At 40.2% G+C, this 72,089-nt stretch overlaps 1 protein-coding gene across 2 annotated transcripts; it reads right to left on the bottom strand.

The window, feature by feature from the left end:
• Positions 1-23,928: 23,928 nt before the first annotated feature.
• LOC136884409 (L-lactate dehydrogenase) lies at positions 23,929-65,282 on the bottom strand. 2 transcript variants are annotated; one of them, XM_067156546.2, is made up of 9 exons: positions 65,209-65,282; positions 64,793-64,922; positions 64,378-64,509; positions 55,769-55,886; positions 48,964-49,137; positions 48,513-48,686; positions 43,991-44,108; positions 33,035-33,158; positions 23,929-30,183 (listed from the first exon to the last, which is right to left on the bottom strand). In XM_067156546.2, exons 3-9 carry the CDS (start codon positions 64,501-64,503, stop codon positions 30,019-30,021), a joined length of 999 nt encoding a protein of 332 aa, XP_067012647.1. In that variant the 5' UTR covers positions 64,504-64,509; positions 64,793-64,922; positions 65,209-65,282; the 3' UTR covers positions 23,929-30,018. The 2 variants fall into 2 exon arrangements, with proteins under 2 accessions (XP_067012647.1, XP_067012646.1); XM_067156545.2 differs by having other exon boundaries at positions 65,097-65,211.
• Between the last annotated feature and the right edge of the window lie 6,807 nt (positions 65,283-72,089).

The raw sequence follows: 72,089 nt of genomic DNA, 5'->3' as shown, positions 1-72,089 counted from the left end.
TAACCACACATCTTGCAGTGCAAAAATATTCGTCTTGAATGATTCCTGAATACAAAACACACGCGCACACATTTCTGAAGAGCCAGCATGCAGGAAAAAGTAAAGTGAAACCTTAAGAGTTCTTCTGAGAAGAGTTCATCATTTTTTCTATGTTCCGACTAACTAATGAAGTCTCCCTTGAGTTCCTGATAAACATACACAACAGGAAATTCTCCTTCACTCTCAACAATAGCTATAAAGACCAACGGTAAATTTCATTTTAAATATTGTGCAGAGACGTGAAAGCATGATCTTGAAACATGATATAACTTCTTCATTTAACCCAAATTTTTACACAAGGTGTTACATTAAACAATACACATCTTACGAGGAGATAAAAACAGGGACGAATGTAGAAACAAATGCATCGTTGAGAAAGCAAAGTTATACATATTAAAAATAAGCTTAACCACACATCTTGCAGTGCGAAAATATTTGCCTTGAATGATTCCTGAATACAAAACGCACGCGCACACACTTCTGAAGAGCCAGCAGGCAGGAAAAAGTAAGGTGAAACCTTAAGAGTTCTTCTGAGAAGAGTTCATAATTTTTTCTATGTTCCGACTAACTAATGAAGTCTCCCTTGAGTTCCTGATAAACATACACAACAGGAAATTCTCCTTCACTCTCAACAATAGCTATAAAAGACCAACGGTAAATTGTATTTTAAATACTGTGCAGAGATGTGAAAGCATGATCTTGAACATGATATAACTTCTTCATTTAACCACCTTTGAAAGTCTCTCTCTATATTACATAGCTTCATTAACACCACCATTCTGTAGATGCACAAAATAATCTTGTAATCTTCACAGGTCCGGTATTCAGCTTGACAAGAATATAAAATTGGTATTAAGGAATACGTTTTCTGAGAGTTTGGAGGTTGACTGTGCCAGTATTTGTGGTGTATTGTTGCAGCATTACGTGTAGGGTGGGGGCAGGTTTCTATGATGTTTATTGCGGGACATGAGGCGGTAAAGCTATGGCGTGAGATGAAGAGGAACAGAGCGTGTTGGATAGTTTAGGTCTGGGGAGTGGCCATTGTTGGATTAGGAGGGGAGAGGGAAGGAGCGGTAGGGGAGGAGGAGTGGAAGGAGGGGAAGTATGGAGGGTGATGTGGTGAAAGTGTGTGGCGTGAATATCCCGAAAAACAGATCTGTCTTTCAGATTATGCGTAATACTTTGTCACGCCACACACTTTCACCACATCACCCTCCATACTTCCCCTCCTTCCACTCCTCCTCCCCTACCGCTCCTTCCCTCTCCCCTCCTAATCCAACAATGGCCGCTCCCCAGACCTAAACTATCCAACACGCTCTGTTCCTCTTCATCTCGCGCCATAGCTTTACCGCCTCATGTCCCGCAATAAACATCATAGAAACCTGCCCCCACCCTACACGTAATGCTGCAACAATACACCACAAATACTGGCACAGTCAACCTCCAAACTCTCAGAAAACGTATTCCTTAATACCAATTTTATATTCTTGTCAAGCTGAATACCGGACCTGTGAAGATTACAAGATTATTTTGTGCATCTACAGAATGGTGGTGTTAATGAAGCTATGTAATATAGAGAGAGACTTTCAAAGGTGGTTAAATGAAGAAGTTATATCATGTTCAAGATCATGCTTTCACATCTCTGCACAGTATTTAAAATACAATTTACCGTTGGTCTTTTATAGCTATTGTTGAGAGTGAAGGAGAATTTCCTGTTGTGTATGTTTATCAGGAACTCAAGGGAGACTTCATTAGTTAGTCGGAACATAGAAAAAATTATGAACTCTTCTCAGAAGAACTCTTAAGGTTTCACCTTACTTTTTCCTGCCTGCTGGCTCTTCAGAAGTGTGTGCGCGTGCGTTTTGTATTCAGGAATCATTCAAGGCAAATATTTTCGCACTGCAAGATGTGTGGTTAAGCTTATTTTTAATATGTATAACTTTGCTTTCTCAACGATGCATTTGTTTCTACATTCGTCCCTGTTTTTATCTCCTCGTAAGATGTGTATTGTTTAATGTAACACCTTGTGTAAAAAATTGGGTTAAATGAAGAAGTTATATCATGTTTCAAGATCATGCTTTCACGTCTCTGCACAATATTTAAAATGAAATTTACCGTTGGTCTTTATAGCTATTGTTGAGAGTGAAGGAGAATTTCCTGTTGTGTATGTTTATCAGGAACTCAAGGGAGACTTCATTAGTTAGTCGGAACATAGAAAAAATGATGAACTCTTCTCAGAAGAACTCTTAAGGTTTCACTTTACTTTTTCCTGCATGCTGGCTCTTCAGAAATGTGTGCGCGTGTGTTTTGTATTCAGGAATCATTCAAGACGAATATTTTTGCACTGCAAGATGTGTGGTTAAGGTTATTTCTAATATGTATAACTTTTGCTTTCTCAACGATTCATTTGTTTCTATATTCGTCCCTGTTTTTATCTCCTTGTAAGATGTGTATTGTTTAATGTAACGCCTTGTGTAATATAAATGCCTACATGCTAGCCTATTTCCCACATTTTGGCTGATGATGACGCCAAACAGCGTCGAAACTAGTTCCAAGTGCAAATATATGTTATAAATAAACTATAACATTTTTGTATTGAAAAGGTGGACCCTCTTAAGTTTTCCTATCTTCCAAATGATTCCACTATTATATGCTTTTTCAACTAGAATATCTACAAACTCACAATTTACAACATTTGAGCATTACTTCAAATTTTGAGATGGTCCATAGAGATCCTATTTGAAACTGTTCTTCATCTTCTATTCTACAACTCCATATCCTCAACGTGTTCTACAACTTCACCATATGCCTCTGACTTTTGTCTTTTATCTTCAAGATCATGATTAACTTCGGATCTCTCAACTAACTTTGACTTTTATTCTCTCTTCTTTACTTTGATTATATACAATTTTTCACCATCGTCTAATTATAACCGCCAGACTATCAACTTTATTTTTATGCAATCTTACTACTTGTTGTATAACAATCTGTTGTTTTATCCATTGCACTTATTTTAGCAGCCTTCTAATGTTAATTTTGTTAATACTTCCACTATTATATCTAATCACATTGTATTTTTTAAACCATCATTGTTATTTTTAATGTTATTTTACTTCAAATCTCTTCAAGATTTTAAAATTCATTTCATTATTACATGTTATTTAGACGCTTATTTTTAATTTAAGGTTAAGCTATGGCTGATGATGCCTTCAGGGAAGGTGAAACATGTACCACTATTAGTTAACAAATTTATGTAAATCATCCAAGACGATTTTGTATTGATTAGGTGGTATAATAAATAACTTAATGTTATTATTTTAATCAAATATCATCAATACGGACCAAAAATTATATTTATTACATGTAACATACCACTTGGTCGAGCAGCTCGTCTTCTTTCTCCCAGTTCTTCCCAGCCCAAACTTTGCAACATTTTTGTAACGCTACTCTTTTGTCGGAAATCACCCCGAATAAATCAAACTGCTTTTCTTTCGAATTTTTCCAGTTCTTGAATCAAGTAATCCTGGTGAGGGTCTCATACACTGGAACCATACTCTTGTTGGGGTCTTACCAGAGACTTATATGCCCTCTTCTTTACATCTTTACTACAACCCCTAAACACCCTCATAACCCTGTGCAGAGATCTGTACCCTTTATTTACAATCCCATTTATGTAATTACCCCAATGAAGATCTTTCCTTACAAGTTGCTGTACGTCGCACCGACATAGATAGGTCTTATGGCGACGATGGGATAGGAAAGGGCTAGGACTGGGAAGGAAGCGGCCATGGCCTTAATTGAGGTACAGCTCCATCATTTGCCTGGTGTGAAAACAGGAAACCACGGAAAACCATCTTCAGGGCTGCCGACAGTGGGGTTCGAACCCACTATCTCCTGGATGCAAGCTCACAGCTGCGCGCTCCTAACCGCATTGCCAACTCACCCGGTCTGGATACTCCTACCCACCCCTCAGGACGTGGGTCGGGTCCTTGCTAATGGAGTATCCATATTTAGGCACCACCATAGGGTGGAACCCTCCTGCGCACCAGCATACCAACCCATTAGATGTGAGTGGTGCCTAACCTATAATCAACACGACACAGCACACTGCACCGCTGTTCATCCATTGTGCAGCCACTGTTCCCAATCCACCCTCACCTCCCCATGCCCTAACGCCCAACTCCCACTAAAATGTAATACCTGCGGAGAACCCCATCCACCTACTCCCTCAAATGCAAAGTCCGCCCCCAACCACCCGAAAACCGCCCAGAACTAGTCGCCCCAATCCGAACCATTGACTCCCCCACCTAAGCTACTCAATCCATTTTCCCTCCCCCATCCCTCGAAGACATAATCCAATTTGTTACAATCTCCCTCCTGAACATCCACCCATTCCACCGACCACTCGTCCTAATCCTACTCCAGGCAGCAGCCAACCATACCCTTAACGCCCACTTCCAAACCACCCACTCTGGCCTAAACACCCACTTTCATTTCACCCGCCTAGAAACCTTAGTGTAACCATGGACCACAACCCAACACAACGCACCCGGCCTCCTGATCCCATCTTCATCCTCTTCCTCAACATCCAGTCCTTTCAATCCAAAAGACTACACCTCAAAGCTCTCACACCACAACACTCCATCCACACCATTCTCCTTAACGAAACAATGCTCCGTCCCCATCAGTCCGCACACCTCCCTGGCTTCACCATCCACTGAGCCGATCACCCCGACAATACAGGCCACGGGGGCTCAGCCATAGCCATCCGTTCAACTCTCCCCACCCGCCCTCACACCCCCTCAACTTCTCAGAAGCCGTAATCACCACAGTATACTTCCGTTCCCAGATCCTCCATCTAGCAACCATATACCACCGGTCTAACGTCCCTCTCCCCCTGGACTTCATAACCTACCTCAGTGACACCTTCCCCCACTTCATACTCGTAGCCGACCTCAACCTCACCCACAGAACCCGCCGAGCAATGAACGAACTCCAAAACCATCTGAGCGATCGAAACTGCTCCCTGATACCTTTTCCCGGCCACACTCACCCCACCTCCAACACCACTCCTGATGCCCTAATACCGCACAACTCCCTAACCCACATCATCAGGATACAACTACTCCCCAGCATTGGAAATGACCACCTCCCAGTCCTTCTCCAAATCCCATCCACCAACCCACGCCCCCCCCCCCCCCCACCTCCTCCACCGCCTATGTGAATCCTTAACTTTTCCAAAGCCGACTGGCCCACCTACCAAACCGCTCTTAATCAAGCCCTCGAGAACCCCCTTCCCCACCCTCAGACCAAGCATCCGTAGACAGCCTAAAGACATTCTTACTCTCTGCCATATCCTCAGCCTCAGAATCCAGTATCCCCACCACGCTCCACTCCTCGTTCCAAATCCGCCAACCCCCACACTTTGTCCACCTCCATAAACTATCCCATTCCTACCACCGCGAATTCATGTGCTTCCGAGATCCCTACTTCCTACACCTGCACCGCCAAATCCTCCGTAGCATCTGAAACTACCTCGCAGCCCACTCCTGTCGCTTATGGTCCCAAACCTGCTCCAAACTCAATGCCCTACAAACGCATCCCTCCAAATTCTGGGCCGAACTCAACAACCTCCTCGGCACCAAATCCACCCCCCCCCCCCCCCCCCGCTACCCCATCATCCACAGAGGCATAGCTCCAGCAAACACCAAGGAAAAGCTGGAAGCCTTCGCCCACTACTTCCGTCACAATTTTAACACCCACAGAGAGCCCCACTTTGACAAATCTGACACCCAACTCTACCTAAACCATGCCTCATCCCTTCCTCTCACCCACTCCAACACCTATACCCTCTCGAACCATCCCCTTGACGTGCCCATCATCCCAACCAAAATCCAATCAGTACTCTCCAAATCCCGCAACACAGCCCCTGGCCCAGACAAGACTCGCTACCTCCATATCTGCCATGCCCCTCCTATCCTATTATCCCTACTGACAGATCTCTACACCTTTATCCTCCGCCCAGGATTCTATCCTTCCTCCTGTTCCCCAAACCAGACAAACACCCATCTGACCTAAGCTCCTACCGCACCATAATCCTGATAGCAGGCCTGGCAAAAATCCTAGATAAAATCCTAGTCCGCCACCTTTACCCCCACCTACAATCTCATCATATGCTTCCTCCATTCCAGTTCGGCTTCCGCCCAAAACATTCCACTGAAGACCAACTACTCCGACTCATTCAAACCACCTCCAATAATTTCAACTGCGCCCGCCCTACCCTCCTGATCACCTTCGACTTCCATCTTGCTTTTGACTCCATCTGGCACCCCGCCCTACTATTCAAACTCAGGTTCTTCGCCCTCCCCATATCCTATGTCCGCTTCATCTCCTCCTATCTCTAGAACCGCTCAACCCAGATTTCCATCAACAACCAACTCTCCCCCTCCTTCCCTCTCACACTTGGCATCCCACAAGGATCACCTCTATCCCCATTACTATTCATCCTCTTCATCACCGATATCCCCCAACCACCACCCCCTGTCCAACTCCTTCAGTTCGTCGACAACACCGCCATCCTCACCCCAATACTTTCAGCCCAAGCCATCAACCGCTCCATCCAGCCCTACCTCAACACCTTCCTCTTCTGGTGCGACCGGTGGCACCTAAAACTGAGCCCCGACAAGACCTAGGCCATCCTCTTCCGGTGCAGACGTGGAAAAACCAGCATATCCCACAATCCAGACCACCTCCAACTCCATATCCGCAACTCCCCTATCCGAACATAACCCATCCTGAAATACCTAGGTATCATATTTGACCAACACCTAACCATCACCCCCCACTTCCAGCACCTTAAAACCAAAACCCGCCACCCGAGCTCAACTAGTGCGCCGCCTGGCCGGGACCCGGTGGGGTCTTAAACCCAATCTCCTCCTCCACACCTACAAAACATTCGTCCGATCCCCCATAACCTATGCCCTCACCACCTGGGCAGCCGCCGCCAACTCCAACCCCAACCTATACCGCCCCCTACTTTCCATCGAACGCCGCATAGTCCGCCACGCCCTTCGACTCCCATTCCGCTATCCCACGGCCAACCTACCGGAAATCTTTCCCTTCCCACCATCACACCACTCGACTCATACATCCTCACCCAATTCCAACGAGCCTTTCGCCGAGCCCTAGACCGCGACAACCCTTCCCTCATCCAACTCCTCCATGGACCCATTCCCCCCAAGCCTCACTTCACCCAAACACCATATCACCTTTTCTGAGCTCTCCCCCCAACCGAAGGTGATGCCACCTAGCAAATATGGAAGCTGTAACACCAAACCCATCACCCCATCTCCCATAATTCCTTGAATATCCAGAACCCCCACCCCACACACACCCAAGAACAGCAAATCATAAAATAAGTGAACCATCGTCGACCTCCTCCTCCCCCCCACCTCAATACAACCAATAACCACACTAAAAGCAATGTACTAATATAATCTAATCTGTGGCAGAAGCAGGTACTCTACAGCCCAAGATGCCCAACAGCTTAACAGCTACATACTGTAAATATTGTAAATATCCTTTGGCAACACAATCAATATTGTAAATCCACATAATGGTAAAAGTCATTATCAATTGTAAAAACCCCATTACTGCTCGAAAATCAGGGTAAAATTATAACATATAGAGTGAAACCTCGGAATGAAAGTAACTTGGTCTACGAGTGTTTTGCAAGACGAGCAAACATTTAAAATAAATTGTAACTTGATAAGCGAGTGAGGTTCCACAATACGAGCATCACGTGTGCCTACGCTTTCCCCTCCCCTGTTTGTTTGTTGAATCGATGAACGAGGTCTTTGGTCCTGTAGTGAAGAAATACCTTTCAGAACATATCTGCCGCTCAAAGTCTTGCTGGTTATGGACAATGCTCCTGCTCATCCTCCAGGCCTTGAGGATGACTTACTGGAGGAATTAAAGTTCGTTAAGGTTAAGTTCCTTCCTCCCAACACTACTCCACTACTCCAGCCTATGGATTAGCAAGTCATTTCGAACTTCAAGAAGCTATACACCAAAGCACTATTTCAGCAATACTCCCCATCGTAAACTGTCTGAAGATCATCGATAAAGCCTGGGATGGAGTCACCAAGAGAACTCTCTCTTCCGCCTGGGGAAAGCTGTGGCCTGACTGTGTTCTTGGACGTGACTGTGAGGGGATTGTTGGTGACAATGAGCCGCCAATTGTCGATGAAATTGGAGGTGAATGACGTGGACATTCAAGAGCTGGTGGAAGAACAAAGCCACTAACTGACCACCAAAGAACTGATGACCTGCATCGCGAACAAGATGAGGAAGTTATGGAGATCTCGTCCGGGGAAGAGGAGGAGGAAAAGTCAAAGGAATCTCTCACTTCAACTGAGATTCGGGAGAAGTGCAAAATGTGGGAAACGGTGCAAAATTTTGTAGAAAAACACCACCCAAATAAGGCTTAGCAGTGTGAGTGATGAAACAGTTCAATGACAATGCAATGTCACATTTTCTTGAAATCCTCAAAAAGAGGCAAAAGCAACAGTCATTGGACAGGTTCCTTGTTAAAGTTGCACGAAAAGAAAATAATTCCAGTGAGCCAACAGATGGCAGTGATTTCGTTAGTGAAATTCGTGTTATACAGTAACTCTTCTGATGTTATCTCTCGTCTCCCCTCACACCAACAACGATTCTATTGTAAGGAAAAGTGCACTTTAATTTATATTTCGTTATATTTTGTTTTAGAAGTGGTATGCGAATAAATATTTGGTAATAATCCAGCCCGGGGGCCACTATATTTGTAATGTTATAAGTAAGTGGAAATTAATGCAATCTTACTTGGAGAGCACCTGAGAGGAGAGATGTGTTCATTGCGATGTTCAGGAACCCACCAACCCACCCCAACTACTACTACTACTACTACTACTACTACTACTACTAAACGTTTTCATTCCTCCCCCCCGAAGGAGAAGGCAGGCCTCTTAGACGATTACGCCGTCTCTCAGGCCGGGACATTTGTTACGGTGAAGGAGATGTGCGGAGAAGGTGAGGGGGTGGGCGACCGTGCCCTACACTACGAACTGTCCCAACATTCGCCTTAGTGCAGGAGAATGGAAAATCTTTCTCAGGACAGCCGACGGGTGGGGCCAGGCGTGAAGTCCAGCCCTGTGCCCCTGTCTCGTCTCCCGAATGCAGAGGCGTAGAGCCACGGTAGAGCGGTGGCCACCTTTCCTCTGCTCGGTTGGCCGGTCAGAGTACAGAGCTGTTGGACCACGGCCTCTTAAGGGACGAAACCCACTCTGCATCTACCAACCACCCGCCCCAAGTTCCCATTCAGCACTATGGAGCTCAGGGCTCAAGAAAAGGTTCGCATACTATACATTTACTTTTATAACCTAATTAAGATTAATACACACCATATTAATTTCTCAAGTGGCTTGTTGTATTCCTATTGGCCAATGTACGTGATCTCCTTCCCATTATGAAACTACATCAAATACAGTAGAGACAATATGCGACACTCAGCGAGATATCGAGGGACAGCTATTAGAGCTCTCTCTAGCGGGTAGACCTGAGAACTACTGATTCTGTCATAAGAGCACGTGTATTTGTATGTGAAGTTTTTGGTGTTATTTATGCGTTTTTAGTGAGATGACATAATTAAATAGTAGCGTGTGTCATTCCTTGATATCTCCTCTCAACATGAGGGGAAAGGTATGTGCTGTGTTTGGCTGCAGTAACTATGAAGTAGAGAAGAATGCGCGGTCTTTCGTTCGCTACCCTCGTGAGAAGGAAACGTAAGTAATATTGTGTTTGCATATATATTCTTCCAGTGACAAAGATATTTTTATAGTACTTCATAATCTTCTGACCTGCTCGACCCATATTTTAACTGGCTTAAAATATAATACACATATTTTCTTGTATAGTGCATCAGTTAACCTTCAATACCGATATCTTGTTCTAGGGGTGATCTGTGGATTTTGAAATGTCACAGAAGTGATTTGGATAAGGTGTACAAGAAAGAAGGGACGTTACGCTTATATAAGGATTATAAGATCTGTTCAGATCATTTCCAGGCCAGCGACTTTAAAAATCCTCGACTATACAGCCAAGGGTATGTTACATTTTTACTCTAATTGTACGTAAATATTCCACAAAGCATCATTATCGTCAACATTTTCATACTTTTCTTTCTTTTATCCCTCTTCTCAGATTAAAACCGGGATTTTATAGATTTTCTTTCTGTTACTAGGCTTCATGTTAAGAGGAAAATTGTCCAGCTTTTAAATGTTAATTCATTGCATCATGTGTGTAAGGAATGTGCCGATATTTTTATTGACAAGTGTCTTAATGTGATGATACAATGTTTATTAAATGAGAAAAAAGACAAATCTAACCGTAAAAGTTCAGTCAGGAATGCTAAAGCAAAAAAAGTAATGCATAAATGAAAGATCAACCCATTTCACATCTTGTTTATATGTCTAATTTCAGTCTTTAAATAATAACATTTTAAATATTTCTTCATTCGTTTATCCAGAATTGCTTTAGCAACTTCGGAGTTAATATCTCAACAATACTTTCTTTCTAGACGTAATTTATTTATCCATTTTCGTATATGCATTTCCATTGATATTTGAATTTAGCGCGACTTTTCAGGTTAAGTCACTAGGAGCGCCACCGTCGAATTGTCTCCCATTTTAACAAGGCTAAATCCGTAAGGGCCCCATACACGCGCAGACTTCTGGAATACTTACCTGCACAGACTTGCCTCTGGGAAGTAAGTCGGAAGTATGCAGTTACCCACACACGCTCAGACTAAATGATTATTTACCGAGGAGGTTGAATACGACGCGTTCAGCTGTTTTCTGTTTAAAGATTATGCACTTTGGATGGTTGAAAAATATATACGGATTGAAATTAATTAGATAGTCGGTATAGAAGATGAGTTGTTATTAGCGCTCTGCACGAAGAAGACGCGCAAAACATGATTTCAGTTTTCATATTTGTACGTTACCACGTTTACATGTATTGCCGCAACTCTGAGATAGCGCTTTCGTCGCAAAGTCTCCAGCTGAAATCAAGCAGCGCCAGAATGTCAGAGACTTGCCTGCAGAGTGCAGACTTTTTTTCGGCGGACTTATCGGCCATACACACAGAGACATGTCTGAAGACACTGGTTTGCGCAGACTTACCTCCGACTAAGTCTGCGCGTCTATGGGACCCTTAAGTGTCGCGTATTGTCTCTACTGTATTAGACTCCATCACAATGCGTCACCAACCGCAGCACAATAAAAGCGCAAGGCCAAGCGTTTCCTCACGAAACTAGGGGCCCATGGCCGCTTCGCTGCTTCTTACCGTCCAGACCAATGATCTTGTCCACGGCAAGAATCCTAACCGTCCACACCAATGGTCTTATCCACGGCAAGAATCCTAACCGTCCAGACCAATAATGTTTCTTCACGAAACTAGGGCCCTAAGGCTGCTTCGCGGCTTCTAACCGTCCAAACCAATGGTCTTGTCCACGGCAAGAATCCTAACCGTCTAGACCAATCGTGTTTCCTTACGAAACTAGGGGCCTAGGTCCGCTTCGCGGCTTCTACCAACACCTCCTACATAATATCTAGGAGGTTAGGAGCTGTTGCTTCTACCCGTCCAGACCAATGGTCTTGTCCACGGCAAGAATCGAAGCTAAGTACAGATATTGGCAGCACTGAGCAGGCCGCGAGCAAATAAACAAACGACAGTCGTTACGCGTGTGTACTGTGTGGCCCCCGGGCTGGACTAATGATGTATCTGAAAATGTTTACATATAAGAATTGTAAACCTTATCTGTATCCACACAGTATTAAAAGTCCCCTATTTACATTGATGAGTACAGCGGAATGAGCTTTTTGCCAAATAGCTGCGATTTCAACATGCTCCCCTCGCTACAGTGATTTTCTCGTAGACGGTGGCGCCAATGCTACCTCTAGTGTATTATTTACTAACTCTACGGGGAGGATGGTCTGATTTGCAGCGTAGTGTCAGTGCCGTGTTAACTCGATTATAGAAAAAATGCGATTCTATATGATGTTGGTTGAGTAAACTGACTATATATAATGGTGAATAAAATATTATTATATATAGAAAAAGGAAGTATGAGGTTGAGTTGATGAAAAAAGTTGTACATATTTCCAATCCTGACAGTACTACTCTTAACATTGTAGCAAACATCTTAGCATAAATTATCACGTTTTCATTTTCAAACCATCAGTTGGTACAACGATTTTAATTAATCGTTGAATTTTTGGAAGTTCCTCTATTGGGCTCATCTAGAGGAACTCAAACTATAATTTTAACAAAACTATTGTGTAGTAGTAGTAAGAGGATAGTGTTCAGTGAAATCATTTGTCCTTGCTTGTGGACGGAGCGCTGGTTTGTCATCCTTTGAATGGGAGTCTGCGATTTACGGGGCGGTAATTATGTAATTATGCAGAGTGGGTTTCGTTCCTTGAGAGGTCACGGCTTGTCCGTGGTCCAACAGCCGACCGATAGTGATGGGCTAGCGACGGAGTCGAGTAATGTGCTCTTAGGATCGGTATACTTCGTACTGGATTGCACGGCATTCAGGGTCACCCACAGAATGTTTTTGTGCTGTGGATTGCAATATGTTTGCTGCTGATGATTGGTTTTATTGAGTCATCGGTCGTCAATAATTTGATTGTTACTATAATTATTATCATCATATGCAAAATATTTATGACTTACTAACAAACCGTCAACTTGAAAGATAGACACGTAGGATGATCGTGAGATGGGGACAATTTCCACACTTTGGCGGGGACCTTTTCTAATGTCGATAACGGCAGCGTTTTATTATTATTATTATTATTATTATTATTATTATTATTATTATTATTATTATTATTATTATTACTGTGCAGCCTGGAATTAGCCACCAGGGATTTGTTGATAGCTATGAAATATTATTCCCCCGACGTCCTTGTAGGAAAACGTGTAATAATATTGTGCGAAATAATGACAATATTACTGCCAGAGAATTTATTGCAAAGATACATGTGTAGGGCGTTCGGAAACATACATATGCTGTAGTATCACTTATTGTTATTGTCCAACTCGATGGCTAAATGGTCAGAGTACTGGCTTTCGGATCAGAGGGTTCCGGGTTCGTTTCCCGGCCGGTTCGGGGATTTTAATCGCTTCTGAATAGTTCTCCTGGCTCTGGGACTGGGTGTTTGTGTCCGTCCCAACACTCTCCTCTTTATATTCACATAACACACTACACTACAAATCACCACAGAAACACGCAGTTCGGTTAGGTGCGCGGCTGTGAGCTTGCATCCGGGAGATAGTGGATTCGAATCCCACTGTCAGCAGCCCTGAAGATGGCTTTCCGTGAGTTCCCATTTTCACACCAGCCAAATGCCGGGGCTGTACCTTAATTAAGGCCACAGCCGCTTCCTTCCACTTCCTAGGCCTTTCCCATCCCATCGTCGCCGTAAGACCTATCTGTGTCGGTGCGACGTAAAGCAAATAATAATAATAATAATAATGATAATAATAATAATAATAATACTGCTTACATCCCGCCGCTATTCTTCGACCTTCGCTCAACTTCTAGAGACTACATTCGGTTTTGTTCCTTTGCACAGTCATGTGTAGCAATGATAAAAGTCAAAACGGAGGGTGTATTTTCTCTAGTTCTACAGTAACAATTACCCATTTGATCCATTAAATGAGAAAAATAACAATGTCCAGCCTAAGCCAAAATTCACTCTTTCAAACTCCACATACTGTACAGAAAAAGAAAAGAAAAATAATACACACAATAGACAGAAATGAGCAAACAAGATAATAATCATACTAATAATAATAATAATATGAAGAAGAATAATATTAATCAAATGTACTCGTTGGACATGCCATGAAATTCCTTGGATACTCCGGAAACATAACCCCCAAAGTGAGGGTTACCACGGCAGTCGTCCTTGGCCCTTTCATGCCACATCCAACGTCTCCCCTGAATATTTCTATTGTCTTTCCAGAATGTGCAGTTAAAATGAAATATAATTGAAAGACATAATAAAGTTGAAATAAAAAATGCAGTATTAAAAATGTTAAAGACCTTCATGCCCCTCTTGATTAGAGATGCAAACCCTTGCACATTCCATTCCTCTTACCTTTTTTAGTTGACCCACTCGGGGTTGCTGAGTCCAGACTTACGTTACATCACCAGCCGGGTATGTGTACCTCATCATAATTTCCTCGCTACACTTACATTCTGCCATTATGTATTCTGCTCATGTTGCAACTTTATCCTTGTACTACTTATCTGTTCCTGCACATCATATTCAACCATACTTAATCAATTTAAATACCAAGCCATATTCCACATTAAATTTGACATCACGTCCACCAAACCAAAATTTACGAACGAACACCACTTCTCAATTCTCATCCCTCTCAACACATACATTCTGCTATTACATATACCACCACTTCTTCATCTCCACATTTCAGCAATAAATAAACACACTTCATTATCTACCGAAAACTCCATCAAACTCCACAATAATTCACTTACACTTAACTACCCCAATCAACTCTAATTATTTTACTATATACACCATCATCACCATCAAATTCACTATACAGACACCTACCTCCAACTCCATATACTCCAAACACATTTAATCATTTGCCATCATATCCATTGTACTCACTCCTCTGCAACATATTAACTACAACTACTTACTAACATCAATAACCATGCCCATAATAACTTACTTACTATCTTTATTATAGATTTTGCTTCTTGTTACAATACTCATCACTTTTTTTAACTCCCTACAGGTCCCTAAAGTTTCTGCTCCTCCCTCTGCTCCTACTCAGATCGAGTCTCTCCCAGGTTGCCTCTGATCTTACCTTTTTACCCCGCGCTTCCCTTACTTCACTGCTTTCACTTCCCTGCCTTTCCTCTTCACTGTTTATGGTCACATTTTCACTTGGCACCTCTCCCTGACGCTCTTCACACAGTATACTATTACTTTTGGTATTAACATTACTGCCTTCCCCCTCTTCTCCCATATCACTATCTTTCACTATCTTTCCCACTGATTGCTACACTTCTCTCTGTTTCTTCGTCTTATTTTATCTTCATTTCTAGGTCCATCAGTCTATTCACAGACCAGATTCTACTCCAGCTGTTGCTTGACACCACTAGTTCCTGTCCTCTGATGAATGCTCTTAGCCCATGATGTCTAGCTCGTATCATATGTTTTCTAAGAATATTTTGGTTCCTAACCGCTTCAGTTCCCATGTCCCTCTTGATCCATATTTTTTCACTCTGTATGTTACCCACATTGCTGACCACAATATCAGCCATCAACGTAGAAAATAGTTGTAATTTGATAGGCCTGTTGCCTCTAATTCTTCCCACTCTCTGCACATCATCTATGTCCACATCACTAAAATTGCTTTTCATTTCCCCCTGAATTAGATCCACTACTTTATAAATTGTAAGCAGTTTATCCTCCCTCTTCTCCTCAGGCACGCCATATATAAATAGGCATTTCTTTCTACCATTTAGAGTGTTGGCTTCCACTTCTGCTTTCAGTTTCAGCATCTCCTCTTCTAATCATCCTATTTTATCTCTTAATGCTGCAACTTCTTCGGCATTTTTCCTTATTTGCGATGCTGTGTCTTTTGTCCTTTCTCGGAACCATCTCTTCATTTTTTCAAACTCCCTCGTTTGCTCTTGAATCATATATTTGAGTTGCACAAAGGGGCAGACTTCTACAACAACCTCTTTTACAACTTTTCTGATTGCTTCCATGTCTTCCCAGCTCATATTCCCATTGGAAGTCGGACCTGGGTTCAGTTCTACCCCTCCAATCCATAACATTATCATAATCACCACCGCTGATAGCATTAATTCACCTTTCGTTTCCATTTCTATTTTGCACCCTTTTGTCTTCACTTCTTCTTTCTTCCCTGCCATCCTCCTATGATTGCCCTGTATTGCTCCACACCAATCATTGTTCGTCAGCTCCTCACTACCTTCTTGCACTCCTCTGTAAGTAATACATGCTAACATTTTACAGGCATGAGATTCTAAACTAATGGTGCAGTGGTTTCCACACTTGTTGCCAGTAGCTGCTTTCTAGGGGAATAGGTGTAACAACATTCTGTCTAAAATTGGATGACACTTCTCCTGTATTGTGCAGTTTACACACTAAATGGAATGACCTTACCATGCTGGTTTCTTCTACGGCAATCAGTAATTCTGAGGGTACGGTATGTCATCAGTTCCAGGTGCCTTGTTCCTATTTAAGTCTCTCAGTGCTCTGTCAAATTTTGACCTCACAATTGTGTCTCCCCTATCATCGCCATAAGACCTATCTGTGTCGGTGCGACGTAAAGCCCCTAGCAAAAAAAAAAAAAATTGTGTCTCCGAGTTCATCGGCAACAACAGTATCTTCTCGTTCCAGAACCAACTCATCTACCTTTTTTTACCTTGATACAACTTTTGGATATGTTCCTGCCACATATCTTCTTTCCCTAGAAATAGTTTTCCATTTGATTTCTTAATATTCATGTACCTAGTTTTTCTTTCATCAAATGTTTCATTGATTTTCCTGTTTCCAGTATCTACCTTTCCTATGGTCAAAAAACCTTCAACATCTTTACACTTTTCTTTCACCCATTCTTCCTCAACTGTCCTGCACTTATCCACTTCATTCTTTAATCAGCTGTATTCTTTTCTGCTCTCTGGTGGCACCACCATTCCTATCTTTTTCATTCCTGTACATTTGTCGATCCATCTTTTTCATTCCTGTACATTTATCATTTGTTGATCAGGTTTGGTATCTCATGAGTTATCCATTTATTCTTAGTTGATCTTTCCTTTCTTCCGAACTTTTCTTCAGTAGCACGACTGACCTCATTCTTCACAATTGTCCATTTCTCCTCTTTTCATGCAGTCCTTGTGCAACATATTCCTTGAAACATTCCCTCACGCTCTTATTCTTCAACTTGTCGACTTCCCATTTCCTCGCATTCCTTCCGTTTTTGAATTTCTTCAACTTCAGATGGCAATTTATGACCAACAACTTGTGATCGGAGTCCACGTCTGCTCCTGGGAAATTCTTGCAATCCAAACCAATCCAATCCAATCCAACATCTGGTTTTCGAATCTCTGCCTAATCATAATATAGTCTATTTTACCTTCCAGTGTCTCCAGGTCTTATCCATGTATACAACCATCATTCGTGGGGCTTGAAACTAGTATTAGCGATTACTAAATTGTGATTGGTGCAGAATTCAACCATCCAACATTCTCTTTCATTCCTTTGTCCCAATCCAAATTCTCCTACTGTATTATCTTACCTTCCTTGGCCTACCACTGCATTCCCGCCAATCATCACAGTAAGATTCTTGTCACTTTTTACATATTGTATTATATCTTCTATCTCTTCATATATTCTTTTGACTTCTTCATCATTCAGTGAACTAGTAGGCATATAGACCTGTACTATTGTTGTGGGCATTGGCTTGGTGTCTGTCTTGACAACAATAATTCTTTCACTATGTTGGTGTTAGTAGCTTACCCACTGCCTTATTTTCTTATTCATTTTAAACCAATTCCTGCATTTACCCTGTATGATTTTGTGTTCATAATTCTGTAGTCACCTGACCAAAAATCTTCCTCTTTAGACAAAAATGTAACTTTTTTTTTTTTAGCAGATATTAATATTAACACATATAATGTAGCTAATTCCTATAATTTTAATACCTGTTTCTGAAATCCAGGGCACGCAGATCCCCTTTCCATTTTCACACCCGCCCTCTTTCTAAATTCACCCCCAGTGCCCTCACTGTATCACCTTCTCTCTCCAACCTCCCTATCGATTCTGACAATACCCCCGGCCCCTCCTTAGTATGCCTAATTCTCTTACACATCCCAGACTCCCAAACCAAGACCCCCACCAACATGATAATTCTCCTAGACTAACTGAACAACTATCACAGACCTCCTTTGTGACTCTCCTCCCCGTACTTCCCTACCAAACCTCACTTCCCTCATATCTCTAGGAGAGCATCTCTTACCACCCTGCCTTTCCTCTCATCCCTCCAAGCCACCCACCCCAACTAATGCCGTATCACTTCTTAATGTTGCCCATGATTACTATAATTCCTATATAAGATATATGATTCTACAACTTTATGTGATCGTCGATGACTACTAACAACATGCTAGGTCATACATTAAAGCCATGAAGAAAAGACAACGGGTGACAGCCTCTTCTGAACTAAAAGATACATGAACCACGGAAATGCTGGACAACAACAAGGGCTCACTAAAACTAGAAAATCTCTACCCACCTATCCTATTCAGACTGGACCCACCCCTCCTACTACGGACCAAGAAAACTCAGACACTTTCGCTAAATCCTACTCCAACCTAATTTCTCCTTCCTCATTATCACATTACTCACATTACAATGAACCCCTTTATTAGAAAACAGTAATCCTAATCAACCACATTTTCAATCCTCCTTTCTCAACTTCTGTGGCATAAATATCTTCCATCCTGTCAACACCTCCATTACTCCCAGAGATACTTACCTTTATTCAACATAAACGAAATATTGCTCCTGGATACAATCGTATCACTTACCGCCCCATTCGAGAAGCCCCCTTTATTCTAATCCACATCATCTGTTCTATTTCTAACACCATGCTGTACACGGGTATGAAACCCGAACATTGGCGTCATGCCATTATTCTTCTGTTCCGTAAATCAAATAAGCTCCCATCTGATATCAAATCCTATAAGCCCATTTCAGTTATACCGGTTTCTTCCAAGTTTTCGAAGGAATTCTGTGCTAAGAGATTTTCCCACTATTTACAATCCCATCGTCTCTAGCTGGCTTTCACGCCTACTACTCCACCCAAGACCAACTCTTCCACAGCACCGCCTCTCTGGCCACCTACCTAAAAGCATTTGATTCAGTATGGCACCCCGGACTCCTTTAAAACTGAAGTCATTCCCTCTCCTTACCACAGTTCTCCGACAAATATTCAACTATCCCAAATCTAGCAAAGCAACAGCACCCGTTCATACACATTTCTCATAACCTATTGACTTGACCAAGGTTCCCTCCTCTCCCCGCTCCTCCACATCCTATTCATTCTTGGTATTCTTCATCCAGAACATGCAGATGATCTTGCCATCTTGCCCTCGGCTGTACCTATACAAATTAAAAAATAACCTAAAATGAATCCATCACTTAACAGACATACATACCAAAGCCCTAATTGTTTCTACGTCCACCGATCCCTAACCATTTCCGTGTGGGGATTATCGCCTCCCCTAAACCTAAATATATACAAATGGTTTACTAGACCTGTACAGTCACCTACGTGTCCTTGGTGTGGATTGATGCCTACCTTACAGAACATGCTTGTCTCACAAGACTTGACCATCATGCTATACGATTTGCCTGTCATCCTTATGACACTCCTTCAGCTAAATTTCCAGCCATACTATACCTTTCCCAGTATACTAACATACATCCACTCCCCGTGTTTTAAATATCTCACCCAGGCCACGTCTTATCACACCCAAGATCTACTGCAGCGCTCATCTTATCACCTTTAGCTACTTCATCCTTAATAATTCTCCTAATCCTCAACATTCTTATCTCTTCCCTCCCGCAATCACTTCGCTTCCATCCACTTTCCAAATCTTACTGTACCATTTCAATAATAATACTAATAAAAAGACTGTGATGTTCCTGGCAGCGGTACTGCTCTCCCTACCCACTCACCGGCAAAGGTGCCAGAATCACCATCCGTGTTATCCTTAGCAAAGTGCAGTGTTAATTACAAATTTCCTTTATGTTCAATTAAACCTTTCTTTTTACATATGAAACACACAGACTCATTCCTGAGAATTTTTATGTTTGTTTTCAGGTACCATTGTAATAATACAATTTTCAAGTATCACGATCAAGTATCAAGAACACGATTCAAACGGGAGAACTTCATCTATTTCTTTTAAATCATAATTGTATAGTTTTATTACTCGTAGAACTTATTTTCCTTCAATATAATATTGTTTTACTACCAAACAATGTTACTATCCAAATGTTATCATTTCTTATTACTAACATTATTATTATTATTGATATATTCGCTAATAGTGGTACTATTTCTCAAAACAGTTGTCCCTTGGCCATGTTTAACATAATTCTTAGTGTAATTATAAGTAATCAGTCTCTGGTAAGGCCCCAACTAAAGTATGGTTCCAGTGTATGAGACCCTCACCAGTATTACTTGATTCAAGAACTGGAAAAATTCCAAAGAAAAGCAGGTCGATTTGTTTTGGGTAATATCCGACAGAAGGGTAGCATTACGAAAATGTTGATGTTTTGGCTGAGAAGATGGGAGAAAGGAGACGAGCTGTTCAACTAAATGGTATTTTTGGAGCTGCCAGTGAAATGTGGTGTGGAATGACATTTGTACATGAAGAAGTTTGAGTGGTGTTTTTAAAATTAGGGATCACAATATGAAGGTGTCAATGGTGTCGTCACACAAAATTCTGTCGTACCCATTTGAATATCCCCGGTGTTGTTTGAACAGCATCGTAGGCAGTGAGAATTCTTGCCAAGAGATCCTCTTCAGTCTCGACAGGTTTCTCATACACAGCCCCCACAAGAAGGAATTAAGTGGGGTGAGATCAGGTGAACAAGCGGGCCAGTGAACAGGACCTCTTCCTATCCACTTTGCAGGGAATGCCTAACCCAGGTGTTTACGAACCCTCAGTCCAAGGTGAGAAGGGGCTCCATCATGTTGGACGAATGGCAAGTAGGGTGTGTTCCAGAAACATGGGTATTACATCCCTTAAAACCACTACGTACACAGCTGCATTTAGGACGGACGTTAAACAACTTGGATTATTAATAACTTTTGACTTCATCGTTTCTGGACTATGGTACCTTACCTCAAATAAATTAATGAGTGCCGGTGGGGGAGGAGTGGGGGGGGGGGGGCGCATCCTATGTATATTTTGTATCGTTTGAGAAGATTGTATACATCATTTACAAGAGCATGTTAAAACACACGCATACTCGTGAGCCATCTTAATCCTTGCTCATAAATTCGTACAAAGAATCGGTACTTTAGGTAATTGTAAATAAAATTGTTATATCATCATGGATACAGCCTGTATTTTACAATTTCAAACTAGTGGGGCATTTTACAGACGTAGGTCCCAAAATTTGGACAAGTTTTGCCCTACATTAGCTACATCTTTCTAACTCAATAAGAGGCTTTCTTGTGCTTTTGGCTGTGATTGCCTGCAATAATGAATAGACTACCCTATTCGCGCATTAGTCATTGTTTGTTTGTTAACAGGCCGGCTGAAGAATGAGATTGCTGTTCTATGGAAAGCGTTTTGATTCTACCTAATCTTGCCATAAATACTGTTACAAATTTTTGACTCGCACTGTGCAAGCGGATTGACGGATAAAGAACCGCTAGTGTGCTCACAATAACCTTGAATCTTTGGGAGCTTGTCTATGACAGAGAAAGGATTTAGCCGCAGGTTTAAACATGGAATGGGGTGACTGCAAAAAGTGTTGCTGTGATAGCGTTACATAAAGTTGGAAAATCTGTAGGTGACACTTTCACGACGCTATAAAAGCTCAAAATCAGTTGTATGTTTGTGTACCAGACCTTTGAGGGATTACCTGAAACTGGGGCTGTGAAGGATCACCCGAGAGTGGGGCTCCCACGCAGTGTTACGACACTAGCAGCATAAAAAGCAGTGGCAGCTCCTGTTCGGAGAAATGCGGTACGGAAGCAGGCTATCATGGCCCGTGAAATGAACATTCCGAGAAGTTCAATGTCCAGACTTCTGTCAGAGGACCTGCAGCATTATGCCCATAATGGTCATCAAAAAATCCTCTTCACCAATGAGAAAATATTCACCATTGAATAGTCTTTAAATTGTCAAAATGATAGGGTTTATGCAACAATCTCTCAGAAAGCCAGTAAAAAAGTTCCAAAAGCTCAGAGGGCCCATCATCCCTCCTCAGTTATGGTTTGATTGGGGGCGAGTTATTCTGACGCCACCCAGCTGCATTTTTGCAGAAAGAGAGTTAAAGCAGTTGCCACAGTGTAAGAAAGCACCATTTTGGAGCCTATTGTGAAGAACTTAAGGGGCACATTGTTTAAAAATCATCCCTAACTTTTCAGCAGGATTCTGCTCCAGCCCACAAAGCAAGGGCCACTCAAGGGTGGCTTCAGCATCATGTCCCTAACTTAATTTCGCCTGAAGATTGGCCCACTAGCAGTCCGGACTTGAACCCTTTGGACTGCCAACTGTGGTCTGTGCTTGAAGGCATTGTCTGCAAGAGGAGACATCCCACCATTGAAAGTTTAAAGTGTTCCTTGTTGGCAGCAGTGGCGGATTTTCCTCTGGATGTCATGCGATCCATCATAGACGAGTGGCCATAAAGATTCAGAGCCTGTGTCAGTGCAAAATAAGGTGACCATTTCGAACAGTGATTGGTGCTGTGTGTAGTGAATGCATGTAAGAACATACTGAAAACAAATTAAAATATCTCTCATAATAGTTGCGTTTTTCAGTTTTTACGTCGGAACAGTTGTAAATAAAACTGAACTGACTAGGTACCAGCATCTGATGTCTTTTATTTCAGAACTGCATGAGGCTATGTTGTCACGAAAACCCAGTGAATCAGTCTCTCCCCTAGTACTACTGATGTGGTATGGCAGGCCTCCTAGAGGGTGACACCCTCTGTAAGGCCTGGAGATGTGTTGCGGTGATTTGAGGTGCAGAGAAGTTGAGAGGGGGAACAGCTGTGGGTTATAGAAGGAACTGTCCTAGCATTCGCCTCAGTGAAAACGGAAAAACAAGGAAAAGCTATCTCAGGACAGTCAACGCAGGAGACTGCCCCCCCCCCCCCGCCTCCTGATGGGAGAGCTGTAAAGCCATAGCCGTTGTCAGCCGAAGCAACTCTGCTCGTTGTTTCCTAGCTGTGGATGTTTTGTGCGTGACAATGTCTGCCTGCAATGAAAGAAATGAAACTCTATTTACATCTTTCTTGAATGTCAGATACTGTCATCGTGCCCCACTGGCGTCGTGGGATTAGGATGGATTTACCTGGTCTGCCAATAACTTCATCATCTTGTAACTTTGATCAGATGGAATTGTCTTCGCAGGTGTTTTTTTAACAGTAGTAGAAACCCTGAAAACCTGTCTGAAACCTCAAAAATATGAACTTCTCATAACTGGTCACTAGGCTAACAGTTCTGGGATTTACAAGCTTGGGGTCTTTCAAATGATCCAGGTAGCTGTATAATTACCAGCCTTTAGCCATGCAGAGATTTTGGATGTGTAAGGTTGTATGAGCTGAAAGGATGTTGTGGAAATGACTAGAATGCGGTAGATGTTCTGGAAGAATGGATGTGATTTTTTTTTTTTTACAAGTTGCTGTATGTCACACCAACACAGATAGGTCTTATGATGATGATGGGTCAGGAAAGGGCTAGGAGTGGGAAGGAAGCAGCCGTGGCCTTAAAGTACAGCCCCAGCATTTGCCTCATGTGAGAATGGGAAACCACGGATAACCATCTTCAGGGCCTCCGACAGTGGGGTTCAAACCTACTAACTCCTAAATACTGAATACTGGCAACTGCAGATATTGAGCTCGGTAAGTGTGGATGTTGTTTAAACGTCAATCAGTGAGTAGAATTAAAATAACTATATAAAATAGCAGCTGAGCTGGATTTGTTAATATGGAACAGTTGATTTAAAGTGAAACATGAAAAGAATATAGTACTAACAAACTTTTATTTTTATAAAATAAATTGCAATCACTTAATAACATAACTACAAAACGGTATTAATAAACTCATATATCTAAGTATAATTTTCCTTATAAGAATTTTGTTTAATTAAGACAATGATAATGACTTCTGTCAGGCTGTGTAAGAAAAGAATAGGCCTATAAACATTTTCCTTTGCAGAGCAACAAACATATGCACAGTAGATAAGAATGACAAAAAATGAAATATTTTGAAGGAGATACAAAGAGGAATGGGAAATAAAATGTTGAGGTAGTTACACATACACCTACCGAGAGTGAAGGTATTGCTATTCTAGGCTAAGTAGGAGTCTTAAAACGAGGTACTAAAGTTGTTTTTTAAAAAATTTAGCAAAAGGTACACGGTATATTCTCTTCATACAGAGCAAATTAATTATGAACTACAGTTAGGACTTTACTTTAATTGCTTAGAATCAACCTGTAATAACAAGCGAGGTATGAGTACCTTTTAAATGCTGGGTAACATCACTTATTTGAGAATAGTACACACAGAGATGGAGGGTTATTTTAACCACTTAAGATACAAACTCCAAATTAATAGGTCCTGCACATCCTGCTGTAGTGGTACTAAATAAATGACACTGTGGAGCAAGGTACAAAATATAAAATGTTTTTTAATACTCGACAACATTAGCTTATGTAATACAATTCAATCATCTGAATATTCCCAATTGAGTACCTTTAGTTCTTACAATAGACAAGTGCAGCACATCAAACATCATATACATTGTAAATATAGGCATAGACACAGTGGAGACTGGCACACAGAATACAAAATTAAATAAATAAGTAAATAAATAAATACATAAATAAATAAATAAATCAATAAATAGAGTGTACAAAAACATTGAGAGCACAAATGAAGTTCCAAACCAAACCCCGTGGCACAACAGCCCCGAAGGCCTGCAGATTGCGAGGTGTTGTGTGATCAGCACGATGGATCCTCTCGGCACAAATGAAGTTTTTTTATAAATATCTGAAGCCATTTCTTTTTGGTTTATTTATAACTGTTAGGTTCTTCAGTCTTTTGAAACTAATTTACGAATAAATACACTTCTAAACTACCTAAAATGATAACAGAACACCCAGACCTGTTTACTATCGAAAGCAAAAATTGATCTGAGAGCAAGTTTTCTTTTACCACCCACTATGCTTCAATTACTCCCCGGAACCAACAATGTCCTTAAAGGCATACGACGCTGTTGATGGTGATGCATCCGTCGAATGGGGATGTTAAGCTTTGAGCAGACCCTTTGGTGCTATTCGACAGGAGTATGCTACGTGCTGGCACCGGGTTTCACCCTCTCCCTTCCTAGTGTCATATATCACGTCATTCATTTCATCTCAAACTCCTCTGATGAGGTTGACGTCAGGAAGTGCATCCGGTCATAAAAACCCGCCACGACAGATTCATTTCACGTCCCCTCATACCTGACTCCATACAGAAATGGGACAAGGTTTGGACAAACAAACAAACACCAACAATGTCCTTAAAACAATTATAACACCCATGGCTCGAATCCTAGCATGATGATGATGATGATGATGATGATGATGATCAGTCAAAGGCAAAATAGCACCCACGTCTTGTAGAACCTGTGCATGCCTATGACTACAAACTAATATTCTATTCTTAAAATTAAAATAAGTCTTGCTTCTTAAATCTAATACAAAATTAACATCAGAATATTATTTTAATATGTAATTTTAAATCATCCTTTACATATAAAACGATACAACATCAAAATACTGCTCAATATCACCATCAAATAAAGTTGGAAGGAAGATATTAAGTATCAAAACAAAACAAGACACCCCTTTAATGGCTTAAATTGTGGCACAAATGACATTCTAATGAATACATAATATTTAGAAAATCCTGAACACATAAGTAGCAGAGGATATCTTCCTTAAGCTTTACATCTCATGCCATCTTTAAGTAAATCCTAATACTGAACCTCAAAAAAGTAAAAAACATCAAGTCAAACTGAAATTTCTTTTAGAAAAAATAATGACTAGGATATGTGAAGCATATGAAACACCATAAACTGTTAAGATCTGCAGTGAGGTACACTCTAGGATCAAGGATGGACAATTCACTTACCAAATAGTCATTCAACCAAGAAGCTGTCCTGAAGGAGACTGCATTCCATATGAGCTTCCAGATTGTTGTTCAGAAACAAAATAAAAAAGGTTGCCATTGCATTAAGGGATGAATGATTATGATAAGATATTCCGGAATATATTCTCATACTCTACACAAACATTCCATATTCATATTTATTTTATATCTCATCCTTGACCCATCCTAAAAGTCATTCAACTTGATCTCCTCAGAGCCAGTTCCTCATGCCCGACATTCTGTTACAGCAAAAAAAGAACTGTATGTTACCAGCTTTAAGGACAGTTTGATAATTAGTCATGATGATTTACTGTTGTTTTCTAGACATAGGGTAACATCAGTGCTCCAAGTAACCCTGATTAGAATGCCTACATCTAAATCCAGTTCACTCTGGATTTTATCTTTCTTTGTAAAGGCTAAAAAATAGTTCCAAATTGTCTTGACCTCTCAGTCTACCTATATTTCCATAGCAAAACCTTTTACTGTAACTAGAGCATAATTAATCTAGCCTAAATTTGAAGGCAGATCATCAGATGCCCTAGTAAAATGATTGTGAGATACTTCTGCAAGAGAATGCTCACTGTGGAAAGTTTCTGGAAAAAAATGAAATTCTCCACTCCCAGCAAGCTGGATGTAGGTGTTTACAAACCTCTTCCAGTTCCTCCTGTTCATCCACAGCTGATATTCTAAGTTTTGCTGCCAATTTATATCATGTTTTGCAAGGCTTTGAAAATTTGCTTTTCCCAACAATCACGAGGTCTTCCTCTGGGCCTCTTACCAAGAACATTCCTTTCATAGTAATTATAAAGTTTCTAACAGACTCTTGTCCAGTTGTTGCCAGGTATTTTCATTTCTTATTTTGTCCTTCCTTGTCTTTTGAAGAGGAAATGAAGAACTTTGTTTCAGTGGCTGATAGGCAACTTATTGCAGGTCTAATCAACATTGCTACTTCTAGTTCATTATGTCAGAATTGGCAAAGATATGCAGTACATATTGATTCTGTAAATTAGCATTATAATTTAATAGGGTCAACCAAAACAATTATTTCAATGTTAAGTACAGTAAGAGTCATTTTCTATCTTCTGATTCAAAAAATCTGCATTTACTTACTATCCCTAATTTTGGTTACCGTATTTACTTCCACATTTTTGGTCAGGAAAAAGAAAAATAAGTTTTGCCTCACATTTTAGACCCAAAATACAGATAACTAACAATGTGTGTTTACTACAGAGTTTCTTTTACTAGGCATTGTATAATGGGAAATGATCCGATACGGTATTGCACGTACATTCTTGCATTAAATATCGGGTGTGTACAGTATGAATTGCTGTTACTGTAGGTTACTGTAGGGGACAGAACAAGGAACTGCAATCTTTCATAACCAGTAGAAAGGTTGTGGCTAGCTGTTGTTACAAAAATAACTCAAACTCCTGTCCCAAGGCCACTTTCCAAGCTAGCCAATCATCTTGAGCCATCCCTCTGAATCTTGTCTTTGTCAATACTGTTTATCAGGCGTTCGGTCAAATTACAGTCTGCTGGTAGTCAGGGAAAGTTACGATACCACTGGAATTAGTTGTGTAGTACTACGAGTGATAACATTAATACCAGTAAGCATAAACTAAATGTTATGTTTGCCGATAAAAATGGTGTGCGAGATGCCGCCCGTCAATTTGCTGTTCAACCAAACACGAACAGATATTCACGACGGTGATGAATGAAATGTAATCCAGGTAAATGAAATTTATTTTTGTTTTTAAACTTTTTCTCCCCTAATAATAATGCATCAACTTTTAATTTTAAAAGAAGAATATCCCTAAAGGTATTTTCCATTTATTTCAGACGCCATGAATGTGAAATTGTGCCTACCCTACCATGCACGATACTTGCCTTAATTACGGTAGATTTTAATCAGGCTAATATTGTATAATGTCCATAATTATATTTTTTGAAACCTGAATATTATATTTTCTGTTTTGAAATATATTTTTTGAGATATTTGTATGTACTGTATAGTTATTTAATGGATATTTTGATCCGTTCTCAATTTTTAAGATATGCGCATGTAAAACCCTCCTCGATTTTCAGCATTAAAAATAGGATAAAAAACAGGTCTTATATGCAAGTAAATACGGTTTTCAAAATCGAATGAATCCCCGATCATTTTTGGTTAGTGGAGGTTTTATAGTAATTAGATACCGGTACACATTTTTTCATGAATGCTTTGGTAAGAGCTCCAAATCTCAGAACTGCATCATTGGTATAGTTTAGATGATAGGTAAACAAGATCAGTATTGTTTAACGTTCCATACCGTTACTACTCAAGGTGATTTAGAGAGTTCTCATATTCAATATCTTGAGATATAATAGGCAAGATTTAAGTTCCATGAGCTAATTAACCATTATATTCATAATGAAACTAAAATATAACCAGACAGTTTAAACTTGTGATCTAAAACCGTTTCGTTCAGTTGATATAATTCCTTATAGAAACAATATACAGTAGAAGTCCGTTATAGCAAGAATTAATAACGGCGATAAATTTACTCGCTATAACGGAAGGCTTAATCGCTCGTAATAACGGATAATACACAGTTTAATATAGGAATTTTGAAGGGACAGACAAAAACTGTCATAACAGAGTTCTCGTTACATGCCATACTCGTTATAGCGGACATCTACTGTATTTGAAATACTCTGTAGTACAGTGTGTTTCTCTCATTGGTTGACTGACCTCCCGCCGACTCATCACTTCCTGCTCCGTGCCGCAGCAACAAGGACAGCACTTTGCTCACTTTATCCGTGCATGACATACGACAACAATTAAATTTAGTAATATAAGAATTAAGAAAATAAGCTCGTTCGTGAACTACATTTATTTAACTTGCATGGTTTCAATTTTAACATTTTCTTAGCCCACCATGCTGAGCTCTTCGCTTGTTGTCCGAGTCGTCTTAGGGATGTTGTAGGCATATGTTCTAATCTTTCTGCGATTTCATTTACTTTTTCCACGTTAAGTACAGTTTTTTAACACTTTGCTTCTTATCGAGTAAAGAACCAGTTCCTCTCAATTTGTTTACAAGTTTTCATACATTCTTTCTATGTGGAGTGTGTACACTTGGAAATTGTGTTACAAATCGCCTAACAATTTCGCTGCAAGACGCTGTTTCCACACAATTACTGTACGTGTACACATGTGCGGACATTATGTGAATTATATCCCAAGTAACACTTCACAACTCGAGAACAGTTAACACTTAAAACACGTTCTAAGCACGGATCTAAAGTGCGAAGTGTGGGCACTCCCGTGATGTCGCTGCGACCTTTAATGGGAAGCAATGAGTCAACTACTGTAGATATTCAAAATCTAGTAAGCACTCACAGGCCAAACTCTCTGATACAAACTAGCTTGAACACATCGTTTCCAGATGCTGAACTCCTGAATTGCAGTATACGTTGCTCTAGACAAACAGGACACTTCAGTATTAACTGCATTTTTTCCCAGACATTTTGAAACATAGATAACCATTTTAACTGAAGGGTAGGAAGGATGTTAGTATTACAGTATTTTTAATAAAATTTTCCACAAAGTAGAGGAAATTCATGCGAGTCCAAAGCCAATTGGTTACCAAAGGAACACAGGCTTCTGTATGTTGTGGCAATAATAATAATAATAATAATAATAATAATAATAATAATAATAATAATAATAATAATAATAATAATAATAATAATAATCCTTTCCCTGCATGGATGATCGCACAAATACATTCATGCTGTTTAGGAACTGTCTGATGCCAACAACACATCAGATATGACATTTTGTCCATTAAGGACTTCTCTCTAACACCGAAGCATACTTCAATCTTGACTCACATTCACACACAAAAATATTCTTAAAATTACAAGAGAGACTGTTCACATCTTTAGTTTATTCTGCACTTCGTGCATCACTTGGGCAGAATGATGAAGCATCTTGCGTTCTTCTTCGGTGAGAGGCTGCTTCACGATGTCGCTCACTCCATTGATGCCAAGCACACAAGGTAGTGATAGGAATACTTCATCCTGTATCCCATGTTGGCCCTGCCAATAAAATGAACTGTTTACAATGTTACCAATACATGGAAAACTATTTTAATCTCCACTCGAAAGTCTAAATGTTAGGCATCTTTTGCTTGAGGGAGGGAAGAGAAAGGATCAAATGTGAAGGCATTTCAAGATCTGTCACTATTTCACTCCTTTCCATTACTCCTCTTCTTCTTCCTCCTCCTCCTCCTCCTCCTCCACCCTTATATTGTCAAAATATTTGTCACATTGTGGAAGATGACTGAATGGTTTAGGTTATGGAGCTGTTAGCTTCCTTTTGGGTGAGAGTGGATTCAAACCCCTTTATAAGCAGTCCTGAAGACAAACCTTAATTAAGCCATGGCCAACCGCTTTCCAGTCCTAGCCATTTCCTACCCCATCACTGAAACATTTAATAGAAAGAAAAAGAACTGTGTCATCATAATAAACTGAAAAAATTAATTCTGCTTTTCTTTTCTTTCCCAACAAGGCTTTACCCATTTCTTGTATTCTACAATTGAAGGGCTTAGTGGAAAAAGGGGTATCCCTCCAAAGTGTACTTTTGAGATATTTAGCTTTTTATTAGATTGCCTGTAACTTTATCAAAACAATAAGAATCAGAAAATGTTTTAAGGATTGAGTGATGGAAGTATTGTATTAACTTCCTGCAAATGTGGGGCAGAATACGTTGATTTTTATTGTATAAAAATGTTCACTTGACTACTGACATGTAGATGATATTGTAGACAAAACACATTTCCAAATACAACAGAGAAAAAATAACTCTAAACAACCTCATGAACATTAAACACCCTAAAAAACATCAAGCTCATTGGTTTCTTCTATTTCATTTCCATTGTCTGATTTCAAATTCTGATAATAGCCATGGTGTACGGGAGGCACAAACTTCAACATGGACATTATTATCATGTAGTTTAGCCGCTTTGATGGGCCTACCATTAGGATACTTTGGTTACAGAACAGTGTCATTTATTTTCTGTGCCCTTCCCTTATCCTTCTGCAGACTTATGGTAGTATATTGGCCTATATCACTGTATGTGAACCGTACATGCACTTTATGCCCTTCCTGGAACCTCAGAACAGATGCCTCTCGGAAGTCCACGCTTATGCCAGAAGGGTTTTTGTTTCTTTTTGTTAGCTTCTGTGTTAATGGAGTTAAACTAACAAAATCCTCTTTCTGCATTTCCACTACAGTGAACGCTTTCTTTCTCCTTGCATTTCGGATCAGGTTTGCCCATTCTTGAGGGGTGTAAACGTACGTCGCTTTAACTTTCCAATGATGCCAAAATCTGCATCCCAAGGCAATTATGTATAGCCAGGCACCAAAAATCTATGTTCTATGCTCTCAAACCAGCCCATTTCAATATATAAAAAACACACACACACACACAATAGGAAAGTTCTTATTTTGTTCCCCACAAGAATCACTATAAACAATAAGGTGTTTAATGTTTCATCTAATTTTCGGGATAATTTGAAGCAAAACTAACTACGTATTTCATCTGCTCCACATCCTGCTGTACACTCTGGCCAAACACCCAAAAAGATAGGCATTTTGGATAATTCGATCTCCTAATTTATAAAAAGCATTAAAAAGTTCTTTCTTCCTGTCTTCTGCAATATCCTTGTAGCCACAACATTCTGTTTTACAGCACTGGATACTGGTACACACTTTAGCAGGTATAACCTCACCTCCACATGCAATATATTCTTCTCCACTGTTACGTGCCTTCTTCCTGCTATCATCTTCCCATTTTTCTGGATCCCCCCCCCCTCTTTTTTTGCTTTTAATTTCTATATTTTCTTCATTAATAAACAAAACACTTCTTTCTGCATCAGCTGTATTGATTAGAAGCCTAAGTTTGCAACCTGCTCTCCCATTGGTTGGTTAGGTCATTTAGCCAGTCGGAACCCAGGCATCAGAGAGATTTGGGATACCTGCTTATTCTACTCCGAAATGTGAGACTGCTCTGTAAGGCCTGTTATATTATCGTCTTTAGTACTGACATGGAGCATCCTGCACTGTGATAGTTCAATAAACAGATGCCAGATGGACCCAGCTCACATAATATGCACTTGGCTCAATTTTCACCAAAAGGAGGGAAGCCCTTCAATTGTTTAACAATCACACTGACTATTTAGTGACAATACAATACAACAACAAACACTCAGAAAAGAGGAGGTTGATCTTTCAAGGAAAACTCCTCTTCATCTGAGAATCTGTAGGTGACTGCACAGCCTGTTCTACACTGTTCTATTTTACTCCTTTTCTTTTCTAAGCTGCCTCTTATCGTTTGCTATTTACCTACAATTTTCTTCAAAAGGTAGTGTGCTGCGATGAACTAATGACCTTCAGGATGAACGGATGAGGTCTAAGGTCTCCCAGTTGTTATCAATGTGGCACATCTTCATGTTAGCCTTAATTACATCCTTAAATTGCTACCTGTGACTTCCCAAACAATATTTACCGACAGTTAACTCAGAGTAAAACACTTGCGTTGGAATGTGATTATTGGGTTTGTGGATTACATGTCCAATCCATCGTAGCCGAGTCCTAAAAAGCTTCCTTTCTTGTGGTCTGTGCCTCTTGAAATACATCAACATTTGTGCGTCTATCTTGCCAGGTTATTTGCAGAATTCTTCTTAAATATTGCTGGTGATATTGTTCCAGCTCTTTAATATGTTGTCTGTACCATGTCCAGGATTCAGATCCATACAGTAAGCCGGGAACTACCGTACTTGTAACACACAAGGCACTTAAATGTTGATACTTCTGTGTTCATTTTAATAAAGAAAAGTGAATTGTATTGGTTTGAGTTTTCTTATTGAACTCTACCAGTGAACTTACCTTGACCAGTGTTGACACAGCATGAATATTTCCAGAATTACGTAGAATGGCTTGCACCAGCGTGGCAACACTCAGTCCAATAGCCCAAGAAGTGTAACCTTTAAGCTTGATCACTTCGTATGCGCTAAAAAATATAATACACATAAATATATCAGTAAATTAATAAAACAGGAACAAACCTCAATGAGTGATACATTCATTACTGAACCACGAGAACACAAAATTAAATAAATAAATATAAATTACTCAACAGCTCAGCACAGATATACAATGCTGAAATTTTTTGAGTGTGTGCATATTACGATTTCAATTGATACAAACTGTGCTAGCAGGAAATGAAGACAGAAGCAAGAAATGGAATTGGCTTTGTTCTTGACTAGGACATTGACTGCATTTCTGATGTTACTTTCATTATTATCATTCTTCTTCTGTATGCCTTGCCCAAATTCCTGGACATTGGCGATCAGTATGGACAGTGTTCTTCGATCTTCAGCACTTTCATTAACGAGAACATTTTTAAAGTGAAGGTATATTTGAAAGGAGCATATCTAACAGTTAAGCAAGTCTATGTCCCTCTGCAGGGTTGTAGTGAAGAAGGAAAGTTGAACTTCCTCCAACAATTAATAATAATAATAATAATAATAATAATAATAATTGTACCGGGCGGTACACCTCTACTCTGTTTATTTAAAAGTTGCGCCAGTTGAAACTCCTCTTCTGGAGGAAGGTTGAACTTTATCTATTCTATTAATTCTCTACTTTCTCAGAAGATGTCACCACGTGGAAAATTTTGAGTTTTTGAACTGTGTCACTTTTGATGTGTTTTTGTTTCGCTTGAAGTAAGAAGTGTGAACTTTCTCTTCTAGAGGACACTACTGAAGAATTACAATAGTGCAACCTAGTGCGAAATCAAAGAACTATTTTGTTGGAGAAATTTTTATTTCAAAAGTTTGTTCTTTGTTAAATTTCTTTCTGTCATGGTTTAAGTTGGCTGTATACCCCTCTTTTTCCCCTTATTTTGGATCTAGCCAATCCCGAATTTCTTTAATTAATTTTCCACCAATAATGTGTTTCTTTTTCCTCTATGTAGGGGTTTCTTTTCCCGAACCAATAAAGATTTTGTGGGAGGGTGTTTTCTTTCCCCTAACGCCTAGAATCTTCCGCGAGAGGATATAAACTGCTGATTTTGGGGTCTCCGGGCCACTTCTGTTCCATCTTTCAGTGTATTAAGTACATTGCAGGAGGCGGGAAGCGCCTCTTTCCTCGGCAGCGATCTACTACCAGGTAATGGCCTATTAATATCTTCTTTTCTTGCTAGGTCGGCAGTTTAACTCTCGCGGCGGGTTCGAAGCGTTTTCCATCATGTAACCTTTTCCTAAAATGTAACTACTCTTTTCTTCTTTTCTTGTAAAGTTACATATTGGGATAGAGAGTGCTAACCCTCTCGAGCTCCCACTCACATTTGTTTTGAGGTGAACTTATTTTCTCAAACTTTTCTTCGTTTATGTAATGTAAAGTGTTCTTCTCTAAGTCACCTCTGTAGTATGGGATTAGCCCTTGCGTTAGTGGCCCAGAGCCAGATTAGGTTTTAAAAGCAAAGTGTATTAGGAGTGCCAGTTCGCCTCCTCTCAAGTTGTATTTTAGAGGTCATGTATTAATCTTTTCTCACCTAATAGACCTCAGTAGGTTGGGTATTTTACCCCTGTGTATATGTCCTTTGAGGACGACTTGAAAGTTGAGTTTGGTGTGGCCTGGGAGAGGCTTAACTTTAAGAGCGAGTGGCTCTTTTCTAAAACTGAGAGTTGTATGCCTCGAGGAGGCTTTGCTGTGTAATTTGGAGCAAGGGCTCCAGGGTTTGAGTGGGGTCTTCTGCCCCTTTTGTTGAAATTGGTATATCGTAAAGTTGAGCTAGTTGCTCAAGAATTGTGTTTTCAGGGCTCGAAGCCCAAATTCTTTAATCCCTGTAATTGTACATTTCAAGTTGTATTTCGGCTACTAAGTACCTGTTCTATTTGTTGTTACCTAATTTTGAAAAGAAAATATAACCTTGTTAAATTTTAAAATTTAATTTCTCTTTAGTAGCTTGAGACCTATTCACCACCCAGCACCTTCTTTCATGCTTAACTACCACAAAAACTCGGTAACAATAATAATAATGTTATTTGCTTTATGTCCCACTAATTACTTTTACGGTTTTCGGAGACGCCGAGGTGCCAGAATTTAGTCCTGCAGGAGTTCTTTTTCATGCCGGTAAATCTACCGACACGAGGCTGACGTATGCGAGGATCTTCAAAAGGCAGAAGTATTCAGTCAGCAGTATGTAAAGTTTGTTGGTTACAAGGATAATGTCCAGATAGAGGAGGTGACTAATACTAAAGAAGTATTAAAATTTACCTATGACAGCAATGACATTTACAGTAAGATACAAAAGTTGAAAACTAAACAGCAGCTGGAATTGATATGGTTTCGGGGGATATACTAAAGACAATGGGTTGGGATATATTACCATATCTGAAGTACTTGTTTGATTATTGTTTGCATGAAGGAACTTTACCATATGAATGGAAAGTTGCTATAGTAAACACAAAATTCTAGGGGTAAGGCTCATCTCTAAGATAATAGGCAACTTCATGTCTTTGGAGTGTACAGACCAGGAAAGAGCAGTACAGATGCTGATTCATTATTATTTGATAAGATAATCAGCTATGTGAGAAACGATAAGGAAAGGAACGTAATTGTAGCGGGTGATCTCAATTTACCAAATGTCAATTGGGAAGGTAATGCGAATGACAGGAAGCATGACCAAAAAATGTCAAATAAGTTAATATGGGAAGGGCACCCGATTCAGAAAGTGATGGAACCAACTAGAGGGAACAATATTCTGGATGTGGTGCTGGTAAAACCAGATGAGCTCTATAGAGAAACCGAAGTAATAGATGATATTAGTGATCATGAAGCTGTTTTTGTGGTAATCAAAAATAAAGGAAGATATTAAAATTAGGACTATTAGGCAGTACCATATGGCTGATAAAACAGGCATGTGGGAGTTTTTCATAAGTAACTATGATCGGTGGAAAACTGTAAATAAAAATGTAAACAGACTCTGGGATGGGTTTAAAGCAATTGTTGAGGAATGTGAAAATAGGTTTGTAACTTTAAAGGTCCACTATATTATAAGAAGGAGGTGCAGGTTGGAAAGAAATAGAGTTAGAAATGGCTGTGGAAGTAAGGAGGAATTGAAGGAACTTACTAGGAAATTGAATCTAGCAAAGAAGTCAGCTAAAGAAAACATGATGGCAAGCATAATTGGCGGCCATACAAATTTTAGTGAAAAATGGAAGAGTATGTATAGGTGCCAACGGCCGTAGTCTTGTTGAAACACCGGATACCGTGAGATCTCCGAAGATAAGCAACATTGGGTGTGGTCAGGAGTTGGATGGGTTGCCACGCGCTGTTGGTGGGGGGTAAGGGAATGGAGGAGCGGAAAGGAACTGGCCACCCTACCGCACGTAAACTCCGGCTCAGGAACACCTCTGCGGAGGTTCGGACCTGCCTTCGGGCAGAATAAACCTTACCCTACCTTACCTATGTATAGGTACCGGTACTTTAAGGCAGAAACAGGTTCCAAGAAGGTCATTCCAGTTAATGAACAAGGGGAGTGGGTTTTGGGGGATATACTAAAGTCAATGGGTTTGGATATAGTATCATATCTGAAGTACTTGTTTGATTATTATTTGTATGAAAGAACTTTAACAAATGAATGGAGAGTTGCTATAGTAGCCCCTGTATATAAAGGAAAGGGTGATAGACTTAAAGCTGAAAATTACAGGCCAGTCAGTTTGACATGCATTGCATGTAAGCTTTGGGAAAGCATTCTTTCTGATTATATAAGACATGTTTGCAAAATTAATAACTGGTTTGATAGAAGGCAGTTTCAGTTTAGGAAAGGTTATTCCACTGAAGCCCAACTTGTAGGATTCCAGAAAGATATAGCAGATATCTTGGATTCAGGAGGTCAAATGGACTGTATCGCGATTGACCTCTCTTAGGCATTTGATAGGCTAGATCATGGGAGACTACTGGCAAAAATGTGTGCAAATGCACTAGATAAAAGTGACTGAATGGGTTGCTATATCTCTAGAAAATAGATCTCAGTGAATTAGAGCAGGCGAAGCTTTATCTGACCCTGCAATAATCAAGAGGGGAATTCCTCAAGGCAGTATTATTGGACCTTTATGTTTCCTTATATATATCAATGATATGTATAAAGAAGTGGAATCAGAGATAAGGCTTTTTGCAGATGATGTTATTCTGTACAGAGTAATAAATAAGTTACAAGATTGTGAGCAACTGCAAAATGACCTCAATCATGTTGTGAGATGGACAGTAGGCAATGGTATGATAAACAGGGTTAAAAGTCAGGTTGTGAGTTTCACAAATAGGAAAAGTCCTCTCAGTTTTAATTATTGCACTGATGGGGTGAAAGTTCCCTTTGGGGATCATTGTAAATACCTAGGTATTAATATACGGAAAGATCTTCATTGGAGTAATCACATAAATGTGATTGTAAATAAAGGGTACAGATCTCTGCACATGGTTATTTGGGTATTTAGGGGTTGTAGTAAGGATGTAAAGGAGAGAGCATATTTGTCTCTGGTGAGACCCCAACTAGAGTATGGTTCCAGTGTATGGGACCCTCATCAGGATTACTTGATTCAGGAACTGGAAAATATCTAAAGAAAAGCAGCTCGATTTGTTCTGGGCGATTTCCGACAAAAGAATAGCGTTACAAAAATGTTGCGAAGTTTGGGCTGGGAAAACTTGGAAGAAAGGAGACGAGCTGCTCGATTAAGTGGTATGTTCTGAGCTGTCAGTGAGAAATGGCGTGGGAGGACATCAGTAGACAAATAAGTTTGAGTGGTGTCTTTAAAAGTAGGAAAGATCATAATATGAAGATAAAGTTGGAATTCAAGAGGATAAATTGGGGCAAATATTCATTTATATGAGGGGGAGTTAGGGATTGGAATAACTTACCAAGGGAGATGTTCAATAAATTTCCAATATCTTTGCAATCATTTAAGAAAAGGCTACGAAAACAACAGATAGGGAATCTGCCACCTGGGCAACTGCCCTAAAAGCAGATCAGTAGTGACTGAGTGACATATTTGAGCACCTTCAAATACCACCGGACTGAGTTAGGATTGAACCTGCCAAGATGGGGTCAGAAAGCCAGCGCCTCAACCGTCTGAGCCACTCAGCCCAGCCCTCCGACAATTAGAGGGCAGTATAAATGAGGAGTACTTATTACTAATGGGCGTCTAATTCCCAGGTAGGAGTAGATACAATTGGATATTAAGGAATTATAGGGCCTTTCGGATATGGGACAAGGAACACGGAAGGAAAACTTTTACTTGATTTGTACTTAAGGAATAGCTGATAGAGAACACATGGTTCCAGAAGAAAGAAAGTCATAAAATAAGATGGTACAGCTGGGATGGTAGCTATAAGTCAGCAACAGATTACATGATAACTGACGTAAGATGTGGAGAACTAGTGTGGATGTGAAAGTTATTCCTAGTGAATGTCTTCATAGCAAACTTAAGGTTATGGTGGCTGACCTAATAGATATCCATCAAGTGCAGAAGACAAAGACCAGGAAGAGGATACCAAGGATTAAGGACTGGAAGCTGAAGGTAGGGGACTGTTAACAGAAGCTCCAACAAATGCTCAAAAGTGATTTACCAGTGTCAGAGTCCAGCTGTAGTGATGTGGAATGGAATAATTTTAAAACTAATTTCATCAGTAGTGCAGAAGAAGTGTGTGGAACAACAGGCACGAAAGTGATGAATAAAAGGACGTCCTAAAATAAAGACAGAGTAAAAAGGCAATAGAAAAACAAAGTAAGGCCAAGAAAGTGAGGGATGTTGAAAGAACCAGAATTAGTTACAACAGTCAACGGAAAGATGAAAAAATAAAAAAGCTAGACCAAGCATACCAAAATAGGAAATTAGAAGTAAAAAGAAGAGAAGGAGAAATGCTGGGGTGAATTTACCTAAAAACTACAAAAGATAGAGGCAACATGAAGATGCTGTACAGCCTGGTTAAAAGTAAGAAATCTGGCAAAGAGCACATCTCTGCACTAGAAAAAGTAAAAGGGAATGTAGTCAGGAGCAAACAAGAAAGTAGAAATGAAATGAAGACTTATGTCTATGAAATACTCTTCCGCCTTGTGAATACTTTACATTTTATTATAATTATCTATCATACATGTTTCGAGAGCTCAACTGCTCTCTTCCTAAGCGGTGCAAAAAGATCAAACAAAATCCTTGGACTTGATACATTTGTACAATACAGTCATCGCCAAACAAATTATACATAAACTAGCAGTTACCCACAGCTTCGCTCGCGTGGATTTTTTAATTTGTTAAAAGTAATCGTTTCTTGGTACTGTACCAAGACATTATCTAAAAATTCCTACAGTATAAAAACTCACTGAAATATTGAGTTTCATTTATCCCAGAATCTCTTTGAAAACCACGTTTGTGGTGTTGCCTTATGGGGCTAAGATGACTAAGTGACATAGAATTGTACATGTGAGAAACGGTCTTCTTTCAAGTCAAAAAGCTAACATGTTTCTTTCTTTTTAAAAGAGATTAGAAATATGTATTTCCACATATGTAACATCTTCACTTTTTTGAGACATAAGTATCCATATAAAAAAGAAGAATTCAACCCCTTTGTCAGTCCTTCCTCCACCCCTACTTCCACCTAAGTGAATTCTCCGAGAAAAAAACATGTTTCTTTATTTTTAAAGGAGATTCCAAATACCAATTTTCACATCTGTAATGTCTTCAGTTTTTGAGATGTAAGTATCCTCATAAAAATAATTGAAGTTTTTCATTTCTTTTCACCCCACCTCCCCTTTTAAATGCCTTTTCTGAAAACAAAAGATATGTGCTTCTCTCTCTCTTTTTTTTTTTTTTTTTTTAAGGAGATACAAAATACCAGTTTTCATGCCTGTAACATATTCAGTTTTCGAGAAGTTTTCATGTCTGCAATATCTTCAGTTTTTGATATATAAGATATAAGAATTCAACTTCTTTTCTTTCCATCCCTCTATGGGGGGTGAAGCTGATTCCTGCCCATGGTGCCCCTGCTAAGGTAGCTGGAATTAAATTTCCATTACTGAACTGAACGTCAGCACTCCAGAAGCATTTGTGAGCTCAAGATGCGATTAAATAAATGGTTCTTCTCAGAACCAATTTTGACAGTTATTTTGGTGAATATCGAAGGCAATATCTAAAGAACAACTACTACACGAATTATGCCGTGAACAGAAGTGTGACATCCTTGCATATGAGAAATCCATAGATACTCAGCAGAGATGACCATGTATACTTGGTATGCAGTTAGTGGTAGAAATTCCACATGCTACATATGGAAGTGCTATTTTTGTCAAACCAGGAATCCAAGTCAAGAGTGCCCATTGTACCCACGAGAATAACATTTGAGATCATAACCTTGGAGCGTAGTAATTGTGTGATCACATCAGTTTACAAACCCCGTTCAGAGAAATGAGTAATAAGAGATTTTAACAGTCACAGTCATGCTTGGAGATACATACATGAGAATGAGGCTGTTCTAACATGGGCCAAAACCAACTCTCTCTCCCTCATTCATAGTAGTAAACTACCTTCTTCCTTCAATAGTGGAAGGTTGCAATGAGGGTACAACCCGTCCCTCCTCTTTGTAAGTGAAAATGTAGCAACAAATCAGTGTGTTCTATCCCCAGCACACAGCACAGACCAATAATGTGTCGAATTATTCCCATCATAAGACCCCAAGAAAATGGTTTCAGAAGAAGGTATAACTTCAAGAAGGCAGATTGGCTGAAATTTTTTGAAATGTTGGATGGAAAAGTTCAAACAATCACGCCTTTACCCAATAGTTATCATAAGTTTTTTGAACTTGTGACAATCTGTTCTTGAGCATGTATTCCAAGAGGTTGCAGGATGACCTATCTTCAGGGTGGTGACTTCAGAAACAGTTACACTGCTCGAGGACACGACATGATGAAAATCCATTTAGTGAGGAAACATCCCACACAGCTAGATCTGTTTTTTCCTCAATCTCTGAGCTAAAGAAGAAACAGTGGGAAAAATTGATGGCAGAATGTGATATGAGCAGAAGAGGCTTCTAAGATGACTGAATAATGACCCTTCATAGGTAAATACGTATGTGAATGTTCAAGCTGATCAAATTGCCCGTCAACTGCTAGAAAATGGGAAACCACCACCTACAACCATGTCCGACCAACAAACTACTACCTTGTTACAACTTTTTACTCAGGCTGAGTTAGATCTTACCCTGAGTAAATGTCAAAATGGGAAGGCTACAGGCCTTGATGATAAAGGAGTTGAGCAGATTAAGAACTTTGAGCTAGTAACTAAGTGTTGATTGCTAGATCTGATGAACAACTGTGTCCAGTCTTGTAAGATTCCTGAACTTTGGAGGAAAGCTAAAGTTACAGCTATTCGTAAACCAGGCAAGGATAAGGATGATCCTAGAAGTTATTGTCCTATCTCTCTCCTCTGTTATTTGTATAAATTTCTAGAAAAGCTCATTCTACGAGGGTAATCCCAAATGTAAGGTCTCCAACTTTTTTATAAATACAGAACTCTGTTCGTGTGGGTGGTGGTCACAATATTGTAAAGAGTGTTTCCCACGCTTGCATATATACATACGCATGCCACGTTGACTTGGAAGCCACTGAGTATGGATCTTCCGTTGGATGTTACCGCCAAGTGTGAAGTGTGCGCAGTTATTCGGTTTTTGAATGCAAAATATACTAAACCGACTGAAATCCATCGCCAATTGACGGAAGCGTATGGCGAGTCGTGCATGGATGTCAAAAATGTTCCTAAGTGGTGTAGAGAGTTTGCAGCCCGTTAGACTGAAATTCACGACGAACAAAGGAGCGGGAGACCGTCAATTTCTGTTGAGACAGTCGTGAAGGTTGAGCAAATCATGTGTGAAGATCGGCGGATCACCCTGGATGATCTCTGCACTTTGGTTCCTGAGGATTCCCGAAGCGCCACTCACACAATTTTAACGGAAAAGTTGAAATACCGGAAGGCATGTGCAAGATGGGCGACACGCATGCTGACTGAAGACCACATGCGGCAACGAGTTGATTCTTTCCGCGCATTTCTTCAACGCTTTGCAGCCGAACAGGAAAACTTTTTGGGTCAATTGTCACAGGTGATGAAACCTGGGAATTCCACTTTACACCTGAGACCAAGCAACAATCACGCCAGTGGCGGCATCCCTCTTCACCAAAGTCGCAGAAATTCAAGCAAACACAGTCTGCCGGTAAAGTCATGACAACTGTGTTTTGGGATCGAAAAGGGGTATTGCTGGTCGACTTTATGCTCGCTAGGATCACAGTTAACACTGACAGGTACTGTGAGACCCTGAAAAAAACTCAGATGGGCAATTCAGAATTGAAGAGGAATGTTGATCAAGGGCGGAAACAGTCTCCATGACAACACTCGCCTGCACATTGCCTGGCAAACCGTTGGTCTCCTGCAACAGTTTCAGTGGAACATCATCACCCACCCACCCTATAGTCCTGACTTGGTGCCCAGTGACTATCACTTGTTCCCTAAGTTGAAAGAACATTTGGCTGGAAAGCGATTCAGCACCGATGACGAGGGCATACAAAAACTGTCACAGCGTCTACGAAAGTGCATCGACCAAAATAGTGATTATGTAGAAAAATAGCTAAATGTTCAAGCTGTAAAATGATGTAACCCATTGTAGAAATAAACAGGTCTATGTATTTATTAAAAAAGTAGTAGACCTTACTTTTTGGGGTTACCTTCGTAAATAGAATAACGGAGAAGCTAGAGGCAGTCTACATACCACAACAGGCTGGATTCAGATCAGGGAAGAGTTGCATGTCTCAGGTGTTGAAGTTAACACAACACATAGATGGTTTCAAAAGGAAAGATTACAGGAGCTGTATTTATAGATCTAACAGTGGCTTATGATACAGTAAACCACAGTCTACTTCTTATGAAACTTTATGATGCTACCAAAGTTTATCAACTAACTTGCTTCATAAGGGATATCCTTGAAAATATAAGATTCTTTGTCGAATTTCAAGGACAAAGAAGCAGATGGAGATCACAGAGGAACGGATTATCCAAGGGTAGCGTGCTTGCTCCAGCATTGTTCAGCATTTATACTAACAATCAACCATTACCTGAGGGAACTGTGAAAATGGGAAAACACAGAAAACCATCCTCAGGGTTGCTGGCAGTGGGGCTCGAACCCATTATCTCCCAGATGCAAGGTCACAGCTGCGCACCCCTAACCACATGGCCAACTCGCCTGGTCTAGATAGAACTGAATAGGCACACTGATTGAGTGAGTCAGCCAGACAAAAATATACCCCTGCGACTCTCCATCGCAGAACATGCTATACATTGCTCCACGGGTCTCCACTACTTGTAGCACTGTACAATTCGGTTAGCTGCGTTGATCGTAATTTTGTGTGTTTTTGCGCTAAGTATTTTTCTTAATAATTCAACAATTTAAAGGAAAGAATCAGCCTAAAAGACAACAGGATTCATACAATTGGATTTTTAAAATAATTCTCAGTTTAAGGCAAACCCCTCCCCCCCTCCTGTTACAGCTCAAAACTAAAGCTTCTTTAGCATCAACCCATAAGATGTCACAGTTTCTCATTTCGCAAATCAGTGTACTTGTGCTTGACACTTTGTACTTAGCCTAATTTTATTTTAAAATATCCATGGATCTAGAAATAAATTTGAAGTAACTCTGTTTACTTTGTACATTAAGCCTGTGAGTAAAGCACATGAAATAACATTTAAATATATTTCAGTAGATCTGTTGACACTATTCAGCTCCAATCACAACTTAATGACTAACCTTTGTACAACCTGCTTGTGCATTTCCTCCCAATTCTCTGTATCCTTCTCGGTTCCAATATCTGGATTGATTTCTCGGAGCCTCACACCAGCTACATTCACTCCTGACCACACAGCAACTGAAAATGGAATCAATCGCAAAATAGATTATAGAAATCAGATGTATCTGTTTGACAATTACTCTAACTGCTAACTTATTTTCTTTTCAAATGGAGAAAAATACAGTACCATACTATTTCATACCCAGATACAAAAAAGAGATAAGTGCATTTTGAATTATTATTGTTTGGATAATAAGCAATTACAGCTTCATCCATTAATGTTGCCTTTTCTACCAAGACAATACCTTTCATATAAAGTAATTTCCAGATGGCCTTATGAGATTAATATAATCCACGTACAGATCTTAAATGTTTTACTTCTTCAAGGCCATCAGCAAACATAACCTGTGGCATTATGATCATCTTTTCAATATTTATTTTAAAATAATATTTACGTATAAACTGAATGAACCCTTTTTTGTTAAAGACAATTTTGTTTCAAATTTTAATGACTTTGTACATATATGAAACAGTTTTATATTATAATACATCACATATGATGATGAAATTCTAAAGGAGGGGATATGAAAATATTGTTGTTTGCAGATGACAGTGATCTGGGGAGTCAACAATACAGAAGAGCAAATCCAACTAGAGACTTTAAATGAAAATATTGAGAAATATGGTATGAAAAATCAGTGTGGAGAAGAGCAAAACAGTGGTGATGACACAAAGAGAGAGAGAGAGAAGGAAAAGAAATCATTAGTATCTGGGGACAAAACCTTGAAGTTAGTTGAATATTTCAAATATTTGGGAAGTGAATAATGCAAGATGCAAGGCTGGATAAGGAGATCAGCAAATGGGTACAAGCAGGAAATACGTTCTACCAGAATATAAGGAACCTGGTGTGAAACAGAGAAGTTCCTATGAAATGTAAAGAGATAATTTACAAGATGTACTATACCCTTATATTGACATATGCATCAGAGACTTGGAATATGACAGCAAGAAATGGGATTAAAATTCAGGCCAGTAAGATGAAGTTCCTGAGGAGTATGATAGGGAAGACAAGGAGAGACAGTAAAAAATATTGAGGTCAGAAAAGAGATAGAGGTAGAAAAACTGAGTGATAGGATGGAGAAGAATAAATTGAGATGGTTTGGACATGTTATGAGGATGGAGGAGGGAAGGATACCAAAACAAGTGTTGGAGGCTAAGATAGAAGGAAAGAGGGCAAGAGGGAGGCCCAGAGCAAGATGGATTGACTTTTTTTTTTTTTTTTTTTGCTAATTGCTTTACGTCGCACCGACACAGATAGGTCTTATGTCAACGATAGGAAAGGCCTAGGAGTTGGAAGGAAGGGGCCGTGGCCTTAATTAAGGTACAGCCCCAGCATTTGCCTGGTGTGAAAATGGGAAACAACGGAAAACCATTTTCAGGGCTGCCGACAGTGGGGCTCGAACCCACGATCTCCCGAATGCAAGCTCACAGTCGCGCGCCTCTACGCGCACGGCCAACTCGCCCGGATAGACTGTCAAGAACAGTATAAGAAAAAGAAGGCTAAACTGGACTACAATTACTGAAGAGGAGTGGAGGAAAGAGAGGCAATGGTGGAGAAGTGCCATCAACACCCCAAGTGGGGTGGAACTGGACAAGGGGAAATGAAAATGATGACATCACACTGGACTGCAGACTGTGGGCCTACAAAGATGATCCATCAAACTTTGTTCAGGCCACACCTGTGATACAGTGGCTGGATAATTTGGATTTAAGAGTATAGATATCTTGCCATTGATGCTTTCACGGCCCCCACTTATAGACATGATACTGTATAGGCTTTTGGGATTATGCCGTGTCAAGAAAATAAGGTGAAATTCTTTATATTTTGCAGAGAACTGTGCTCTGCGTCATCAGAAGAAAATCTCGACTGTCCACGAGAAACGCTTCTTAAACAATGACTTTTTGAAATTTAGACGTTATCATAGAAGTGGGAATGGTATGTTCATTCGTCACCAGATGGCTCTCCGGATGTGGCAGAGGGCTAGCATTCGAACTGGAAGTTGACCGAACCATCAGAATCGGTCTAAGAGGGTCACATATGGCATTGACACAAGCCCGGAATGAAACATCTGGCAATGAGAAACGTACGAATTTTGGAAAACACTGAGACGAAATAACAGTAATGAAGGGACAACAATTTCAACAGGGACACTGGCTATCAATTAAATAATGTCTGGTTGCCAGCCATTAAGGATTTATGTAGGTAGTTCTCTTCCCTGTCCCTTCACTACTGTTATTTCGTCTCTGTGTTTTCCCAAATTTGTATGTTCCTCATCGCCAGATGTTTCATTCCAGGCTTGTGTCATACACCGGTCTATGTCACATGTTATGTACACATGTTATGTGACCCTCTTAGACTGATTCTGATGGTTCATTCAGCTTCTGCTTTGAACGCTAGAGCTGTGCCATGTCCGGGGAGCCATCTGGTGATAAATGAATGTAGCATTTCCACTTCTATTATAACGTCTAAACTTCAAAAAGTCACTGTTGAAGAAGCCTTTCTTGTGGACAGTCGAGATTTTCTTCTGATGATGCAGTGCACAGTTCTCTGCAAAACGTAAAGGATTTCACCTTATTTTCTTGAGCATAATCCCAAAAGCTTATACAACATCATGTCTATAGATATGTTGTTTCTTGTGATTTGTATTTATGTACAATATACTAGCTGATGTACCCGTACTTCTCTATGGGATTCTCAGAAAGACTTGTCTTTGTGGTTTTCCTAACTGAAATCAACTTAAGGCCAGTACAAACACTTCAGTAGGAATGTAGTAATTAAAAGTAATGTTATCATAAAAAAACTCGATCAAATGAAAAACCACACATGTTCTCACTTTAACGAACAGTAGGCCTACTACGGTGCCGATTTAACAGACCAAATTTCCAGTGCTGGAATGACCAGGCTGCAGACAGCCGTGAACACTTCTCTGCCATTATTCCGTTAAATATGCACACTGCTCAAACCAATCAGAGGAGGGATTGAGTAGCTCGAATGCCATGATGAACCAGCGTGTTATGTACCAGTAATATCAGAAAATTTACAAACCAGGGGAATGGCATGCTAACGAAGAAAGTTGTCCAACTCCTGATCTACTTCCCGCCAATATTCAGGCAGGCTGTTAAACTCGGCACGACCAGGCCAGTTGGCCATGCTGTTAGGGGTGCGCAGCTATGAGCTTGCATCCGGGAGGTAGTGGGTTCGAACCCTACTGTCGACAGCCCTGAAGATGGTTTTCCATGGACTCCCATTTTCACACCAGGCAAATGCTGGGGCTGTACCATAATAAAGGCCAGGGCTGCTTCCTTTCCACTCCTAGCCCTTTTCCTATCCCATCGTTGCCATAAGACCTATCTGTGTCGGTGCGACGTAAAGAAAATTTTAAAAAACTCAGTATACAGCAGTAATCCTATCTATCAGAGATGAGTTGCAACAGGCCAAAAAGCACATTCCAACAAACAATGGTCAGTGTAATGTTATTGTTGATCAATGTTATGAGCTTTCTGTATTGTAGGCCTTCACATTTAGTTTTCATTCAATTGTGATATTAGGGAGTCTTACAAAATTATTTATAGCGTAGACTGTAGTTCCTTATTCTCCAACTTTGCATACCGATTTTCATTAAATTCTGTTATCCATTTTCTCGTGGCTCGGCGCCGATATGGACTTAACAAAAATCAAAATTCATGAATACCACTGTTATAATAGCCAGTGCGGTAAAAATGTGTAAGACATAAATGATCAGAAATTTAATACTATATAACTTTAATTATGTAGTATTTGTCGATAGGACCACTAATAACACAAATATTTGAGAATTAAATTTTAGGCCTTCTCCTAAACTACCATTTCTCTCAGCGTGAATAAGATCATTTATAGCCTATATTGTAGCGACTTATTCCCGGACTTCACATACCGATTTTCATTAAGGTATGACCACTAATAACATATATTTGAGAATTAAATTCCAGGCCTTCACCTAAACTACCATTTCACTCAGCGTGAATAAAAAAAAAAAAAATATATAGCCTAGATTGTAGTGGTTCATCACCTGACTTTACATTCCGATTTTCATTAAATTTCCTTCAGCCGTTTTCTTGTGATGCGTGTACATACATACAGCCAGCCAGCCAGCCAGCCAGCCAGCCAGAAATTACGGAAAAGTAAAAAATGCATTTCCTTGTTGCTGTGGACATGACCGATACAGAAATACCATTCTTTTCAAATTCTGAGCAATGTACAGACAAAACTCTTATTTTATATATATAGATAGTACTTTTATATGCTTATCTGTCATCTTTCAATCTGGTATAAATACTGTAGTTCTGCATGTAAAATAACTAACTAACAACTCTCTTTCAGAAGAATATTTTAAACAAGCTGCATATTACACACAAAAGCTGAAAATGCTGACACATACTCACCACTACTATCTCCGTGCTCTCCAATGATCCAGCCATGACAGCTCGTTGGGGCAACGTTGAGGCGTTGAGACATCAGGAACCTAAATCGTGATGAGTCAAGATTTGTTCCAGATCCAATTACTTTGTTCTTTGGGAGACCACTTAGTTTCCAGGCAACGTATGTAAGAATATCAACTAAGGTAAATGGAGGAAAGTAAAAAAAAAAAAAAAAAAAAAAAAAAAATTTGTAAATACAATGATATATGTCATTCTAAGGTTATTTAAATAATTTGTAATTAATAAAAAGATGAAATATGAGAATAAGAAATTCATTTCTACCCATTACCAAGAACTGCATACGAGTTATACATTGAAAATGCTTATACTGAAGGAGATAAGAAGGATCAGGTTTAGTGTTATCACTAGCTCCACAATTATTGCCAACCTTCTATGGATTGCATTATGCACTTACCTGGGTTGCTGACAATCAGGAGAATACAGTCAGGGCTGTATTTGATTAGTTGAGGTATTATGCCTTTGAAGATGTCAGTGTTCCTCTGAACGAGATCGAGACGTGACTCTCCTTCCTTCTGGCGAGCTCCAGCGGTGACCACACATATCTTCGAGTGAGCCGTTATAGCATAGTCTGAAATAAATCAGTATTATGATTTCTTTAAATGAACACTTACCTACACAAACAGCAATCGTCCCTTGGAATGTATGGTTCCCCACAACACGTACAGGTAGGAGTATAGGAGATGCAACATGGCCCTGCCAAGTTACATTCTGTTTTGCCACAGGACATTGCTTCTTATGTCACCAAGCCCCTTTGTTCTTTTCCTCTACTTGTACAAGGTCTTGCATATAAACTCAGACCGAACGCACAGCGTTTGTGCTACGGCAGCTGCCTCAGCCAAACCTACGTTGCGCACAGCCACCCTGTTTTAAGTGTGTATACAATCTTATATGAAATCTTACCTTATAAAAGATGCTGAAAGAGTCGTCCTTCCTGGGTTATACAGGCACTATATCTGTTACCCACATTCTGACTGATGTAAGCGAGTCCTGCCACTGTAATGTTTCTGATTTCATTAATAATGTTTTCTATCAGTTCCTCCAAAGTGTGAGGATTTGTTGATACACTTTTCCTTTCAGTTTACCCCACAAGTAAAAATCACACACTGTTAGATCTGGAGAATGAGGGGGAAGTAGACCAGCACTGATCACCCTGTCTGCAAACACTTCTGAGATTGTAAGAAGAGAATCTTCTGCTGTATGAAACCACCCACACAAGAATTCTTCTGTTAACTGATGAAAAAACAGTGTCAAAATTTCATCTCGGTACTTCTCTGCATTTACTGTTGTCTTGACAAAAAATAGGCCCAATTATTCATCTTGCAGTAACAGCACACCAAACACCAATTTTCCTATCATAAGGAGGGACTTCATAAACACCATTAGGATTTGATGCACACCAACAGCGAGAAGTACGACCGTTCACAAGGCCATTAAGATGAAACCAAAACTTTTATATACCAGTGTTGCAATGATAACAGTCTCACCATATTAATGGCAGAGATTGAGAATGGAGACTCATGCTTGCCAGGTCGAACACGTGCAGCCTGTTTGGGAGGTCAAGAAGTATGCATGCACCTCCCATACTGCAGCTGCCGTAGCCTAGAGTACAAACTGTGTGTTCAGTCTGGGTTTATAAGAGAGACCTTGTATTACAATCCTGTTGGAATTCTTTTTTTCTTTTGTGTTTGTCCTCTGTTCCCAACCTTATCACCTGTATCGATGTTTATGTTCCGTTTATTCCTTTTACCAGTACCTTCCAGCTTTCTTCTTATTCTACACTTATGAGACTCAGAAGAGATGGATGTAGAAGAATTGGGATTGACGAGGGGAGAGCCCGTCTGTTAGAAGATGGCAGTGTATGAAGATGTGGAGATCGTCCTTGTCCTAGTGTGTTTCCATGTTCATCCCATCTTCTATTTCTGTTGCTCCCTCTGACCTGGCATTGTGTTTGACCTATTATAAGAGTTAATTTTCTCTCTATCTCTATCTCTTTTTTTTCTCTTCTTCTGAATCCCATATAAGATAATGTCACCATCGTCACCTTGATCTCCCTCTACTTCTCTTACCCTCCACAACAGAGTCCATTATTCTCCTAGGTAACGTATCCTTTTCCATTCGCTTCACACGACCCTACCACCGGTCGGTTTATGTGTACAACTTCATCCATCGAGTTCAGTCCTAACAGCCTTTATCTTCTCATTCCAAGTACCGTCCTGCCATTGTTCCCACCTGTCTGTACCAGCACTCATTCTTGCTGCTTTCATGTCTTACTTCTAACTTATGAATAAGATGTCCTGAGTCCACCTGGCTTTCACTCCCGTAAAGCAAAGTTGGTTTAAAAAACAGACAGATGTAAAGATAGTTTTGAGTGGAAGCTGACTTCCTTCTTACAGCATACTGTTGATAGCAACTGCGAGCTCACTGCATTTGCTTTACTACACCTTGATTCAATCTCACTATATCATCATCCTGGGAGAACACACATCCTAAATACTTGAAATTATCTACCTGTTTCAACTTTGTATCTCCAAAGTGACATTCAGTAATAAATAAATAATAATCTTACACTGTATGGCCTCAGCTACCGTGTGCAAGCATTTTCATTTGACGCCATCTGGCTGCTTGTTCGCCAATTTTGACGTTCCGGTTTGCTATAGGCCTACTACATGGCAGAGTAAACCGAATCTCTCTTGGGCATTTATGGCTGAATTTTTATGAATTTTGTTGGATAAACACCTAATGTGACACCAGAGATCTTTTACATCCCGACTTTGTATGACATGGAGTGTCCACATTCGGTTTTTAACAAAGCATTTCCTCGAATGTTTAGAGAACAGTGGAAAGAAATACCCAGTTCAGTTAAAGCCACTGGTGTTTTGTATAATTTCACTTCCAAGTAGTTCCTCCAAATGCAAGTGTGGATTTAGTTCAATGAACAATTCTTTAACAGAAAAGGAAAGAATGACATCTTTGCAACGATTATCTTTGACGTTCATTAAGATAAATGGACATCCCCTACTTGAGTGCAGAGCCACACCGAGAAATCAGCATCAAATACAAACGCACCGTGGGTTTCAGTCAGTGTCACCGTAGCGTACTTCCTATGGTGTGATACTGTCAGCTCAGAGCTTGTGTTGAAATCCTTCCTGAGTGAAGTTTTCTTTCTTCGACCAGTGCTTTCAAGCTGGTACCGACTTAGCAACACCACCTCACAAAGCCTGCTTGGATTCAGCTGCGAAGCAATCTGATCGGCTTATTTCAGAAGCTAATAAAATGACAGTGATGCAAGATATTGAAGTTAATTTTTCTAATAATTTATCAGTATGACTAACCCTCTAACACTCGCGTACCCCCGTTCTTGTAATTTCCGACCAGCCGAAAGAACTTTAAATACATGGCGCAGATGACCAAACATGTTCCATGCTCTTAACATGAATCAAGGAAACAAACAAAATCGAAAAATGAGACAAGGCTAACGGTGTTCGTGAACAGGCTCAGTGCAAAAGAATCAGATTACTTGCCAATTCATGTTGTGTTATCTACTGCATTCAAAAGTACAGTACTCAGACAGGAAACTTGTTTGTCTTAAGGTCTACTACTACTACTACTACTACTACTACTACTACTACTACTACTACTACTACTACTACTACTACTACTACTTGCTGGATCCCTTAAAAAGTGCCTTTTCTACAATACTCTAATATTTACACAAACATTTACTTCTCATTACTTCCTGTAATGAAGACCAAGAGGGGGATAAAAAAATGTGGAAATTATGAAGAAGTGTACGATATTCAGTAGAAACTTAGAAGAACTATATCCATAACAGTATAGGATAACAGGTAAAATTTGTTTCCTATACATTTACATAAATACATTGAAATATTTTTAAAAATTCTGTCCCCCTATGCGATCAACATCTATATCATCTGATGGCCAGGCAGGCATCAATTTTTGGTAATGAGACAGAGTCTCTCACAGTGCATTGGCACTGCCGGTGGCTCCTAGTAGCCTGTGGAGTGGCCACTACGGGGTCGGTAGATGCAGAGTGGGTTTTGTTCCTTTGGTTATTCGTCCCTTAGGTGGCCACGGCTGGTCCGTGGTCCAACAACTCTGTACTCTGACCGGCCAACCGAGCAGAGGAGAGGTGGCCACGGCTCTACCTTGGCTCTACGCCTCTGCATTCGGGAGACGGGACAGGGCTGGACCTCACGGCTGGACCAAACCATCAGCTGTCCTGAGAATGGTTTTCCATTCTCCTGCACTAAGGCGAATGCCGGAAAAGTTCGTAACATAATCCACGGCCGCCCACCCCCTCACCTTCTCCGTACATCTCCTTCACCGTAACAAATCTCCCGGCCTGAAAGACTGCGTAACCGTCTAAGAGGCCTGCCTCCCCCTTCAGGGGAGGAATGAAAATGTTTAGTAGTAGTAGTAGTAGTAGTAGTAGTAGTAGTAGTAGTAATCTCCACGGTATGCACTAGCCATGTGTCTTGGTGGGTGTGCTATTTACCAAACTGATGAGCCCAACTTAGCACACTGGGGTGAAACTCTGACAACCAGGAATAAGTTAGATGGAAAATTTATAATGTCCAATAACGGACTATTTATATTGGTATTTTTACCACCTGCTGAACTTCGCCAATCAGATCGCTTCATTAGGCAGTGTGGCTTTAGACTGGCTTCAGAGCACAATTGAAGAAAGATAAACTTTGCCATAGGAGGGATTGAAACACGGAGCTCTGAGCTGACAGGATTACACCATAGCAAGTGCGCCACGGTGACACCGGCTGAAACCCACGGTGGGTTTGCGTTTGATGCTGATTTCTTAGCATGGCTCACGGGCTGTTCATCAGTCTCATGAGGATTTTGCAACATTGCCTCGCAAAGTCCCTTTGAATTTGCCCGTGAAGTGATCTCGCTGGCTAATTTCAGAAGCTAATTTTTAAAAATTATTTATTAGCATGACCAATCCTCTAATAATCATATACACACTTCATGTTGTTTCCGACCACCCTGCATAGCCTTTTTCTCCTTGCACACTATTTGAAGCTGCTGTTCATTTTCCTTGAATCTTACAGTGGGATCAGTCACCATACCCTAGCTTTTGCCCGGTCGATGTGTTTCTGCAAGGGATTTTTAGAAGTGCTGGCCCTGTGGTGTAGGGGTAGCGTGCCTGCCACTTACCCGGAGGCCCCGGGTTCAATTCCCGGCCAGGTCAGGGATTTTTACCTGGATCTGAGGGCCGATTCGAGGTCCACTCAGCCTACGTGATTAGAATTGAGGTGCTATCTGATGGTGAGATAGCGGCCCCGGTCTAGAAAGACAATAACGGCCGAGACACCGCAGGCCTTCAGGCTGAGCAGTGGTCACTTGGTACGCCAAGGCCCTTCAAGGGCTGTAGTGCCATGGGGTTAGTAGTTTAGTTAGATTTTTAGAAGTGCCATGGTGACCACTGCTCAGTGTCGAATCTTCTCGGCCGTTATTCTTGGTTTTTTAGACTGAGGCTGCTATCTCATCATGTACCTCCCATATTATTATTATTATTATTATTATTATTATTATTATTATTATTATTATTATATAGTCTGTCCTGCTCCTTGGCTAAATGGTTAGTATTCTGACCTTTGGCCACAGGGGTCCCGGGTTCGATTCCCGGCAGGGTCGGGAATTTTAACCATCATTAGTTAATTTCTCTGGCACGGGGTCTGGGTGTATGCGTTGTCTTAATCATCTTTTTATCCTCATTACGACACGCAGGTCGCCAACGAGCATCAAATCGAAAGACCTGCACGTGGCAAGCCAAACATGTCCTCGGACACTCCCAGCACTAAAAGCCATATGCCATTTTATTAAATAGTCTGAATGGTTATCTATGCAGCCCTTAGATCCAGGTAAATCCCTGACCTGGCTGGAAATTTAACCCAGGATCTTAGGGCGAGGGCAAATCTTTCTATCCCTTAGCTATGGGACCAGCTAGGCTGTTTAGAAGAGTCTTATTTACAGGTATGAATGAATGAATGAATGAATGAATGAATGAATGAATGAATGAATGAATGAATGAATCAATCAATCAATCAATGATCTGCATTTAGGGCAGTTGCCGAGGTGGCAGATTCTCTATCTGTTGTTTGCCTAGCCTTTTCTTAAATGATTGCAAAGAAATTGGAAGTTCATTGAACATCTCCCTTGGCAAGTTATTCCAATCCCTAACTCCCCTTCCTATAAACAAACATTTGCCCTAATTTGCCATCTTGAATTCCAACTTTATCTTAAGACACTACTCAAACTTATTCGTCTACTGATGTCATTCCACGCCATCTCACCACCGATAGTTCGGAACATACCTACCACTTAGTCAAGCAGCTCGTCTCTTTTCTCTCAAGTCTTCCCAGCCCAAACTTTGCAACATTTTTGAAACACTATTCTTTTGTTGAAAATCACCCAGAACAAATTAAGCTGTTTTTCTTTGGCTGTTTTTTTTTTCTTTTCAGTTCTTGAATCAAGTAATCCTGGTGAGGGTCCCATACACTGAAACCATACTCTAGGTACATCCTTACTACAACTCCTAAATACCCTCATAACCATGTACAGAGCTCTATACCCTTTATTTACAATCCCATTTATGTGATTACCCCCATGAAGATCTTTCCTTATATCAACACCTAGGTACTTACAATGATCCACATAAGGAACACAGTAATTAAAACCGAGAGGACTTTTTCTATTTGTGAAACTCTCAACCTGACTTTTAACCCCGTTTATCATCATACCATTGTCTACTGTCCATCTCACAAGATTATCAAGGTCATTTTGCTGTTGCCCACAATCTTGTAACGTATTTATTACTCTATACAGTATGACATCATCCACAAAAAGCCTTATCTCTAATTCCACTTCTTTACTCATATCATTTATATACATGAGAAAACAAAAAGGTACTGCCTTGATGAATTCCCCTCTTAATTATTACTCTAATTCTCAGAGTTGTATTTTCTAGAAATGTAGCCACCTATTCAGTCACTCTTTTGACTAGTCCAATTGCGCTTATTTTTACCAGTAGTCTTCCATGATCTACCCTATCAAATGCATTAGATAGGTCAATTGTGAGTCCATTTGAGCTCCTACTTCCAGCAAAGTTCTGCTGTTTTGCATATGCCACTAACAGAAAATGCAGAATATATATATATTCTCACCTGTGCTTGCACTTATCTTGGCATTCTTCATGAATGTTGATCCATGCTGCAGGTCCATTAGTTCTCCTTTCAGTTTATCAGCAACTACATCCACAAGAGCCAACTCACTTGCAATGTGCTGTAAAAAGAATACCATGTCAATACAGTCCACTTCGGAAAAGAATAATGTTTAAATACTCTTGTCTTACAACTAGACATTGGATTTAAATGATGTATAAAGGGGTGAAATATGAACTTAAATATACACTTATTTTCATGCTATTAAACACTTATGAAATGCAAACGTAAGAATCCTTTACTAGACTCTCACGTTTCACCTACAGCAGTACTTGATCATGAATAAACAATTGAATGAAAACAAAAAATTACACTCCATTTACAAGCGAGGCTGTTCCACTAGTACAAAAAATCTGCGCACAGTTTGTGAGATGTAGTAATCTATCTGTGTTCACTGTTAAAACATATGCACACGTCTCCTAGATAAGACAGCGTGTTTATCAATACCCATGATAAATCATAATTGGTAAGGTTGTAAGAATACTATGTAAAAATACACGAATGTGAAGAAACACTTAAATACTCGTTCCTCTTCCATTTTACACTGCACATCCTACATTTCCTGTCTATAATTTCCTTTGCAGTATAATACAACAATCTTTTCTGAGTTTTGTGGAACAAATCTGTGGCGTTGTCTGTTAAAATTAGCTTCATTGCAGAGAATGATCTCTCTACATCCATGGATGTGAAAGGAGCGCACGCTGTGTTCTCGTCTTGATTTTTCCTTGAAATCTTACCACAGCTGTAATGTTCATTCAGAACCAGGCCACTCATTCTGCATGAGTTTACGACAGTAATTACTTTACATTTTCTTGAAGACTGCTTGTAAAATATGTTTAAATATACAAAAGTTGAAAATATGCACAATAAATCCAAAATTTGAAATGTATGCACTAATCTCAAATACATGCAAATATGCATATACAGGGAGTACAATTTGAAACTTCGTAGCGGAGTACCGAGGCATAGGAGTGCAGAGAAGCGGTAACAGTAAGAGCAGTGCCCGCAATGGTGAGTGGACATAATTGTCTCAAAGAAGCGACATCATTACGCCTATAGAAACTATACTAAATTCACCAGCTATATACGTGCTCAGGACAAATGAATGAATGAATAAATAAATTAATTAAATGAATAAATAAATAAATAAATAAATAAATAAATAAATAAATAAAGCAAATAAACTACTAAATGAAACTGAACTCGTCACTGAATGAGTCTGGTAAGATCGTTAATATATATATTTTTTTTTCATTATGTGATCACGAATTTAAAATACCATTTTCTGAACTGCTCTCTGAAGCAACTTATGTGGATTGACTTGCAGTCTTGCAAGTATATCTTCTAACCTCTCCTGTGTAACAGCTGTTCTCCTTCCCTGTTTTTTCTTATTAGTTATGGGACTAGTACTATGCCATTTGTGAATGAGTTCTTGCACGTAACGTTTTGATAGTACCAGAGAACAGTGAAACTGTCTACAGAATTTTCGAAGGCACCTATTATCTGGTTTCTTCTTCTTGTGCAAATATCATCATTGTTATTACCCTGGTAATTCCACGGTATTATTTACTAGGATATTACCTTTCCAAGATTTGTCTATCTATATACATCACTATATAATGACTATCAATACACATTCATGATTGTGACAATTTCCTGAGAGACAGAAGGATTAGACAGTGCAAGGGTAAATCAGATACCCTGTTTTATTGCTCAGAAACTAAGAAACCGGGCTTTCTGCAACTTATGTATCTGATAGCTGAAGTCTCACTGAGTGCAGAAGTTGGCATAGTGACAGTTGCAAAATGACTAAGTTATGGAATGAGTGGTTATCGGAGGTGATCTGTACAGTGGTCTGTTTGCTGTGAGTAAAAACACTGAATCTGTCAGCATCCACAGGAGGATTATGCCTGTAAACAAGAACAACTGTGAAAGATACAATGCAAAATGGCTGTCTACCAATATTTAATGCCAGTGATGAATGGTACAGGATATGTGATGTTATGATACCTACGGAGAGGCCTGGTGGAGGTCTTCCTAGATGACGCTCATATGCGATCTGCACTGGGTGTGATGATGATGAAGGGAGAGGGTGAAACCTGATGTTTGTGCATAGCAATAATAATGTTATTTGCTTTATGTCCCACAAACTAATTTTACGGTTTTTGAAGATGCAGGTGCTGGAAGTTAGTCCCGTAGGAGTTCTTTTACATGTCAGCAAATCTTCAGCTAGGGTACTTGAATTAAATAGGGTGCTTGGAGCAATTATTGACAGAACTGCTGCTGTGTTGGTGTTCAATAGTAGAAGTGTGCCACCCAGGTGTCCAACTCTTTTCTGTACGCATACACCAACAGAAAACCCACAGGTTTGGCTTTGCTGACATTAGAGACTGTTGACCACATACACCAAATCAAGTTAAATTTTAGACTGGTAACAGTCAATGCCTTATAACTAGTTAAGAAAATAAGACATGGGTTAATATTCACCTATAGTTAACTAGGTTCTATGAAATCCAGATGCAGGAAAAACTAAATTAAATATTTTAACATATTTCTTACTTAATTTGCCTATGCTTGAGAATGGCATTTCATGAAAGATTTTTGGAAGGAATCATGTGGGAAAAAAAAAAAATCATAAAGTAGCCAGCTATATTTGAATGCTGAAGTATGTTTTCCTCTCTCATAACAAAATTTGCTGATGTTCCATACGTCTTTCAGGCACAGGTATCGCCCCATAAATTCTGCCAGCCCTAGGTTAACTAACCCGGTCTGAAAATAGGTAAATATGGGCCTGACCGGGGTACTTTTCCCCCATTTGACACTTCAGTTCTGTGGGTCAAAAACAAGAAAACAAGTTAAAACATAATCCCCAAAATCGAACTACAATACATGAAACTATGGCGAATGGCTTCCTGAGAGATATCTGTACTGGAATTCCAAAAGGTTTATACTATGGTACATTTCTGCATGACGCATAGCAAGGAGTATTGTTATTTTCCAGAAATCTCTTTATTGTAGGTGTCACTTGAGGCTTATCTGATGAGAGAAAGGTCAATGTCTGTTTGCTGTGAAATTGACTGAAGGACTACTACTACTACTACTACTACTACTACTACTACTACTACTCCCTTCTCTAACAAGTTTTGGACAAGAGAGAGTAATAATAGAGAACTGATACAAATAATTCTTTCCTCACATGGTCACTTCAGTTTTATATTAACATTTCTCCTTTTAATACATCACATGAAATCACTTTTCAACATAAGGAAAATCATGTCTTCAAGTTAGTCTGCACCATATGCACTCATTCAACATTCTCAGAGTGAGATTTGAAAAATATAATAATAATAATAATAATAATAATAATAATAATAATAATAATAATAATAATAATAATAATAATAATAATAATAATAAATTATTGTATATTATTATCAAACATAATATTGACTAGAATTTGAACCATGACCGCCTTGGTAAAGTAGCGAGAACGGCTACCGGTTCAAACAGATGGGAATCTTCTCCTTCTTCTTCTTCTTCTTCTACACCAGTGGGGTCATGCGCGCGCGCGCGTGTGTGTGTGTGTGTGTGTGTGTGTGTGTGTGTGTGTGTGTGTGTATTTGACCCTGTTTTACGGCCGGATGCTCTTCATGATGCCAACCGTATGTGGAGGGATGTAATCACTATTACACGTTTCTGTGGCGGTTGGTAGTGTGGCGTGTTGTGTAGATGTGAAGAGAAAGTACTGGGACAAACACAGACACCCAGGCCCCAAGCCAGAAGAATTAATCAGACGTGATTAAAAATCCCCGATCCAGCCGGGAATCGAACCCGGAACACCTCTGAACTGAACACTTACCGGTCAGCCAAGAAGTCTGACAACAGATGGGGTTAATGACAGTGGGTTTTTGTAATAAGAGAAGGTGGAATGGGCACCTTTGATAAAGCTATATCCATTGACCAGGTCATGGGAGGCGAATGGAGGAAAACATGTTTACTACAGATGCTGATGTAGGAAGACCTTCGAAGCAAAGTTTAGAATAGATACTTCATTTTAGTTGAAGGAGAAGATGCAAAGAGCTAGCTGTAAAAGAAGTACTGGAACCTTTCACATACGCTTGCAGAATGAACGCAGAAAGGTATACATTAAAACAAGAAAGGGATATTTGGTATTTATTCTTAGCGATTGCTTAAAAACTGTTGGATGTCAAGTTCACAAAATGATGACAGGCTATAAGAAATTGCTTCTCAGGCTTAAGTTCAGAAGGCTTTGCTTCCGTTCTGGTTCAGAGGTAGATTAAAAAAAAAAAAACCTCAGACCACCACTGATGACTAATATGCTCAATGGGAATAATAATTCCAGGAAGTTTCTTTAATAGTATGTATGCTAACAGATAATACCGGATGTCACCATCGGCCTAAAGAACCACAATCCCAAAGCACAATTTTAATACGATTAGCTGGGCTGAATAGCTCAGATGTTAGAGCACTAGCCTTCTGAGCCCACCTTGGCAGGTTCGATACTAGCTCAGTCCGCTGGTATTTGAAGGTGCTCAAATACTTCAGCCTCGTGTCGGTAGATTTTCCGGCACATAAAAGAAATCCTGTGAAAAAAATCCGGCACTTCGGCGTCTCCGAAAATTATGAATATGCAGTCAGTGGGATGTAAAACAAGTAACATTATTATTACTTTAAGAACATTGTAATCCTCATTGCTGCCGCCATCATCATCATCATCATCATCATCATCATCATCATCATCATTTTCTATATAGGTTTTGCATGTTTGAAAAATCTAAAGAAAATTAACATTACATTTTAAATGCAATAAATAATTAACTATTTTGCCGGGCTGAGTGGCTCAGACGGTTTGAGGCGCTGGCCCTCTGACCCGAACTTGGCAGGTTCGATCCTGGCTCAGTCCGGTGGTATTTCAAGGTGCTCAAATACGTCAGCCTCATGTCGGTAGATTTACTGACACATAAACTCCTGCGGGATTAAATTCCAGCACCTCGGCGTCTCCAAAAACCGTAAAAATAGTGGGACGTAAAGCAAATAAAATTATCATTATCATTATTATTATTATTATTATTATTATTATTATTATTATTATTATTATTATTATTATTATTATTATTATGTCCGGCTCCATGGATAAATGGTTAGCATGCTGGCCTTTGGTCACAGGAGTCCCGGGTTTGATTGCCGGCAGGGTCGAGAATTTTAACCATCATTGGTTAATTTCGCTGGCATGGGGGCTGGGTGTATGCATCGTCTTCATCATCACTTCATCCTCATCACGACGCGCTCAGGTCGCCTACGAGCGTCAAATCAAAAGACCTGCACTTGGCGAACCGAACATGTCCTCGGACACTCACGACGCTAAAAGTCATACGCCATTTCATTTCATCATCATTACCATCATTATTATTATTATTATTATTATTATTATTATTATTATTATTATTATTATTATTATTATTATTATTATTATTATTATTATTATTTAACCGTTTTCTTTAGTGAACTGAAATAACAGCAGTATTTATGCGATTTTTAACAGTTGTAAATAACTGATTATCGAGCATTTGGCCGCGCAGTTAAGGTCGCGCAGCAGTGAGCTTGTATTCGGGAGATAGTAGGTTCGAACCCCACTGTCGGCAGCCCTGAAAATGGTATTCTGTGGTCTCCCATTTTCACACCAGGCAAATGCTGGGGCTGTACCTTAATTAAGGCCACGGCCGCTTCCTTCCCATTCCTAGGCCTTCCCTAGCAAAATAAATTAATAAATTAATTAATTAAAAAAATGCTAAGGCTGTACCTTAATTATGGCCACGGCCGTTACCTTCCACATTCTAGCCCTTTCCCATTCTACCATGACTGAAAACATGTGATGTGTTAAAAGAAAAGTCATCTGCGTACAGGCCATGAAGGCCCTTGGAGAGGTGGAAGGTAAAGGCTTCCACTATCCGTAACCTCGGCAGTTATGGGGAGTGGAGTGGTCAGTTCTACGCCCGGCCGCCTTTGCCCCCAGGATTTAACCTGGTACTCATTTTTGGTGTAGGCTGAGGGAACCTCAGGGCCATGTGCACCTCCGGAAGTGGAAATCTCATTTGTTAAATTTTCGACTTCCTAGCGGGGAATCGAACCCACGTCCTTCCAGGTGAACCGAACACACCTTTACCGTCTCGGCCAGGCAGCCCCTTTCGATGTGTTAGTGCTACGTTAATGTACTGTACTTTTTTTTTCCTATTTGCTTTACGTCGCACCGACACAGATAGGTCTTATGGCGACGATGGATAGGAAAGGCCTAGGAAGTGGAAGGAAGCGGCCGTGGCCTTAATTAAGGTACAGCCCCGGCATTTGCCTGGTGTGAAAATGGGAAACCACGGAAACCACGGAAAACCATCTTCAGGGCTGCCGACAGTGGGGCTCGAACCCACTATCTCCCGATTACTGGATACTGGCTGCACTTACGCGACTGCACCTATCGAGCTCGGTAATGTACTGTACTAGAAGAAAAACTGATTATATAAATCAGGCGTATTCATAACTACGCTTTTGAAGCAGATACCTAGTAACTGTCTTTAGTTTTAAAACAGCTCTTGTACACTTGAAAAAAAAAAAAAAATGAAAATCTACAGGCTGTTTCCAGTTATTCGACCGGGTCAGGAATGGAATGAATGGAATGAATGAAACCCCCATCTAGCGGCGAGGATAGGAATTGTGCCGGCTGCCGAAGCCTGTCGCACTAATCTGGGGCAATGATTGATGAATTACAGATGAAATAAAATTATATTGGAGTGTGTTGCTGGAATGAATTATGACGGAAAACCGGAGTACCCGGAGAAAAACCTGTCCCGCTTCCGCTTTGTCCAGCACAAATCTCACATGGAGAGACCGGGATTTGAACCACGGAGCCCAGCGGCGAGAGGCCGGCGCGCTGCCACCTGAGCCACGAAGGCTCCTCTGTTGTACACATTATTATTATTATTATTATTATTATTATTATTATTATTATTATTATTATTATTGTCAAGAAATGTTTCCACAAGTAATAAAGAAGTTAAATACGTAAAAATATTGTATTTTTACACCGATTCAATTCTTATAACATTCTCCGAGTAGGCCTACACTGTGGATGAAATAATCAGTTTAAGAAGGCAATACTCACACTCTGTAGGTAGAATTGTTTGACGATTATAAGAATGAATTGTAAATAGACTTCCGGTTCCACACCATTAAAATATATATATAAACAATAATAAAAATACCCCAATCTAGCAATGTATTTTGTAATTAGAATCACATGCAAACGGCTACTACTACTACTACTGCTACTACTACTACTACTACTACTCAATGCTTTCATTTCTCCCCTGAAGGCGCACCCCAAAACTGGCCATTTTGTTCTAAATTGCCGAAAGTTTTCCGGGGAAGACCCTTGGAACCCCCCCCCCCCCAACAGTAGTGGTGATTGGGAATTAGAAGTGGGAAAGGAGGGGGCAAAAATTTACAGACAAGAATTAAAGAAAATATAGAATTACAAATGTAATGTTTCCGCCACAAAGTGGGGGTGGGGGATGGGACTGACCCCCTCTCCCCACCTCGGTCTAATCGCCGACAGGACTCTCCGCTGTTCTGTAGGCTATTCCATACCTCCCGGTATACACAGTTTTCCCACGGTTAAATTTAACACTTCACCTATACATCCTTCCGCTCACTTCCTAACTTGAGCAAACACCACTAAAGACAAGTATGATACTGAATGGTAGGTACAACTCAGATTCGAGATTCAAACTTCGAATTCAGTAATTACAGCGGTCTTTGCTCTCCTCAGAGCATCTCCCTCATTCTAGAATACCGGGTGGATTCCAGCTTTCATAATCCAATTCTCTTGTAAAAACAAATAGTTACCGTACACACAGTGAAATAGATCATTGCAAAATATATTGTTTTCTGAAGAATGAATTATAAGCAGGTAGCATAATTGGACCAGAACAAAAGGAAAACCACAACGATATACCGGTGCTTAAGTGGTTTCCATAACTCTGAACAAAAGTCTTAAGTTCCTACCATACCATTTACAATGATCAAAGCCATCTTGGTACAGGCTACAACTGTTCGTAACCACGACACTATGTGGGTTAAAGTGGTTATGTTAACCATGTGTCCGGCCGCCTTCATACCCAGGAATTAACCTAGTACTCATTTGTTATGCAGGCTGAGTGGACCTTAGCACCATGTGTACCTTCAGAAAAGAAATAGAACCCACGCCCTTCCGCATAAATCGAGCACGCCCCTACCACTTCGACTAGAAATCTCCTTTACCACTTGCAACGATTAGTTAATTTGATAACGTACGGTACGTATTTCTCATGAATTTCCAGTTTAATAATAATAATAATAATAATATAGTGAACACCCCAGAAAGCAGGTACCATAATGAAACAAAAAAAAAATACATGAGCTGGATATTCTTTCATGCAAACACTGATGTACCATCGTTTCAAGCACTTAAGGGCTGAATATTTATTTTAAAATTATCTTACCTGAGTGAGAATGCTGAATGCACAAGCCATGCCCACTTGCCCAACTCCTACAACTGTTACTTTATTTCCAGAGGTAGGTGCCGGCTCCGCAACCCCGTCCAGAAGAATATTCTTTACCGATTCCATTCTGATCTGCAATAATTACAGTAACAATTACAGAGTACTCTACATCAATACTTTTACAGTAATTAAAAACAAATGCTTCATACTACAATTCCATATTTCAGATAATCGTGGGATACATATAAATACTCATTAGTGAAAGTTTTAATGATTTATGATAATAAAATTATGCCGTATCAAACCAGGTCAAAGACCGTTTGACACTGTCTAACAGGTCGCATAAATTAGAATTTTTAAAACATTTCTTACTAAATCTTAATATTGCTATTTGTTATTAGATGTTATCACTTACCTCTTGCTACGAAATTACAAGTTACTGGGTAATAACAGGCTTAATATTGCGTGTTTCGACGTGCAGCTCGTTCCAATGACGCCGCCTTTATAAACCAATAACTTGTGAGTTCTCAGCTTATGAAGGTGACCTTCGACCACAATATCAGTCAAACAAGAATCTACTTTCATAATACAAATACATGTATACTGATGCGCTAAATTAATTGTACTTTAACCTTATATTAAATAAGTATATTTCATATACATAAACTAGAAGAACATTTATTTTTATGAAGAATTTAAGTGTAAAATGTTAATTAAACCTAGTAAAATGTAAGTAGTTTTCATTTTGACTACGCGGTATTAAATCCAGTTTGTGTACGAGGGATGTGTGAACAAGCACGAATGTCAATTCAAAGAAAGCGGCACGCCTACTTTTACTCTGGGGTATTTTAAACATCTGTGAATTTCTTCTTCCACGCGAAAGCTTGCGTCATCCTACTGCGGTAGACGTCTGTGCTGTGATAAAGCGCACGTATCTCAATTCTTTAATACAGTTACCTCACAGTGGAATGAGGTTACCGTAACTGCATTCTGCATACACCACACGATGTTGTAGCAGCTGATCGGCACATATTCTGGCTAGCAGATTATATTTTTAAACTCATGCGATATCGTCGCTGAGGAGGAAGTCTCGATTGGCATTCCCGGAAAAGAATTATTACAGCGTTGTCAGCTGGGTTTAACTTGTTGCACCACGAATGAGCCTGTTTCATAAGGAAAGATTCAACCATAATTAATTTAATTAATTAATTCTTAAATGTATTTTAAAATAATATTTTTTTTGCTATTTTGCTTTACGTCGTACCAACACAGATAGGCCTATGTCATACGGCGACGATGGAATAGGAAAGGCCTAGGAATTGGAAGGGAGCGGCCGTGGCCTTAATTAAGGTACAAGCTGGCATTTGCCTGGTGTGAAAATGGGAAACCACGGAAAACCATCTTCAGGGCTGCCGACAGTGGGGCTCGAACCCACTATCTCCCGATTACTGGATACTGGACGCACTTAAGCGACTGCAGCTATCGAGCTCGGTAAAATATATATATATATATATATTAACAGACATTATTACTTACCTCTTCCTACGAAATTATGAGTTTTATCAATATTCAGTTCAGAGAGGGAACTTGAAAAAAATCAAAAAATTAGTACAGGTCGCGAAGCCTAACCTTCTTTTTTTTGCTAACAGTCGTCAACAAAGGCATAGTTTGAGGTTCAGTAGGGGCGTGGTATCAGAATGTTACTGTCACTGGTTTCTCACCGAGGTGGCCTTAGTTCGAACCTAGGCAATCCAGATGAGATTTTTTTTTCAATTCGTTTTGCGTCGCACCGACACAGATAGGTATTATGGTGGCGATGGGATATGAAAGGCCTAGGAGTCGGAAGAAAGCAGCTGTGGCGTTAATTAAGGTACAGCCCCAACATTTGCTTGATGTGAATATGGAAAAACACGGAAAGCCATCTTCAGAGCTGCCAACTCGCTCGGCGTGAGATTTGTTTAACATGTGGTTCGGATTCCATATAAAACTTCCCTCTGAGGGTGGAAACAGTACAGTATATCAACGGTATATCCTGCCTGTCGTAAGAGGCGCCCAAAAAGGAAACCACACGGGATTCTCAGTTTGGGAACGTGGCCTGGCGACCACGAGGAACTGAGCTGAGTCTGGCATTATTTCCACTTCCTTACGTCAGGCATCCTTCTCTAAACTTTCCTGTCTGACCTCCTTTAGTCAATTCTCCTGACCTCGACTGTACGTTATTATGTTCGTGAGGCCTGGTCAGTCTTTCAAATTCACGCCCTCCGGGATCCTTCTTCTGCCGAGGTTTTCATTCTTTGAAGGATCGCACGTATTCCAAGTTTCCTCTGATTAATGTTAAAGAGGATGGTTGCCCAGTTGTACGTTCTCTTAAAACAATTATTATTATTATTATTATTATTATTATTATTATTATTATTCTCGTATCAGAAACATACATGTTGTACACAGTTATAATTACTATATTACATTTGCCCAAAACTTGGCCACTTCCAATGCATTTTTCGATGCTTGATATAGTTCATCTTCTGTGCAGGAGGCTGGACATAGTCGACACTGGAGCATATGTTGGACGGTCTGGTCTTCTCCGCAGTCACATTGGATTTTTTCTTGATCTATGTAGCCCCATCTTGCCAAATTAACCTTGGATCTGCCAACTCCAGATCTCAGTCTATTCAGGGACTTCCAGGTCATCCATTCTTCGTCGTAGCCAGGAGGTAGAGTTTCAGAAAATCTTATCCAGCCAGGAGGAAGGTAGGATTAGCCCTCCATAATTGCAACCTGGCTTTTTCAGTAGTGGTTCTAAGTTCCTCTGAGGTTCTGAGAATACTCTTCCTTGACTTTAAACGTTGCAGATGCGGTTCATGCCCATATAGAGGATGGGCCCTTTCCTGTCTTTCTTTCCTTGTTCGCAGCTATTTCTCTTCGAACAGATGGAGGTGCTATTCCTGCAAGGTGGTAGAGCCATTCAACTAGAGTAGATTTCAAACAACCTGTTCTAATTCTGCAAGTTTCATTGAGACCTATATCCACCTGTTTGGCATATGTTGAATTATACCAAACAGGACACGCATACTCTGCCGCAGAATAGCATAGTGCCATTGCAGAAGTTCGGATGGTTTCAGGTTGGCTTCCCCACTGTGATCCGGCCAGTTTCCGTAAAAGATTGTTCATGGTGGAGACTTTCGATTTGCAGTTCATCCAGTGCTTCTTGAAAGTAAGAGATCTTCTTAAAACAATAATCACCACCGTCACGTAAAATCGGTAGTTCTGAGGCTGTGATCAGGATGTCTTTTTCTTTTTTGCTTTACGTCGCACCGACAGAGATATGTCTTACGGCGACGATGGGATAGGAAAGGCCTAGGAAGTGGAAAGAAGCGGCCGTGGCCTTAATTAACGTACAGCCCAGGCATTTGCCTGGGGTGAAAATGGGAAACCACGGAAAACCATATTGAGGGCTGCCGACAGTGGGACTCGAACCCACTATCTCCCGATTACTGGATACTGGCCGCACGTTAGCGACTGCAGCTATCGAGCTCGGTGATCAGGATATCAGTCATGAAAGAAAACTGACCTCTGCTGTCGTAGAATATTCAGCCATTTCAACCTGAAAGTCGAACTTATCTCAAACTGTTCGGAATAAATAAATAAATAAATAAATAAATATATAAATAAATAAATAAATCTCCGTTTTAATATCTGTCGCTATTTGTGTACCAAGTAACAGATTCAATCTCCAGTTAGTCGATATAACACCAGTCGAGTGGTGTACGTGGAAGATCAGGGTTCGATATTGAATTGTGCTAACAAATGCCATCTTTCCCCTGGCTTCTAGCCTGCTTTGGATCAATTCAGCCTGCTTTCAAAATGGGCTCCAACGGATGATGCCCGCTGGTATTTTTCATGAGTTTACTACATTCAAACTAAGCGGTGTTGTGTTTTTTGAAGTACGCTGCAGTCCATCTGTGCAAGATAGATCCTGAAGATTTTACAGTAGTTACTGAATATTAAGAGGGAATGCCTGGCCGAGGCAGTAAAATAAGTGGGTTTGATTCCTCGTCAGAAAGTCGAAAATTTAAGAACCGAGTTTTCCACTTCCGGAGCTGCACATTGCCCTGAAGTTCACTCAACCTACACAAAAAATTAGTATCAAGGTTAAGGCGGTGGTGATTATTGTTTTAAGAGGAAGTACAACTAGGCAACCATCCTCCATTAATACCACTCAGAGGGGAAAAAATGGAAGGGATCCAACACCTCGAAAGATGAAATTATCGGCCAAAGAAAGAAAAGGGCCACGACGGGCGTAATATCGTCGGGGTCGAAAAAAAACAAGAGTTGACCAAGGGAGATCGGATAGGATAGATGAAAGTGAGGAGCCTGGCACAAGTAAATGGAAGCAATGCCAGAACTCAGCTAAGGACCCTGTGGTCACCAGCCCTGGCTCCCAAGTTAAGAGCCCCTAGGGCCCCTTTAAGTCCCCATCTTACGACAGGAAGGGGATACCATCGGTGTTATTCTACCTCCCCCACCCACAATGGGTCACCAAGGTTAATTCCTTGTTGGGGAGGAGGGATGCCCGGGCGTAGAGCTAACCATTCTACCCCACCAAGTACCGAGGTTACGGATATGCGGAGCCTTTACCTTTCACTCCTTCATGGACCTTCATGGCCTGTACGGAGATAACTTTGCTTTTTTACTGAATGTTAAAAGCGTCCAGACGCGAGTCGCGCAATCAACTCTATGTCACTGGTTTCCTCACTTAAACGTTATTTTCAAATTCAACGAACCTCACTGATCGAAGGAGATAGTACAGGGTCTTTCACTCAAAGTGGTGCCGGCCGGTGGGTCGGCGCAGCGCAGCGGTTAGATGGGCGAGCTGGTCAGACGAGCAAATGGCAACTCGCCGAGCTTGGGGCCGGGAGAGCGTCCGTATGAATCGCATGTAAATAACAAGCACACACAATAACGCATAATTAAAGTAAAATTATTTCTCACCTTGTCACAGAAGATGTTGAAAATGTCCTCCACTTGCATCTACACCTGTCTGACTTCCTCTAAGGAAATTTGCATTCATACGCATTGGCTCATCTACTGAGATAGCTCAATTTCTCTCGTGATATTTTGTTTGAGCTCATCTACAGTTTGAGGGTTTGTTTCTTAAACCTTATTTTTCAATTTTTCCCATAAATAAAAATCGCAAACCGTTAAGATCTTTGGATCTTGCGGGCCACAATGGTTTACTAATTACTCTGTTGTAAAAATTTCCTCAATTAAACCAAATACAGTAGAGACAATACGCGACACTCTGCGAGATATCGAGGGACAGCGATTAGAGCTCTATCTAGTGGACTGACCTGAGAGTTACTGATTCTGTCATAAGAGCACGTGTATTTGTTTGTGAAGTTTTTGGGGTTATTTATGCGTTTGCATTAAGTTGACATAAGTAAATAGTAGCGCGTGTCATTCCTTTATATCTCCTGTCAATATGAGTGGAAAGATATGTGCTGCGTTTGGCTGCAATAACTATGAAGTGCAGAAGGATTCGCGGTCTTTCTTCCGTTTCCCTCGTAACAAGAAAATGTAAGTAAATACCGTGTTTGCATATATATTCTTCCAGTTGTAAAGATATTTTTATAGACGACCTACTTCCTAAACTTCTGACCTGCGCGACCCATATTTTAACCCGCTTAAAATATAATAAGCTTACTTTTTGTATTACTGCAGCAGTTAACCTTCAGTACAGATGTGTTGTTGTAGGTGTGATCTGTGGGTTTTGATTTAGTTCAGGAAAATGAATATGTGTGTGGCTGGTTGTGTTCCAAGTTACCCCATTTGGAATGCCGTAATGCGTTGTCAAGCACTGAAGAAAATATGGGTGATTTAAGAAATGTGATGATGATGCAAATTTGCTTTACCCTAATATAATGGTTAGTATTGCTTATAGGGAAATTTCGAATGTTTTTCATCATCATCATCATCATCATCATCTGTTTACCCTCCAGGTTCGGTTTTTCCCCCGGACTCAGCGAGGGATCCCACCTCTACCGCCTCAAGGGCAGTGTCCTGGAGCTTCAGACTCTTGGTCGGGGGATACAACTGGGGAGTATGACCAGTACCTCGCCCAGGCGGCCTCACCTGCTATGCTGAACAGGGGCCTTGTGGAGGGATGGGAAGATTGGAAGGGATAGGCAAGGAAGAGGGAAGGAAGCGGCCGTGGCCTTAAGTTAGGTACCATCCCGGCATTCGCCTGGAGGAGAAGTGGGAAACCACGGAAAACCACTTCCAGGATGGCTGAGGTGGGAATCGAACCCACCTCTACTCAGTTGACCTCCCGAGGCTGAGTGGACCCCGTTCCAGCCCTCGTACCACTTTTCAAATTTTCGTGGCAGAGCCGGGAATCGAACCCGGGCCTCCGGGGGTGGCAGCTAATCACGCTAACCACTACACCACAGAGGCGGCTCGAATGTTTTTGCGGCTAAATTTATAGATTTTCTTTATGTTAGTAGGCTTCAAGTTAAAAGGAAAATTGTCCAGCTCTTAAATGTAAATTCATTGAATCATGTGTGTAAGGAATGTGCCGATATTTTTATTGACAAGTGTCCTAATGTGATGTACAATGCTCTTAAATGAGGAAAAAAAAAAAAAAAGACAAATCTAGCCGTGAAAGTTCAGGCAGGTATGCTAAAGCTAAAAAAGTAATGTATAAATGAAAGATCAAGCCCTTTCACAGCAGTCCAATTCACATCTTGATTATATGTCTAAGTTCAGTCTTTAAATAATAACCTGTTAAATCATTCTTCATTAATGCATCCAGAATTGTTTTAGCAACTTTGAAGTTAATATTTTAGCAACACTTTCTTTCTAGACGTAATTTATTTATCCATTTCCGTATATACATTTCCATTGATATTTGAATTTAGCGCGAATTTTCAGGTCACGCCACTAGGAGCGGCACTTGCGAATTGTCTCCCATTTTAACAAGGCTAAATCCGGAAGTGTCGCGTATTGTCTCTACTGTACTTGATTAAACTTAATGGAAATATCCAGACTGGCATTCATTGTTCGTTAATTGTTAAAAAAATGGTACGAGAATGTCATTCCTATATCTCTGCCCAATGATTGTGGTTTCAAAAACTATAGGCCCTATTATCCTGTCTGCAGTTACTGCCGCCAACATCCCATTTTCACACTCTATATGAACTCAAACAAAATATCACGAGAGAAATTGAAGCTATCTCGATAGATGCCCTAATGCATATGAATGAAAATTTCCTTATATGAAGCCAGAAATGAGTAGATGCAGGTGGAAGACATCTTCTGTGACAAGGTGAGAAATTATTTTACTTTGATTATGAGTTATTATGTGTGCTTGTTATTTTCATGAGATTCATACGGGCGCTCTACCGGCCCCACTTTGAGTGAAAGGCCCTGTATTTAGTTTCTAAACAGAAAAAACGTGGTCGAGCAAATAAAATAATATTTTACAGGTAGGCGCCGAGGTGCCTCCTTTCCCTTTATTCAGCTCCTGCAGAGTAGGGGCATTTATGGCACTTCACCTTCCTCTCTCCTTCGGTGGTGGTGGTGATTATTGTTTTAAGAGGAAATTCAACTAGGCACCATTCTCTATTAGGTGCTGCCTGGCCGAGGCGGTAAAGGCGTGCTCAGTTCGCCCAGAAGGACGTGGGTTCGAATCCCCGTCAGGAAGTCGTAAAGTT

Source organism: Anabrus simplex, chromosome 12 (genome assembly GCF_040414725.1).
Source record: "Anabrus simplex isolate iqAnaSimp1 chromosome 12, ASM4041472v1, whole genome shotgun sequence".
NCBI lineage: Eukaryota > Metazoa > Arthropoda > Insecta > Orthoptera > Tettigoniidae > Anabrus > Anabrus simplex.
The sequence above is the reverse complement of the archived record's forward strand: the minus strand, read 5'-3'. Positions and strand labels throughout refer to the sequence as shown.

Coding starts and splice junctions, on each gene's coding strand:
- LOC136884409 (XM_067156546.2), bottom strand. CDS start 64,503: ATGGAATCGGTAAAGAATATTCTTCTGGACGGGGTTGCGGAGCCGGCA. Junction 55,887..64,377: donor CATTCAGCATTCTCACTCAG/GTAAGATAATTT, acceptor TTCTTTTTACAG/CACATTGCAAGTGAGTTGGC. Junction 49,138..55,768: donor CAAGATAAGTGCAAGCACAG/GTGAGAATATAT, acceptor GATTTATTTCAG/ACTATGCTATAACGGCTCAC.